General features: G+C 43.7%; 3 protein-coding genes across 5 annotated transcripts; 1 reads left to right on the plus strand and 2 right to left on the minus strand.

The window, feature by feature from the left end:
• The first annotated feature begins 522 nt into the window (after window positions 1-522).
• Window positions 523-16,710, plus strand: LOC110488739 (four and a half LIM domains protein 1). 2 transcript variants are annotated; one of them, XM_021561076.2, is made up of 6 exons: window positions 523-737; window positions 13,715-13,896; window positions 14,417-14,594; window positions 15,202-15,371; window positions 15,613-15,799; window positions 15,989-16,710. In XM_021561076.2, the coding sequence occupies exons 2-6, from the start codon at window positions 13,741-13,743 to the stop codon at window positions 16,141-16,143; spliced, it is 846 nt and encodes a 281-aa protein (XP_021416751.2). In that variant the 5' UTR covers window positions 523-737; window positions 13,715-13,740; the 3' UTR covers window positions 16,144-16,710. The 2 variants fall into 2 exon arrangements, with proteins under 2 accessions (XP_021416751.2, XP_021416750.2); XM_021561075.2 differs by lacking the exon at window positions 523-737 and adding an exon at window positions 7,790-7,906.
• A 652-nt stretch (window positions 16,711-17,362) lies between these two features.
• On the minus strand, window positions 17,363-55,947 carry LOC110488741 (ensconsin). Its single transcript, XM_036942886.1, is given in 19 exon segments — window positions 17,363-20,129; window positions 20,277-20,560; window positions 20,700-20,886; window positions 20,999-21,047; window positions 21,202-21,249; window positions 21,523-21,627; window positions 21,710-21,890; window positions 21,970-22,096; window positions 23,014-23,306; window positions 23,443-23,472; window positions 23,474-23,571; window positions 29,358-29,500; window positions 31,686-31,811; window positions 36,185-36,292; window positions 37,945-38,053; window positions 38,973-39,136; window positions 39,511-39,591; window positions 41,828-41,950; window positions 55,791-55,947. Coding segments are annotated over 19 exon segments (2,349 nt in total). The 5' UTR covers window positions 55,876-55,947; the 3' UTR covers window positions 17,363-20,121.
• A 2,236-nt stretch (window positions 55,948-58,183) lies between these two features.
• On the minus strand, window positions 58,184-60,122 carry LOC110489464. 2 transcript variants are annotated; one of them, XM_036943655.1, is made up of 5 exons: window positions 59,967-60,122; window positions 59,498-59,651; window positions 59,197-59,344; window positions 59,044-59,083; window positions 58,184-58,809 (listed from the first exon to the last, which is right to left on the minus strand). In XM_036943655.1, exons 1-5 carry the CDS (start codon window positions 60,106-60,108, stop codon window positions 58,514-58,516), a joined length of 780 nt encoding a protein of 259 aa, XP_036799550.1. In that variant the 5' UTR covers window positions 60,109-60,122; the 3' UTR covers window positions 58,184-58,513. The 2 variants fall into 2 exon arrangements, with proteins under 2 accessions (XP_036799550.1, XP_021417842.2); XM_021562167.2 differs by having other exon boundaries at window positions 59,783-60,119.
• Between the last annotated feature and the right edge of the window lie 3,732 nt (window positions 60,123-63,854).

Genomic DNA, 63,854 nt, shown 5'->3' on the forward strand with positions numbered 1-63,854 from the left:
TAAGATACAACGTCTGTGGTTCTAATGTATCAGCAACATTATTTACCTGTGTTATTCCTTTGTAGTAACAGTTGCAGGCTTAAGGAGGGTGAGTAAGGATACAAGTACTGTATTTACTTTTGGCTTAGTGTGACTCATCTTGTTGCAATCTCTCTCAGCAAACGATATTCATTACCAAAGAAGGAGGTGAGCATGCACTGGGGAATACTTAGCATACATATGGATAATATAGATGACATATAAATGTCACGTCAAACATCTCCATCCTAAATACATTTTCTGGACAGCACAAGACATCCTCTTCTGAATGCAATTAAATCGAGATATGTAATGAAAATAGCTTAGGCTACGCTAAGAGTTGCACACCACACTAAAACATTGCAAACTTATATTGCGATTGCTTGATTCATATGCCTGATCTCAAGGAGCAGCCTGTTGTTAAGCAGAAGCTCTTTCTTGATGCTTTTGAATTCTACAGTATTGCTTCCATTACCTCCAGTACTAACCAGTGAGAAGTTGAGATCCTAACAGCTACATCTTATAAATTCCTGGATGAGGTCATTGTTGATATTAACATAGAGGTTTGGATCATATCCTGCTGTGTTTTTTTTTTCTCGTTTGAGCTCCACTTGCTTTTAAAGGAGCGTCAACGGCGCGTCTGGTACCTCGGCTAAAAACGTACTGTTGGACGCATCACTGTGGAGAGAGGAGGGTGCATATTTTACGCTTGGAGATAGGTGAGTGAAATTACATTTTTGAGAATGAAAAAACAACTCCAAACCTAGTAATATTCGTTTTTAGTTTTGCGATAAAGTTTATCTTTGACTGGGAAAATTCCAGCGGACCAGACTGTTTATGCGAAAAAGTTCAACTTTTTTGTTATATATTTCTTTACTCCCCTTTATGTCTATGACTTGAGTAAATGTTTAAATCACATTTGTTGTGTTTTTGTTCAATTCTTACTTTGGGTCCGAGCAACAACAAAAAATGGACACAAGGTGCATGTGCATTTGGGCACATTGAATGCTGGTGTACATAATTCAATTCCACGTAGTTGGCACCAGTAGCTTTAAAGAGGTCTGATAAGGAAGGCTGGAATTTTAATAGTCAGTGATATGAAGTAAAGTCCCATCCCTGGAGGCTTGTGATGTTTTTATTCTTAGTGCATTTTAGCCTATTGGCAATTATTCATCTCAAGTATATTTTTTTAAGAAGCTGTTGCAGTACATTTTGTGGACTGAAAATGTATAGATTTTCAGATAAAACCAAAGATCTGTGAGTGAAGCCAGTTTTAATGGTTTAAAATGAGCAGTTTGGTACATGTACTAGTGCTTATAATTTCAAGTTTTATAGTTTACTGACATATGCAAAAATAACTAACTGAAAACCATTTTATTTACATTTTGTGTTCTGTACACTGATGATGTCATCTATTCAATCAAACCCTGAAACCGGCCTTCTGGCATAAGTCAAAAGCAGCATTTGTCTTCCTCAAGCAAAATATTGTGTACAATGGGACTCACAAAAAAACTGTACTGAATATAATGTTGTTTTGGACATATCCAATAGTCAAAATGTGGTATCCAGTATTAACTGAATAGGGCCCTGGCCCCATGTCTACATCAACAGTGCTCAACAATACCATAATAACAGTAGCCTACCTCCCGCCAGTGGGTTATTCAAGGTCAGCCCAAAAACCCTTTACAAAACACACAGTACAATAGGTTGCCCTTAGCCCTGCTACACTTTACTAGTTAAGCCAGCTGCCAAGCCAAATGTATGATGTCATTTTCTCCCAGCAGCAGCTTCTGAACACCTGGGGAGGCCCCTCCTCCTCTAGTGTGACTGGCTCTCATTGTGCCAATGACATCACCATTTTAGGCAATAAAAGCCCAAACTATTTTTTGTTTGGATTGGGTTCAGTGCCCATAGCTTTTCATAATATGGTACATGCATTATATGGTACTTTACAGCACACTCCTTGTCTCTAACCAGACTGATTGATTCAGTCCTGTTTCAGTCCATGTGAGCATTTGTGCATCGTGAAGAATGTGTTCATGCAAAGTTTAATCTGATCAACCAGTCATATAGTGAAATATCAGCCTGGCTCACCAGCAACAGCAGCAGGACCCAATGTTTGCAGACATAATGCCCATTGGAACACATTGTGACATTGATTATGTTAGATCAGAGGGCTCAGCTACTGGAGGGCCTTGTGTTTCCTGTATGGTCCACATCAGTCCCAGGGACACCTGGCCTTCTGCCCAAGAAGACAGCCTCTGGAGCATCAGTGTCCTCTGTTTACTCTCACTGCGTGTGTGTGTAGGCTTGCGCCTGTGTGTACTTGTTGGTTAAGGGGCTTTTAAGTAAGCATTTCACTGTTGTATTCAGCACACGTGACAAATAACATTTGATTTGAAGTGTGTGTAGATGAGTGGAGCATATGAAATAATGATACAGCACGCTCACTAGCTTTTCAGCTGACTGCTGGGTAGATCCTAATTAGGCAATGTAGTGTGTCTGACTGACCGGCTGGCTGTGAGGGAAGCAACATTGTCTCCAGTGGAGGCAGAACTGTACCTCCCTGCCTGACACATTTTACATTTTGGTCATTTATCCAGAGCGACTTACAAGAGCAATTGGGGGTAAGTGCTTTGCTCAAGGGCACATCGACAGATTTCGAACCAGATTTTGGGGATTCAAATCAGCGACCTTTCAGTTACTGGCCCAACGCTCTTAACTCCTAGGGTACCTACCACCCATCTCCACATCCACACCTCCTTGTGTTGTTGTTACAGAGAAAGAGAGAGAGAGCTCATAACCCTCTCCCAGACCATCTTTCCAATTGGCAGAAGTACTGTGTGACTCTCCAAATGACTATGAATGTAACCATATTTTGCAACTTGGGGCTCACCACTTTTTAAGGGCGGTTGGCGGGCTTATAGGGAGGGATGAAGTGAGTGTGTCTTTCTTTTAAGAGCTCTTTCCATCGTCCTACTTGACATATACTGGGGATAGACTCCTCAATCTATCTTTATAAACAGAGCAGACTGGGCTATTGGTGCAGTTTACTTTTGGAGAGATTCAGAGAGCTGTGAGTCATGCAGAAGAAATGGGAGCTCGAAGTGTTGGCCGGCCCACTGTGAAATCCTTATCAGTGTGTGTGTGTGTGTGTGTGTGTGTGTGTGTGTGTGTGTGTGTGTGTGTGTGTGTGTGTGTGTGTGTGTGTGTGTGTGTGTGTGTGTGTGTGTGTGTGTGTGTGTGTGTGTGTGTGTGTGTGTGTGTGTGTGTGTGTGTGTGTGTGTGTGTGTGTGTGTGTGTGTGTGTGTGTGTGTGTAGCTCAATGTCATGGAAGGGAGGGGGGTTGAGGGGTGGTGAATGGAAAAACACATATCCCCCCACACCCCCTCTTGTTTGGAAACACTGCTGCCCTCGATTGACACATAGGACCGAGAATACATGTGTGGTTGTCTAAGGGGTAGTAACCTTTGTGTGCAAGTGTGACGGGGATATCATGTCAGTGTCATGTCCGGTTGCGAGATGAGGATGTGGGCATATGATCACGTCAGACTTGTTGACAAAATGGCTCCTTGTGTCCACTCAGAAATCACACATATTTGACCCAGGTCTGTCTCCACCTTCACCTCTGTTGTTGCTAGGGAACATGTGTTGATATAGTTCTGTGTCTGTGTCACTGTGTCTGTGTGTGGTGGTGAGTCAGTAATACAATAGTTCGCCCCTGAGATTAGACGGCCTTATCACCGCCCTTACCACTGACCAGGACCAGGAACGGATGGTGACAGAGTCACAACAGAACTCAGAGAGACAGACAGAGGGAACATTCTGAGAAATTACCCGTTGGATAGGCTGTCCTTTTGTTTCTGTCGGTGCTATTTCAACCGTCCATTAACTAATTTATCACGATTAGAGGCTGACATTTTTTGCCAGAGAGGTGGTCATTGAGAATGTGTTATTTAAGCAATAAGGCCCGATGGGGTGTGTTATATGGCCAACATACCACGGCCCAGGGCTGTTCTTAGGCACCACACAACATGGAGTGCCTGGATACAGCCCTTAACCGTGGTATATTGGCCATATACCACAAACACAGAGGTGCCTTATTGCTATTATAAACTGGTTACCAAAGTAATTAGAGCAGTAAAAATACATGTTTTGTCATACCCGTGGTATACAGTCTGATATACCACGGCTGTCAGCCAATCAGCATTCAGGGCTCGAACCACCCAATTTATAATGACAACTTAAACACAGTCACACAAGATGAATAATGCATGTTGCCAGTGGATGTCAGTGTTTCTGTAACACATGGGGGACCATTTGTGCTGTAGGGTAGGTTATCGACAGATCTATGAACTGTGATAAAACCACAGACATTGTACCAGTGATATAGCTGTCTCACAGGGCTATGGTGATCTTAGGTTGTGTCTGTACACACTGTACACTAGGCTGTACAGTAGAAGGGGGGTCGGCATGTTCTAATGACCCAATCAGGACCTACTCCTGCATCTGGTCAGGAAGTCCACTCCAGACTTCCTATGTTTTCCTACCTCTCTAATCCCACTGGTAACATGTGCAATACGACTCTGTCTGGTTAGATATATGATGTTTATGCACAGAGGTTTTCAAATGATGTCATGATCTACTACCACCACCACTACTACTGAACGGCTGCCAGGTTATCCTCTGAACAGTTCTTTTAATCTCTGCCAGGGAGCATAAAGACTGAGAACAATAGCGTTTCATGCAGTGGAGTGCTAGGAAGCATTGAAGGACAGGAAATCTGCGGTGCAGAGAGTGTAGAGTCCCGATATCTGTGTCCCAGTTGGATAGGTAGATACACTGTGACATGGACACAGTAGATTAGAAAGACAGAGAACTGAATGTAGTCAACCTATTCTCCTACAGTATGTCACATGTATTGTCAACATTTGAACACTTCGGTGTGTATGGCTATTGGCTAACTAACTCCTATCAGTTTCCATCTTTAGATTGGAAAAGGTATGTGTGGTTCTTGTGTGGTTTGTTGTTGCTGATGGAGCCAGGGTGAGTGTGTGGTGCTATTTCCGTCCTGTTTAAAGGCAGTACCTAAGGGACTGGCAGGCGGGCATGCATTCCTCTGCCATTGTCTACTAGGAGAAGAGACACAGTCTCAATAGCAGTACCCGCAAATGAGCCTGTCACACCGCTGTCAGCATTCCAAACACGCATGTGTACAGGGACATGCACGGACACATGCACAAACACACAGATTTATATTGTCAACACAACAACTGCCTGTTACAGAGGGAGGGGGAGATGGAGGGAGAGAAGAGAGAGATATTGAGAAAGGATAAAGAAAAAGAACAACTGAGGGAGGCCGTACAAGGGAGAAAAGGACAGGGGTGACAATAATGGGGGGGATGAGTGTACTAAACAGAGAACAGGAGACAGGGCTCTTACTCAGGGGACTTAAAAGGGCCATCTGTGATTGCCACATCAATTTGTGGATTTTCAAATGTATTATATATGATTTATACATGCCTCATGAGCTTACCTCACCTGTCCTACCCCATCAAAACCCAAAATATAAGCTTTCTCTGTTTGTAAACAATGTCAATGTAAAAAAACACTGAATAGACTTCAAATATGGCTATTCAGTGAAATCAAAATATTTTGATTTCATGCATGGTCAGCTCTTGCGTCCATAGCTCGGTATATGAATTTGAGTGGTTACATTTTTCCAAACCCATCCAGTAGCTTTTTATTAAAACAGTTGCAGGGACTCACTGATCTACAGATGGCCCCATTAAGTGGTGTGTTGTGGTGTCCATGATACCTACCTGATCATACATGTTACTCTGTGGGTTTAGTTTAACTGAGGGACAGGTGATTTAATCCGACAGGCAACAAAAGAACAAATAATAAGTTCAAACCTCAGTAATGGGAGAACACACAAGCCTCCACTACTTTGTACTCTCTCCACAGGATCGGTTGTCCTCTGGCTTATTCTCCTGGTTGACATGGATTTCATCCCAAATGGCACCCTATATTCCCTATATAGTGCACTGCTTTTGACCATTGTCCATAGGGCTCTAGTCAAGTGTAGTGCACTGCGCAGGAGATAGGATGCCATTTGGGAGAAACACAGGGAGAAGGGCTGAGACATGGTAGACTCATTAGGGCAAGTAAACAATGGGGATCATGGGTCTTTACTCGGGTCATTGACTTGATGATGTCTTGATTATTTAATCCCGTTCCCGTCATTACCTCCCATACTTTCCTGTTCATTTTGTGTGTGTGTGTGTGTGTGTGTGTGTGTGTGTGTGTGTGTGTGTGTGTGTGTGTGTGTGTGTGTGTGTGTGTGTGTGTGTGTGTGTGTGTGTGTGTGTGTGTGTGTGTGTGTGTGTGTGTGTGTGTGTGTGTGTGTGTGTGTGTGTGTGTGTGTGTGTGTGTGTGTGTGTGTGTGTGTGTGTGTGTGTGTGTGTGTGTGTGTGTGTGTGTGTGTGTGTGTGTGTCTAGAACCACACTTATGTGAGGCATTATGAGGTCCCTGGCAATTCGCAGCCCTAATATTAACATGGCAAAAGTCGTGGCAAAATATGTAGAATTGCAGGAAATTCGCTTTTAAGCTGCAACAATCTCTCTCCACCCCATGACAAAGTGGATAGAATTGCAGGAAATTAGCTGTTAAACTGATTTTCTTTTCTCTCTTCCCAATGGCAAAATGAGTAGAATTTAATGAAATTTGTTACAAAATGTATTTTTAAACTTTGATTTTTTTTCTCCACCGTGAAGACGGGCCAGGAAAAGGTTTTGCCCGCGAGGTGCCCCAACCAAATCTCCCTTAAGGCCCCCAGAAGGCTAGGACAAGCCCTGGCTACTGGTATAATGCATTTAGTTAAGAGAGTTAAGTAGTTTAACTGCACAAATATATTGATTGCACAAATCCGTTGTCTGCATGTGTGGGTATGGATGTGGGTACGCAGACCCGCAAGCCACTGCGGTCCCTCATGATGAGTTCATATTTTTTGTGTCCCATCCCAGCTCTATGGTGTATAGTTCCTTTTGAGTTACAAAATAAATCCCTCTTACTGTGAACAGCTTCGCTCCTTTCAAGGAAATATTTTCACTGAGACACCAAGGTCACAGAGAGGTATTCAACATTGGAAAAAAAGTGTTTGAAAATGTCTCTCTCTTTTTTTCTCCTTTGGATCTTAAATGCATCTTGTGTTTGTGCCTTGAAGAACGTTGTCTGGGAGCACTTCAGAGCATAGTTTCTAGAACACATAATCGGGTTATGTAAATACAGACACACACAAATGCACGCAGAGACACACACGCAGACGCAACATGCACGCACGCACAGACAGACACACACACACACTCTAAGTGTTGATGGTAATATAAACAGCGTTACTAAACAAACTAACCATAAATTATGGCTTGATTAATACACTGCACAATGTCTTTCAGCACTTTCACTGAGTAATGATATCAGCTTGCTGGTCGGTTGCAGTGTTGCACTCTCTCAGCCACTGTCTCAATGTTAATATAATGTATATATTATATATAAAAAATAACATAGGGGGCAGTGGGGGTATCTGTTGCCTCTGATGTCCCATCAATGGTATTGGCTTTCTCTGTCCATCTCCCCCCCAACACTATATTCTTCTGATACAAATCCTAAAATGGAATGGATAGTTCATGGTTGGGTTTGGGTGTGGGGTTAGGGGGTGGCTCTGGACGTCAGGCTGTGGGTCAGAGGGGGTGTATATATAACCCATACCTTGGTGGGGTGTGTGGTCTTCTCCTTTCTCCCTGCGTGGATGCTACTCTCTCCTCCGGTTCTTTTATTTGTCTTTCTCCTCTCCTTACCTGGACCTAAACATGGCTTACAGACTTTCAGGTAGCTAAAGAAATAGGCTGATGTAGTGTGGGTTTGCATTGTGATGGATGCTTGTCTTGTTCATATGGGTTCAATCCATTACTGATACCTGGTGCTGAACTAGTGGTGGTGGTTTGGTTTGGGGAGATTTTCTTAAGTTTGGTCAAAGACACTGGCTCGTAGGTTGTGGAAAGTTCCTCTTGGGCCTTGGCTAAAAATATGGGTTTGTTTGGTGCGTCAGAAAGGACATTTTGTGAGGAACCACTACTCTGGAGTTCATTTTCTAATTATTGCATTTTTGGTGGAAAGGAAGCTTAGGCCTTATGACACCACAGAGGGAGCAGAGGTCCATCGAGTAAGTTGGAAAAAAAATCTGGAGAAAAGTGATGGTTTGAGCTTTTTCAAGGCAATGCTATTTACAGCTGGATTGATGCATCTGTATCGTGGAAATGAAGTCCTTGGGACAGCATCATTTAGGCTGTAAGTAGTGGATCAAATATGATTCACTCAATATTTTTTTATTGGGTACATTTCAGGTCAGACAGAGATATCACATGGTAGATACTATACATTCAGTGCCTTCAGAAAGTACTCAGACCTCTTGACTTTTCCCACATTTTGTTGTGCTACAAAGTAGTATTAAAATGTATTTAATTGTCATTTTTTTTGCAACAATCTGCATAAAATACTTTAGAACGTCAAAGTGGAAGAAGAAAATGTAACTAATATATCTTGATTAGATAAGAATTCACCCCCCTAAGTCAATACATGTTAGAATCACCTTTAGCAGCGATTACAGCTGTGAGTCTTTTGGGGGTACGTCTCTAAGCGCTTTACACACCTAGGATTGTGCAATATTTGCCCATTTATTATTTTTAAGCTCTGTCAAGTTGGTTGTTGATCATTGCTAGACAGCCATTTTCAAGTCTTGCCAGAGATTTTCAAGCTGATTTAAGTCAAAACAAGGCCACCCAGGAACATTCAAGGTTGTCTTGGTAAGAAACTGTAGTGTAGACTTGACCTTGTGTTTTAGGGTTATTGTCCTGCTTAAAAGTGAATTAATCTCAGAGTCTGTAGGAAATCAGACTGAACCAGGTTTTCCTCTAGGATTTGACTTGTTCTAAGCTAGATTCAGTTCAGCATTTCTTTCTGATGACAAGCATACTCATAACTCCCAAGTGGCGCATTGGTCAAGGCACTGCATCTCAGTGCTAGAGGTGTCTCTACAGACCCTGGTTTGATTCCAGGCTGTATCATAACCGGGCGTGATTGGGAGTCCCTTAGGGCGGCGCACAATTGACCCAGCGTCGTCCAGGTTAGGGTTTGGACGTCATTGTAAATAAGAACCTAGTTAAATAACATTTACAAAATAACAATGCAGCCACCTCCATGCTTGATTGTTTGTAGAGTGGTACCCAGTGATGTGTTGGGTTGCATTTGCCCCAAACACTGTATTCAGAACAAAAAGTGAATTCCTTTGCCTCATTTTTTTTTGTTGCATTATTACTTTAGTACCTTGTTGCAAACAGGATGCATGTTTTGGAATATTTTGTATTCTGTACAGGCTTCCTTATTTTCACTCTGTCATGCAGGTTAGTATTGTGGAGTAACTACAATGTTATCGATCCGTCCTCAGTTTTCTCCTATCACGGCCATAATTCTCTGCAATCGTTTTAAAATCATTGGCCTCATGGTGAAATCCCTGAGCATTTTTTCTTCCTCTACAGCAACTGCATTAGGAAGGACGCCTGTATCTTTGTATTGTCTGTGTGTATTGATACAACATCCAATGCCCATTTAATAACTTCACCGTCCATGCTCATTTTATTTTTAACGAATCAATCATTTGGTGCCCTTCTTTCTGAGGCATTGAATCCGTTTGAATCTGTGCATGAAATTTGCTACTCAACTGAGGGACCTTACAGATAATTGTATGTGTGGGGTACAGAGATGGGCTAGTCATTCAAAAATCATGCTAACCACTATTATTGCACACTTGTGAGATTTGTTAAGCAAATGTTTACTCCTGAACTTATTTAGGCTTGTCATAACAAAGGGGATGAATACTTATTGACTCAATATATTTCTGCTTTTCATTTGTTTATTTAATTTGTACAAATTTCAAAATTCCACTTTGACATTATGGGGTATTATGTTTAGATAAATTTAATACATTTTATATCCAGGCTGCCGCAACAAAATGTGGAAAAAAGGTCAAGGGGTGTGCATACTTTCTGAAGGCACTGTAGCAGTTGATCTTACCTCCATAACCCCCTCTCTGGGGTCCGTTTGGCTTTGATCTGCCATCAGTGATCAATGCTAATGAGAGCCAGGCTCTGTGAGGCTATCCCTGGCATCCTGGTTCACCACTCACCGTGCTCTTACTCTGACCTTTCCACTGTAAAGTGTTTCTCCCTCCCCAGGGACCAAAGTGGTGTACTCCAACCCCTCCTACAAAGAGTGCTGGTGCATATCATGGCTGTTTCTGTGGAAGCAGCTGTGTGATTGGCAGTAGCTGAAAGGCTTAGCGTTTAATCACAGTGCTCTTTTATTAGGCACATCTAGACCCACAATGGTCACGGTGACACAGTGGCATGCACAGTGTCCTCAAAAGTCAATCATCTGACTTTGTGGGCCTAGGTGTCCCTGACATACGGGCACAGTGCTTACACACTCAGAATGGAATGTATGGTTAGTGTTGGATTTGGGCTTCTGAGACTGTGATACCTTGATACCCTACTGCCTCTAATCTAGCCATTGATCCGGTCCTGCCAATTGGATTCTATTGACCTGATCCCGACTGGCTTGTACCACTGAGATAAGAATGGGGATGACTCACCGGTGGCTCTGTATATAGGGGCTCAAGCCAGGCTGCCTCCTTTATCCCTCTGGCACAGTGAAGACGGGCCTCTCTTTCCCCTCTTGTACAAATCTATCCGAATCTATCCACATATCACAGCGGCTCTAACTCATCCCGTTCAGTTCACCACACTCACTGTTGACCACATCCCCAGGCCACTCGAAGAGCACCAATTGGCACTCATCAATAATTGCAGTGTTCCCACGGCTACCAGGATATATTGTCATTCCATCATTAGTATTTCCCCCCATTGCTCTCATTGTATTAAAAAGGTTTAAGATACTTGAGTGCTCACAATAATATCACATCTGTTGTCTCATTAATCAGAGATATTTTCGTGAAGACGGGTTGGTTGTTTAGCAACAAAACCAACACATGCACAACTATGGGGCAAAACAGACAGAGTTGGCTTAGATTGTTGACAACATGTAAACTGTATTTTGCCTCCAATGTTTATTGAAAATATAAATACATTTGCACAATCATCACTTCTCTCAAATAAGGAGATGATCGGGAACTACAGGAAAAGGAGGACCGAGCACGCCCCCATTCTCATCTATGGGGCTGCATTGGAGCAGGTTGAGAGCTTCTAATTCCTTGGCGTCTTCATCACTAATAAACTAACATGGTCCAAGCACAGCAAGACAGCCGTGAAGAGGGCACGACAAAACCTATTCCCCTTCAGGAGACTGAAAATATTTGGCATGGGTCCTCAGATCCTCAAAAAAGGTTATACAGCTGCACCATCAAGAGCATCCTGCCGGGTTGCATCACTGCCTGGTATGGCAACTGCGCAGCCTCCGACCACAAGGCACTACAGAGGGTAGTGCGTACGGCCCAGTACTGGGGCCAAGCTTCCTGCCATCCATGACTTCTATACCAGGCAGTGTCAGAGGAAGGCCCTAAAAATGGTCAAAGACTCCAGCCATCCTAGTCATAGACTGTTCTCTCTGCTACCGCACGGCAAGCGGTACCGGAGCGCCAAGTTTGGGTCCAAGAGGCTTCTTTAATAACTCTACCTACATGTACATATTACCTCAATTACCTCGACTAACCAGTGCCCCCGCACATTGACTATGTACCGGTACCCCCGGTATATAGCCTCGCTAGTTGACTGCTATTTTGGATGCAGTAATTGCAGAATAACTGCAGTGTACTGCAGTTATACTGCCCTCTAATTGCATTTATACTACAAAATTACTGCAGTAAAAAAGTGTTATTTTGGATGCAGTATTTGCAGCATACTGCACTCTAATGAAGTAATAAGGCACGAGGGGGTGTGGTATATGGCCAAAAAAACACGGCTAAGGGATGTTCTTAGGCACGGCGCAACCCCCGAGGTGCCTTATTGCTATTATAAACTGGTTACCAAAGTAATTAGAGCAGTAAAAATACATGTTTTGTCATACCCGTGGTATACAGTCTGATATACCATGGCTGTCAGCCAATCAGTATTCAGGGATTGAAACACCAAGTTTATAACTACAGTTATATTGCAGTGTACTGCAGTTATACTGCACTCTGACTGCAATATTTTTCCTAAGGGCAGTGTTGTGGAGTAGTGAACTACATGTAGTTCAACTAATAATTTAACTCATTTCTGCAGTAGCTTGGTGGTAGTTGAACTAAATAAAATCTAGGTAGTGTTTTCACTAGTTAATTGCTTACTACTGGAACTACACACTACTTTTAATGCAAAAAGCAGAGAAAATATGGGTGAAGTGGGCCACAATTTACATTCTATAAACATATGACCCCAAAGGGCTCGGTCTTGCAATTTGTATTCTATGACATTTCAGATCTACATATGATATTTCACGAAGTAGTTTGGATGTAGTGAACTACTTTTTCAAGGTAACTTTAGTTAAGTAAACTATATGTTTCTTAAGGGTAGCTGTAGTTTAGCTTAACCTTCTTCTGTTGTGAAATAATTGGTAGCTTGGTTAACTATATTTTCAGAGTACCTTCTCTAGCACTGTTGGTCTTATCCTGACGGATGATCCGCCTGTGCTGCCCATTGTGAATGGAATGTTAATGAGAGGAGCAGAGGACAGTTTTGTTCACAGCCAATGAAATGATGCTGCCAAAAAGAAGACACAACGGCAGAGAGGTTGGATGGGATGTGATGGACTGAATGAGCCAGGCACTCTAAAAATATGACTTTCCAACAAAGCCTGATAAAGTCAGCCAACCCCCGCAGGGCCAAGTTAGACACAGCGTGATGACTACATGCTAAAGCTCTGTTCACAGCCAGACATCTGTGGGTCATTTTGAGGCAGCCATTTTCCACACACTTCCCTCAGACGTTTGGCATGCCGGTGCTAAGCCCCTTGCCTGGTTGGGTCTGATTCGAGGACAGAACTTGTACTGGGATGCCAGCTTGAACATGTATTTTTCTTAGCTTGGATGATGGATAGGTTTTGTGTGTCTGGGTGCCTGCTAGACAGGGCCATGCTTTGTCAACATGACAGTGTGTGTTAATGGCAGTGGTGGAAAAAGTACCCAATTGTCATACCTTAATAGAAAATGACTCAAGTAAAAGTGGAAGTCACCCAGTAAAATACTAGGAATGTTGTGAAATAAAAGTAGTCAAAAATATAAAGAGTAAAGTAAAGTAAAGTAGATACCACAAAAAAACGACTTTACACCACTGGTTAGTGGCAGTGTGAGGACGTTGCGGGCCCGGAGTCATTATTCAGGTCTGGCTGCATGCATTGTAGATGGCTGAGGAACAAGTTTCAAGTACAAGCTTTAATGACATGTGCACAAGTAACACTTTTCTTTTGGTTACTAAATGATTCCATGTGTGTTATTTCATAGTTTTGATGTCTTCACTATTATTCTACAATATAGAAAAAAGTAAAAATAAAGAAAAACCCTGGAATGAGTAGGTGTCCAAACTTTTGACTGGTACTGTATACATGACTTGTTCCCCAAGGTAAATGTGATTGTTGTTTGTTTTTGTACAGGGCCGAGGAGCTACTCTACTTCCACCATGACTGAACGCTTTGACTGTTACTATTGCCGTGACAACCTGCATGGGAAGAAGTATGTGATGAAGGATGAGAAGCACGTGTGTACAAAGTGCTTCGACAAGCTCTGTGCCAACACATGCGCCGAATGCCGTCGCCCCATTGGGGCTGATGCCAAGGTGGGTGTTGTGTATGTCCTTGTGAGTGTACCCTTAAATGTGTGTTCATAAAGCTGATTGGCTTCAGTTCATTGTCCAGATTAAGGCCAGTGTTACATATCTGTGCCCGTATCCACAAAGCCTTTCAGAGTAGGAGTGCTGATATGAGATCAATTTAGCCTTTTAGATAATAACGAATATGATTATATGGACAGGTGATCCTGATCCTTTGGCAGCCGCCTCCACAACATAACAGTCACAGATACTTACTTGTGTTATAGACACTATCATTGCTAATGAACCCTGAAATATTATACAATTCACATTGTTACACCATGACTAGTGTCTACCCCAAGGTGTCCGGGTTTGGCTGTCAGTCCCTTCATGGTATTCTGCACTCAAATTCACGTAATTTGCACTAATGCTTTCCAGACGGACATTCTCTTTTTTTCCTAACACCTCTGAATAGTTTGATGAGGTGTGTAGGAAGCCCATGTGAATGAATGCATCTCACGCCTTTCCCTCCCTCCTCTCTGTCCAGGAGCTGAACCATAAGAATCGTCACTGGCACGAGGACTGCTTCCGCTGTGCCAAGTGCTACAAGCCCCTGGCTAACGAGCCCTTCGGCGCCAGGGACGACGGCAAGATCATGTGTGGCACGTGTGGCTCCCGCGAGGATGGCAACCGGTGCCAGGCCTGCTACAAGGTGGTCATGCCAGGTGGGCTTAACCATACCCATAATACACTTCTTTCTTAAGTGACCTAGCAGTGTGCACATGGCTGCTGTTTACATTTGTTATTCTTGTGAAGACCAGGGCAAATTCCGATACTATGTGTGTGAGTAAATTCACTCTGAAGTGCTAGAGTGGGCTCTGGGCGTTCGTAAATTCAGAGCGTTTAGTTCTCTGTTTCGGAGTGTTCAGAACGCACATTTGACGCTCTGGCCGAGGAGTAGGGTTGATCGGAGTGTTCTGACCTCACACTCAAGCTATCTTGCTAGCTACTTTCAGACCCAAATGAGAGAACATCTCACTTACCACTTTACTCGCCCTAGCATAGCTGGTTAGACTGTTTATGTTATCTAGAGCGTTGGTGACTAACTGAGCTGCTGGCAACAAATGAATTACATGTTTTTTTCCGACGCTTACTGATACCGGTCATATTCAACAGGTGTTGCGCATTCGTAAATGAATCCGTTATTCTGCACTCTGGGACACTCAGACAAGAGTACTCTGAAATCTGAGTAGATAGACAGTGAGTTTACGAACTCACCCACTGTGTGAAACAAGCGTCTGTTTTCTAATCTATTACATCTTTGACTGCCAGGCACCCAGAATGTTGAGTATAAGAACAAGGTGTGGCATGAGGAGTGCTTCACCTGCTTCGAGTGCAAGCAACCAATCCGCTCGCAGAGTTTCCTGAACAAGGGTGACGACATATTCTGCGGCCCGTGCCACGAGAAGAAATTTGCCAAGAAATGCTTCCACTGCAAGCAGGTGCATAAGACCTGCCCCTTCACACACCCACAAACAGAACAAAATCGTTGTCATTCTGTTGTGAATGTTGTTTCATTATTTCCTGCCATGTTAGTGTAATTACAGTAGGCCTAATTATAGCATTCTTATACTCAAGTATACCAACAGAAGGTACAAGTTAAAAGGAAATGCTTTCAGTTATTCATACAGAATAAGTACATGGTCTTCCAATGCAACTAACATGGTGTTTTTCTCCCCTCAGCCCATCACTTCAGGTGGTATAAGCTACCAGGACCAGCCCTGGCACTCAGAGTGCTTTGTGTGTCGTACATGCCGTAAGGGCCTAGCCGGAACGCGCTTCACCTCCCATGAGGAGCATGTCTACTGTGTGGACTGCTACAAGACCTCCGTGGCCAAGCAGTGCAACGGCTGCAAGAATCCCATCACAGGTCAGACACCCACACTTTACATGAACATTTATTGTAGGGACACTTTTAATAATAAATGAAGGATTTCATTGTGTAGGATGGAATGTTTTTAGTGAGATTCAGTGGCATTAATAAGATGTTATGCCTGTAAACTGGTTAGAATATATCTGGCCCATTACTATGCTGCACATACTATCTCCCATAATACAGGGTTTGGCCATGGGACCAACGTGGTGAACTACGAGGGTCACTCCTGGCACGAGTACTGCTTCAATTGCAAGAAATGCTCCCTCTCCCTGGCCAACAAGCGCTTCGTCATCAACGGAGAGGACATCTATTGCCCTGACTGTGCTAAGAAGCTGTGAGCATAGCCAGTAACGGGGAAAAAACAAGTGCCCTGTCTCATTCATGTTGGGGGCAGAACATAAACAGGATAAGCCAACTAACTCCAATTAAGTGGCCAATCAAGGGTTTAAAAGAGAAAGTATGTATTAGGTTAATCACCTGAATGAAATCTAACAGCAGTTGAATATGAATCTTGTTCCACTGTTTTCTGTCATTGTTGAATACTAACACACCAAGTGGTTTGTTTTTCTTGGCCTACAATATGTAATACTAACAAGCTTGGGTCAAATTCAGAACACTGCATAATCATTAGGGAATGCCCTTTTCAGTTCCTTACTGGAACATTAATAATGGCTGTTACATGCTTCCTGAATCATATACTAGCTAAATAATCAGTCATGGTGTCTCTGAAGTGATGTGTTTGAAGAGCTGTTGACAGTTTTGCGTATAGTGCTTCAATAATCAGTATGGGCAAACTAGGTCTTTGTAGGTATCAAAGTGTTATGCTCAGTCTAAATCATGTACTCAGCTTTTTGAAGTTTAGGATGTGAATGCACATTATTGCTCAATAAAGGTAAGCGCCTAAATTGTGTTTATTTCCCTCTGCTCGACAGAAATTAAACCCCTCTTATTTTGCAAAACTTTATTTAACAGTTCATATCCTCAGTACATTTGAGATATATTTACAAATATAATTTGTGGACAGGGCTTGGGTTAGGGTCTGAAAAGCCTCCAGAAACCAATTCATATTCACTGTAGCCCTGGTCAGGTAGAATGATTGTCATGGCTAAGGTAAGGACATGTGACGTGCTTTATTAGTTATTATAGCAATCTAAGGCACCATTCTAGCCTACCGTCATGAGATCACTAAGAACAGTTAGCTCCGTATTCAAGCCCACCGATGCAGAAAGGGATTAAAATAAGTGTCCAAGTCCTGTTTATTAGTAATATATCAGGACTGCCATTACCTAAGCACATGTAGCGCTGACCACCAAACCACCATGGGTTTCATATTGAATATGTCTACGGCAATACCCTGCACTTTGAATAGATGAAGGTTTGTCAAGTCAAGGAGGGAAGTTCATAAAAAGCCTGGACGGGAAGAGACAGGGGAGGATAGAGAATACCAAACCCCCCTCAGGACTATACAGTGAAGTCACCCCAATCTACAAATGTAATTCATTTCAGAAAGCTTTTCAACCCTTTTAAAAAGTGGAAAACCTCCCACAGTGCAAAGCGTATCATATTGTGATGAATAATAAAAAGGTTTGCACATGAAAACTAAAAACATTTTCCCCTCTGACAGAGATGCATGTTAAACGATTAAGGGCTTGTTTGTTTAGTCAAAGTTACATTCTTTAAGCCTATAAGTCAAAGCTAAGCTCATTGCCCTCCAACTCTAGACATAATGTATAATATAAAGCCATTTCAGAGAAACCTTCTGGTTTATTAGCACAACAATCAGCCAACAGGCTTATTATGAGGCAAAAAATAAGGTCCCCAAACCTCTGTTTGGACAATTCAAGCATAGGGAATTAAAGCTTCTCGATACAGCTTTTAAAAAAATAAACGCACAAGACTGACCAAATCACATTGTTCCCGTCTCCATCCTTCAGTGATAGACTCAGTCACACTGCTGTTACAGAGGTGTGGGGCGCAGTGGTCAGAGTCCATGTTAACTTTTCTATTGCAAACTTCAAAAACACCATCCCTGCAACCTTTCACACCATGTTAAAAAGCCCTGAAACATTCTCCCACTCCTCAGTCCACCCCTCAGTTGGGAACAAATGCAATTGTCTGAGGTGGTTGGGGGATGAAAAGCAGAACCATTCAGAGCATCACAAAAAAATGCCCTCAATCAACACACACACCCATGTTCTCTCAACAGTATGGGGATCCCATGTGTTGTCCCCTAGGGTTTGTAGAGTACTAGAGAAGAGGGTTTCCTATTAGCGCCCAGGGTAACTCCCCCCCCAAACAAACCTAACTCGATTCCACACAAACCCTTAGCCCCTATCCCTTTGCACTTGAGGTGATCTGTAAGTACTTGATGGGTATATGCAATATAATAGTGTCACCTTGTAGAATTGGTTCCAGATTGCTTACACCGATCCAATCTAGTGTCTAGAGGGTAGGGACTAGGGCTTGACTTGGAACAGTGCGTAGGGCAACAGCACTGACTACCCTGCCAAAGGGCATGAGTCAAACAGAACCCAAACTAAAATACAGTAACAGATGAGACAATTAACATCCATTCCCACTACACCACCCCACCCACATCGGCCTAACACTGATTATATACACACACACACGGTACAATAACACTTAAATATGGAAATATATTTTCATATAAACAGACAGCCAAATTATACATTATAAAAATAATTGAAATGTTTGTTTTTTTGCCAGGAGAGAGAAATTATAAAAGCATTAGCTAGTGTGTTTTGGAGATCATAGGGCCTTAGTCGAGAAGCAATGGAATTAGCTACACAGACTGCGTACATCTACTGCCGGTTCAAAACTGCTCTGAGATGCCTGACAGAACTGTTGTTTCAGCCCTATACTTTGGGCGTTGTAAGTGAGAACTTCAAATCTTTCAAGTTCAGTTTCTGGACTAGTACTGTACACACACACACACACCCCCTTCAGAGAAAACTCTGAAGCAATTCTAAAATGAAGCTGATGGACCTTGTCTGACTGCAATTAACTAACATACACAAGTTAATCCGTTATGGGCTATAGTCATTCATATGGTAAGAGTATAGATTCATGCAGTCATTGCTGGGGGTCAAGTTATACCTCAGCGCTCAGGGTGCAATTAAATTAGAATTTGATACGAGTTAGCTAACAATTAAGTCTATATACATGTAAAACCGTAACGACATGTCAAAATATTTAAGGATAAACCTAAAGACCAGGAACTGAAAATTAACAGCAACAGTTAAACTTCACTGAACAAATATTCACAAAATCACCAGCTTTTTTGGGAATTCCTACAGCCTTCAGTTTGTAAAGACAAAGCAATATTCAAGAGTCATTTCATAAAACAATCAGTTTGATTTGTAGACATAAGTGCCCCCTAGTGGCCCTAAGAAGAGTAGAAGTGAGGGAGGTGGGAGAAGGCGAGGGAGGTGGAGGGGCTCTGACCAGCCCTTCGGGGCATAGGGTGAGGGGTAAACCATAGAAGAATAGGGTCTAGAGAGTTAAGGCTGGATCTATGGATGCTGGGAAAAGCAGCCTGCCAGACAAATCCAGAATTCTAGGTCAGAGTACAATTTGGGTAGGATGGGATTACAGTTACATAGTGCTGTTCACAGCTTGGGCACACAGTAGGTCCTAACCGGTTTGTGTAAGTGCTCCCTCAGTCTATTCACTGGAGACGCCCCCTTTAGGCAGACCCTGAGACTACAGTACCCAGCCCACTCCCCACCAATCAAAACGTGTTTGATCACATCTCAGCGGGGACTCAAGTTTCCTGACATGAGAAGTAGTGAAGTCTTAACCATCATATAGCTGAGTGCATGTGCATCCTGGAATATTCTCAAACCAGAGTAACCCCCCCAAAAATAGACATGAGATAAGTAATTACATATTACAAAGAAGCCCAAATGTATAAATTACGTCACACCACCTGCCCCACCACCTACAAAACATCAAGTGTGAACAAAAAAAATAAAAAAGAACCAAGTGAAATGGTAAGTATGGGAGGATGAAGATGAGACCTTAAATTGAGCACATTGAAGGAAAATTGAGATTTTCCCTGAAGCATCGTTTCTGTGTTGTATTTTTAATGGGTTATTTTTGTGTGTTGGGGGGTGCAAAGCTAGCGTTCTGGATGTGTCCCCCATGCTCTTCCTCTGGCTGAGGTGGTCCAGACAAGAAGGCTGGGCGGGGTGTGTGTATGTGGGTAAGTGTGTGTGGGGGAGGGGGGGGGGGTCAGCTGGACAGGAACTCCAGGAGTGCAATATTAACAGGCCTCTGAAGGGAGAGCTGCAGCCTCACATCTCTACAGAGAGAGAAAGAGGGAACAAAAATGTGTAACTGATTATAGAATATCCACAAAGCTATTTACTTTTCTACACAACACGTGCAGTACAGTTACAGTAAAATCAACTATACAACCAGATTAGTTGCCAAAGCACTTTTCTCTCACCTGACAGTGCTTCGATAGGCTGGCTGGAGGGGTGGAGGGTGGCCACGGGGATCCCCTTGTCCTCGAAGGCCACCCTGGGCCCCTCAGGACCCCCGTCACAGTCGATGAGGCCCTGGTTGTGGCCCTCTGCATCGATGAGGGGCCGGCCCTTGGAGTTGACACCCAGGTCAATAAGCTCCTCGAAGCTCCAGGGGCCAGGCTTACCGTTGAGCCCTGGGGCCAGCTTGTTAGAGTCCTCGTTCAGGAACTCTGAGCCTTCTACCAGGCGACCCTTAGGCACTGGACTGGAAGGGGAGGGAGAGAGCCAGTCAGTATAAGGAAGGCGTCGAGTGAGTAAGTGAAAGAGACACTTAAAGCCAAAATAGTCCTACATCAGTTTCATTGTGCTTCATGCATTTGGCAGTGTGTGTGTTTGTGTCATACTTAACAGCCAGGGGCTCCTCAGCGCTGGTTCCGTTGTTGTTCTCCTTGTCGTCCGCCTCTGGCTTCCAGTTCACGCTGCCCAGCGGCTCCCTACGCTCTCCCATTGGCTCACTGCGGGTCAGGCCACGCCCCTCGTCCATGCAGTCCGTCTCCATGGCGACATCTCCGGTCTGGGCTGACTCGTCGTCTGCGGAGACGAAACAAGCAGATGACTCAATTTGCACACGTACACAGAGGGAGTGGTGTCTGTGCAAACAGACAGGCCATTCAGTGTACACACACGGATGGTGGACAGTTACCCTTGGCTTCTTCTTCGTCACCCTCCTCGTCTCCCTCATCATAATCTCTCTAAACAGGACACATTAACAGAGTACTGGTCAAAATATCCATCAACAAGTAGGTGCAAGGACTACTGGGTGTTCTTATCCAAGGCGACTGACTTAAGTATTGGAGAAATTCCTGTTGCCATGGAGAGATCAGAGCTTGAGAAATGTGAACTCACTTTTTCTAGGTCCCCTTTTCTGGTTCTCTTCATGATCTCCTCAATTCGCTGTAAGTAAGAGTGACAGGACGGTTCATGTCAAGAACCGCTGGCAAATTACACCCTGCAGACACTCAATGTAATGTAATACAAGTTAATGACAGTCGATTTGATTGGACTGCTTTAAAACTCAAGTGTTGGTATATAGTGAGTGGATGTAGGGGGGATTTTCACTGAGTGTGCATACTTAATGTATATAATGAACATGTTACTGAGACCATAGTGAATGCATACAGTGTGTATGATAAAGTGTGCAAGCTGAAACGGTGATTCTCCACCCACCTTCTTCCTCTCCATGCGTTCCTGTTGGTTCTGGGCCATGACCCTCTCTCTCTCAATGCGGACCTTCTCTGCCTCAATTGCAGCCTGTGCCTCCGCCTCTTCACGCTGCGATTGGACAAACATGTTGCAAATCACACAAGCAGACAATCAATTAGATCAACACAAGACTAAAAGCATTTGTCCGTACCTCTTTCTGTAGCTCAGCCTGTCTCACGGCCTCCTCTACCTCCAGTCTTTCTCTGTCTGCCTCCGCCATAAGAGCGTCCTCCTCCTCTTTCTTCTTCCTCTCCTCCGCCAGCCTCTTCTCCTCCTCCAGGCGTTTCAACCGATCCTCCTCGGCCAAGCGTTTGTCCTCCTCCTTCCTCAGCCTATAGATAACGAGATATGGCCGGTCAATTTCCCCCCAGAGAGAGAAAGAGATTATAGTAGCCTCGTCTGGTTCCTCACTTCTCCTCCTCCTCTCTCAGAACTCGGAGTGCCTCCTCCCTCTCCTTCTTCTCCCTCGCCAGACGACGGTTCTCGGCCAGGATCATGGCAGCCTCTGCAGCCGAGTTGGTGCCCGCCATGGACTTGTCTAAGAGCCAGAGAGGAGACACACAAGAGTTTAGTTCGACCAATCTTAGCTAATATATTGGTTCACTAATAACCAAGTTTCAAAGCATAGCCAACAAGATACAGGAGCCATAGCATCAAACACTCCATATAGAACTCTACTACTATAGAGCACATTGAGAGGAGAATGAGAACTATAGGTTGAGAGGGAGATCGATGAAAAAGATGGAGAGAAAGACAGAGAAACAAAGGTTGGGATCGGATTTCAAATGACAGTCTCTGTGGCTGCTGTTCATAAAGAGCTGTCTGTGTCCTACTGCAGACAATCCTATTGATAGCAGCGAGTCCCTGCAGCACACACAGTATCCATTAACCCTCTCCGTTCTACAGTAGTAGTACAGGACTCTCACCAGAAGGGGGCACGAGACATCTCTAGGGCTAACAGGATGTAACTACGGCTGGGAGGGAGTTAATGGCTGTGCTGGTACACAGAGAATTTACAGCTAGCTACAGACCAACTTTCTGCTGCTGCCATGTCAGTTTCCCTTGCTAATGAACAGAGAGGAACACACTAAACACACTGGTGAAACTTAGGAATTAAGCTATAGATCATTTATATACATCAGGATGGAGGACAGAGCAGAGGCTACTATGAGCCAAACAGATGTTCTTTATTACTCAGTTCACATATAGTACAGGGTTTCCAACCCACTGCTTCAGGGACTCACAGTACAGGCCCTGGCTCTCATTATCAGACGAAAGTGAGTCTCAAGATTATGAGACTTGGTGTTTTTTCCTGCTTGATCAGAGCACGACAAGGTCCTTATGCAAGTGAGATTTTAGCCTTATGTCATGACTGTGGTACTGACAGAAGGAAATGGCTAACTCAGCCTAGAGAGAAATGTGATCTCAGTGAGGTTGGAGGTCCTCTTCACTCACCGTCCTTGTCTTTGGTCTTACTGGAGGTGGTATGAGTAGGGGTGGGTGTTGTGCTGGTCTGGGGAGCCTCTGGGGACTGGGGCACCACAGGCTGGATGGGACACAGGTCCTTTGGCTTGGAGTCCCTCTTCCGCAGGGTTGGGGGGCCGGTGGGGGTGAGGGCCGGTCTCTGGATGGGTGGAGGTTTGGCCGAGGTGGGCTGGGGGGACGGGGGCTTGGCCGAGCTAAACTGAGGGGATGAGGGGCGATGTTTGATACCCCCAGGTGACGAGGGACGGTTACGTGGGCTTGGCCTGTAGAGGGGAGACAAGATTAATAACGGTTTTATAAATTATCCAACAGCTGAGCAATATCAACAGTACACAATTAAACACAGGAAATACTGGATATAGTTCAAACGTTTTCTCAGGGAGAGATGTGGTGTCTTACTTTGCACTGGGGGAGGGGGTTCTCTTGCTCGCTGGGAGGGGGGGCGGGGGAGGGCGAGCGGTGGCGTCCCGCGATGTTGGAGGGCGAGGCGGGACGTTTCCCTCCGGGCGATGAGAACCTTTTCTCCTTCTGTCGTTCCACAAAGAGATAGTGAGAGAAGAGGAACGATTCAGTCCATTACGTCAGATCCTCCAAATGTTATATTTTATCATCCCTAAAATAACAAATTACATTTTTTTAATCTAATATAAAGTTACATGTAGGCTATAACATTTTATTAATTTCGTGTCATGCAGGGTTTTATCTGGATCAAAAGGGGCTTAGGTGGTGTGTGGGGCATGGGGGTACATAAATCCATCTGGTTTTAGTCATAACGGTTTACACAGAGTGTTTATTTAATCCCCCAAAAAATGTTCTACAATTAAAAACACTGGAATTAGTCAGAATGTTTAGGCAGCCCGCCCAAGCATTTCAATGGCCGAAAAATCTGTCATGTATTTTGTTTCCACGTTAAGTGCATAATGGCACCCCACCACTAAAATCCCTCATGAGAACACAGTGGAACACAAGTGGGTCAATAAACATGGAGAGTGACCAGATACCACCTGATCCATGAGACAGTCTCCCTCCAATGTGGTCTGTGTCATGGACAGTCTTCCTCCCATCCCCACTGCAGCACACATCAGCCTTTAAATAATGGACTGACAGTCACTGTGAAGGTTACCGTGTGGGCCTGTCTGTTTCAAATGCATTTATTTTTAAAAAGCCCACGTGCCACGGGACGGGGGTCTGAAAACATGCTGATGGCGCAGCAAGTTCATCCAAAATTTGTGTCCAAAATTTGACTGGTACTGCACACACAAACCAAAATTATAAAATGCAACATATAAAAGTGTTGGTCCCATTTTCTATGAGCTGAAATACTGTAAAAGAGCAGACATTTTCCATACACACAAAAAGCTTTTTGCTATCAAATTGTGAACACATTTGTTTACATCCCTGTTAGTGAGCATTTCTCCTTTGCCAAGATATCCATCTACCTGACAGGTGTAACATTATGAAGCATGATCATTACACAGTGCACATTGTGCTGGGGACAATAAAAAGGCCACTATAAAATGTGCAGTTGTCACAACACATTGCCACTGATTTGAGGGAGCATGCAATTGGCATGCTGACTGCAGGAATGTCCAACAGAGCGGTTGCCAGAGAATGTAATGTTTATTTATTTCGACCATGAGCCCCCTCCAATGTCATTTTAGAGAGTTTGTAAGTACGTCTAACCAGCCTCACAACCACGTGTAACCACGGCAGCCCAGGACCTTTACATCCGGCTTCTTCACATGCGGGATTGTCTGACGGGGGATGCTGAGGAGTATTTCTGTCTGTAATAAAGCTCTTCTGTGGGGAAAACTCATTCTGATTGGCTGGGCGTGGCTCCCGAGTGGGTGGACCTGGCTCCCAAGTGGCTGCGCCCCTGCCCAGTCATGTGAAATCCATAGATTAGGGCCTAATGAATTTATTTAAATTGACTGATTTCCTTCTATGAACTAACTGAGTAAAAAAAAAAAAAATTAAAAAGTGCATGTTGTGTTTATATTTTTGTTCAGAGAGAGTGTGTGTGTATATATATATATATATATATCACACAGCTCTGTAAAAAATAACTGTACGACCACTAAAATAATCAGCTTCTCTGGATTTACTATTTATAGGTACGTGTTTGGGTGAAATGAAAATGTTTTTGTTTTATTCTATAAACTACTGACAACATTTCTACCAAATACAAATAGTCTTTTATTGCATTTACTTGCAGAAAATGACAACTGGTCAAAATAACAAAAAAAGATGTCAGACCTCGAATGATGCAAAAATAAGTTAATTTCCATTTTTAAAACACAATACTAATGTTTTAACTTAAATCAATATTTGGTGGAATAACCTTGATTTTCAAATCACCACTTTCATGCGTCTTGGCATGCTCTCCACCAGTCTTTCACATTGATGTTGGGTGACTTTATGCCACTGCTGGCGCAAAAATTCAAGCAGCTCGGCTTTGTTGGATGGCTTGTGACCATCCATCTTCCTCTTGATCACATTCCAGAGGTTTTCAATGGGGTTCAGGTCTGGAGTTGGGCTGGCCATGACAGGGTCTTGATCTGGTGGTCCTCCATCCACACCTTGATTGACCTGGCTGTAAGGCATGGAGCATTGTCCTGCTGGAAAAAACAATCCTCCGAGTTTTGGAATATTGTCGGAGCAGAAGGAAGCACGTTTTCTTCCAGGACAACCTTGTAAGTGGCTTGATTCATGTGTCCTTCACAAATCTGCCCGATTCCAGCTTTGCTGAAGCACCCCCAGATCATCACCGATCCTCCACCAAATTTCACAGCGGGTGCGATACCTGACGAGGCCTACCAGCCACAGTGAAATTTGGTTGAGGATCCGTGATGACCTGGGGGTACTTCAGCAAGGCTGGAATCAATGTGAGACTGGTGGAGAGCACGCCAAGAAAGCTGTGATTGAAAATCAGGGTTATTCCACAAAATATTGATTTCTGAACTCTTCCTAAGTTAAAACATTATTGTGTTTGTTTAAAAATGAATATTAAACTTATTTTCGTTTTATTATTCAAGGTCTGACAACACTGCATCTTTTTTGTTATTTTGACCATTTTCTGCAAATAAATGCTCTGAATGACCAATATTTTTATTTGGAATTTGGGAGAAATGTCAGTAGTTTATAGAATAAAACAAAACAAAGTGTTTCTTACCCAAACACATATCTATAAATAGTAAAACCAGAGAAAGTGATCATTTTGCAGTGGTCTCTAAATTCTTTCCAGAGCAGTATATCAGGGTTTCTGTTGGGAAAATGTGGAGCTTGACATTTGACCAGCAGCAATTTAATTCACCGGATATTTGAGAAGTTTACCAGACCCATATGCAAATCACATTTAGGTTACAGTAATTCATATTAACAGAACATTCGAGGATGCAACGATGTTCTTCTTACTGAATTCTGATAGGCACTTTGAAGATGTGGACGGTTATTCTAACATTTACTTTTCCTCAGCCAGCAAGATGACAAATGGCAAAGTCACTAGCCCATGTCAACCTACTGTCGGACTTATTAGACAAGTTAGCCTCTTCTATTGGTCAGCTTGTTGAGAAAGAAACAGACTCTGGGACAGTTGTGGGACAATAGATGCCAAATTCATACAACCAGTTGGCCTAGGCTACATAAAAATAACAGTTAAAAAGCAATGTTAAAACAAATCAGAAAGTTTAGCTTTAAAATGTTGATAAAATATTAGTAGGCTACACACATTTTCATTCCATAACACAATTAGCAGGAAAACACCTCAAAAGTGCCTCAAAAGGGTACCGGACATGTGACAGAAGAAAATGGAGAAGCGAGATCTAATATGCAACACCTAGCATTGGTTGCTAATATGACTAGGATTATGCCTTTGGCTGCAGGACAAGGAAATACATTTTATATAAACTAAGTGCCTCCACGAGTCCACGGATATGGTGGAATTTGGCTAGGCTACTTTGACACAAGACATAGCTCAATTTATTTTAGTTTATTTAACTAGGCAAGTCAGTTAAGAACAAATTATTTTTTTTACATTGACGGCCTGCAGGGAACAGTGGGTTAACTGCCTTGTTCAGGGGCAGGAGAGATTTTTACCTTGTCAGCTCAGGGATTCTATCCAGCAACCCAAGGCTTTAACCACTAGGCTACCTGCCGCCCCAATAATATGTGGTAAAACGTTTTCGTTTCAAACAATTAAGTATATGTTTTCAAAATGCATACTGCCTAAGATGCATAACGAATATACTGTACACACACTGCAATTTTATTCATAGTAACCTATAGACCGATAAGCATGACCAGTCAAATGTATTTACATCCACTGGTATTTAAATCAATTAGGCTAAATAGCTTTATTTCACAATGTGGTTTTTTTCCTCCCAGTCAATTGTACATTTCATTTATTTTCTAATATATCTACATCATTATTTATTTTTTACTAAGCCAAAAAAGCCAGTTTAGCGGAAACCCTGGTGTGTGTGTGTCACATGCGTGCCTGTGTACTTATCCTTGGTTTGTCTGAAAACTGCTTAAGAAAGAAACCGTAAAAGCCAGAGTGTGCATTTAGTTCTAGACCATTTGTTTTATGTGGGATAGAAATAGCTTTCAAAGCTTTCCAAAAGCAGAGTAGGCAAAGTTCATGCACTGTATGATAATTATTCTGTGAGGATGCGTGTGGAGAAGAGACTGAAAGAGAGGGATGGCTTCATAAGAGGAAGCGCCGTCACCTATCCATTTCACCACACAGAGTACCCTCCGTCCACACACACACTCGAGATTTACACTAGCTAATCACTCAGAGGATGAGTGCATGGACAAGCACACACGCAAAGACACTGGCATGTCTGCCCGCATCATAGAAGCAGCATGACTCCCTTTAACGTGTATTCTGGATATCACCAATTTTCTCTTCACATTCCATCTCCCTAGCTTAGAGCTGTCCCCTGCAAAGCTTTGGTGAGATACCTACACGAGTGTCTTTGTCTCTCTCTGCAATCTCTTTTGTAGGCTGTACTGTGAACCATCTCTCCTTGAATAGGACACCCACAGCTTCATCTCCTTATCCTCTCATTTATCCTTGCTGATCTTAAAAACACAGACTGGGTCAAAACAATAGAGGCTACCTACCAGGAATTGGCTTTCACCTGTCCAGTTGTTCATAGTCAGTCGGAGGAAAAGAGCAAAGGAGATGAGGAGAGGAAGCCACCTCAGGCTATTGAGACGCAGCCCCAGGGAAGGCTCACGGTGTGGCCTGCTCGCTCTGTCGGTCTGTCCTGCTTTGCATTGCCTGACCCAGCCGCTCCAATTCACTACTGTACTCGGCCTATTGCGGCTCCTTTGTCTTTTTCTGAGACAATAGCGCTACTTCATATGCAGGAAGGACCATGGAGGAAGGGCAGGGAGGGAGAGAGAGCCAGGCAGTGGAGGACACAACCAATCAAAGAGCTTCCCACAGGCTCATGGAACACGTCTCGAGGCCAACATGATGCTGCTAATGCCCAATGACTTTACTTAGAGACTAAATCTTGAATGCAGTTTGCACTTATTTACTTGTTTGGTAGACATCTCTAATGTAGCAAGAGTGAGCAACGACCTCTAGTGAACAAAGCTTTTTACCCCAACGGACAATAAAAAAAAGGATTCAATTCAGACTCGGTCTGAGCCGTGGGATAGCAATGTGATCCTGAGAGAACACCGCTCTCAGATCAATATCATGGATGGATAACCCACAGGGCTGCTTTGACTGGCAAATCATACAGGATGTGTGCATATAAAACCAGTACTATTTGTCCACAGGATTTATTTTCCTGACACCGTATCATTGCAGGCTCGGAGAGATAGTGTTATCATGGCTTTAAGCACCTTGTTCCTGTAACTTTATCCTGGTGTCATACAGGCTTCTGGGAAAGATACCCCACACACATTTACATGGCATACACTGCCACTGTGGACTGTGTACTTACTGAGAATGCAGAGACATGTAGCTACTGTATTTCCACTGGCTACTATGGCGATACATTTACACAGTGAAGACACAACATTCTTAACTGATTTGCCTAGTTAAAATAAAAATGATCAGTTTGCCACCATGGACATGAACACACTAGCTAACCTAGCTAACACACACACACTAACCCCATCAGGTGTTAAAGTGCTCAGCTTTGCCATTCTTAGTGCTCGACACATGCACCAGATCCCATGTCCATTCTGATAATAAGTCTGTCTTCCATACGTACATTCTATACGTGCTAATTCTATGTCTTCCATACCTCCATTCATGCCAATTCTGTCTTCCACATTTATGGAGGTCTCACCAGTGAGGGGTCCACTTGGTCTGCCGAGGCGGAGGTAGGCAGGGTGGCGCTCTTCTGCCGGTCGATACTGCGGCTGCGCAGGGGTCCTCGCTGCACCGGGTGCAGGGGGCTGGCCGAGGCTGAGCGAGGACACAGGTGACACTCTGGTAAAGGACACAGTCATCGCAGGGCAGGGAAACCAGCCAATGGGAGCATGGGTAAAAGCAGCCGAGTTGGGTGAGCAAAGCAGAGGCATGGAGAGAGAGAGAGAGAGAGAGAGAGATGGAGAAAATAAAAGTAGAAAGAAGATGGTTCGGGGGATAAGAGCACAAAACAACATGGCATATTGTTAGATTATGCACTGGTAGCACAAGGTTGGTTGTTGAAGCATCAGGGCTGGGGTGGCCGTGGCAGGGTTGGAGGGGGGAGACAGACTGGGACAGACTGACATCCCCTGATTGGTTCTAAAGCTCTGGTGCTGCACAAAGCTGAACACATTGACACAACACGGCACTGAGCACACCACCACAGCAAACAACCCACCACCAAATCAAATTTTATCGCAGCACAAGCTGACCGCACTCACATACACTAGTCTAGAAGCACCGCAAATGCTGGAGGATGACGTTAATGGTTGGTACCCATTCGTTGAAAAAAATTAATAATAATTTGGATCATTTCAGGCGTATCAGCATTTCCTGTTTTAAAGAGTATTTTAGGGCTTAGCCTAGTACACCAGTGTCACTACTCCTTCCACCTTGAATTCAATCCAAATCAAAACAGTAGAATACATGACAGAAGTCCTTCAGGGAGAATTCTGTATGCACACTGTCAGCTACACCCTAGAGTACTCCAGTATATTTGGCTTACCTGGCTAGTCAATTTCTGACCCACATGGAGTAGCTAGCCTCTCTAAAAAGGGTGTTCATGAGAAAACCTGAGTGACAGTCTGTTTCATAGAGAGCCAGTGTAAGCTGGTCTGTGGTTTGGGACACGAGTTCTTACTACTGTAGCTGGGTGCTTGCTGTGTCAGATTGGGGGATTAGCAGTGGTAATCCGGAGGCCCAGGGATCTTGCTCACCCTGCCAGTCCCGACTCCCAGATATGCTCTGTAACTCATTCTGATAGGTTACTGAATGGGCAGCAGAGATAAAGGATGCGCTGTTGAAATGAACACTCCCTGTCCATAAACTGTCACTGGTGTGTCATGTTTCTGGGGGCTATAATTATTAGTGGGGAGGGAAGCCATACCAGCTAACGTGTCTCAATGGGTTGTCGAAACGCACCGCACAGCTGTCAAATCAGCACCTCGTTACGACACTATGCAGCACATGGCAGGCCAACCAGGCCACTCAACCATGTTCAACTAGCCATCTCAGAGCATAGGGTTAATGGGTTCAGCCCAGGGTGTGTGATCAGGGGGTTATGTCCATTAGGTAAGCGGAGGAAGATAGGGATCAAATGACCCCTAAGTAGTATGGAAGACATCTCATAGCTTCTGCACTTCCTCATGGTGACGTATTCCCATGACAGCACATTAGATATTAACAAATAGCGTTCTAATCACCGGTGTTGCAAGTCAACGGAAGTCAATGACCTGGGCTGAACTACCTTTAGGTCAAATTAGTAAGACCAGCTGAACTGTGCATTCTACAACAGGTATTCCACAGGCAGTGTACTAATAGAAGAGTTGTAACAGGGATTGGAGCAGAAGCTCCTCTAGGCAAGTCCCCAGCTCCCTGAGATCATTACTAGTTACCAGCACACAACCACCACAACACTCATTCTCTCTCACGCAACAAGCACTGGGCCCACAAGAAAGCAGCTTAGTGCAAAGCCTCCAGCAGGGCCCCATCCTCAGACAATTGTGTCTGAGCTAAATGCATGTGAGCAGTGCTTGTGTGTGGCGCCAATCTACATATGTATACACAACCTTGTGATCACGAGTGTACTTTTACTGTAAAGCAAGTTCTGTACCACTAAGCAAGCAGGGCCCCTCAACATTGAAATCACAGGACTATAGCCTTCAGCCACCACTGTACAGCAACCACCACCAAAAACAACAAGGGGGCACAGATTGCTTCAAAGGATTTGCCTAGCCAGCAGCAGGGGCCTGGGCTAGAGATATATTTCTATATATCTAGTGACATAATATGGTCCTGGGGTGGGTGGAGATCTGGGTGTTTTATAGCTATTAGGTAATGATGTAATGGGGGCAGGGGTGTGGATTTCAGGCTCTTATCGTATACTGTAGCTAGTGATATGATGAGGCCAGAAGCAAGGTTGGGGGGGCCCCTGTTAATTGCTGAGTCCTCAAGCTCTAAAGGGGGTCTCCTCTGTGGGGGTTACCTGGGGCGTCGCCTCCTTCGGCCGACAGGGCAGCGGCGCTCTTGCTCCTAGCTAGTGAGGCCTGGGTGGGGGTGAGCAGGCGACTGAGGAACCCTCCGTCCACGGGGCTCGTCAGGGGCTTGCGAGCTACACGGCCAGCATGAGCGGAACCCCCCCCCCCAAAAAATGAAGGAGCCAAAACAAGAAAAAGAAGGAGGCGATAGGAGGGGGGGGGGTCAACACAAAGAAAGGGGCAGAATGGGGTTTTGGGGGGGGTCACCATGTGATTTCCACTCATAAAAGGAGAGAATAAACATAAGAAACCAAGCCGTGTCGCAATAGTCTTGAATGGCTTCCCTGTGGAAACCTAGTCCTATCACCATTCCACCCAGTGGTCATGAGGACAAAGAGACCAGGAAAGGAAGCCATGAAAAAGTATTGAGACAGACCCAGAGTGATTGTCGAGCAACTGAAGAGGACTACAAGTGAGGTACAATGAGGTCAAATTAAGGTGTGTCCCTGGTGCAGAAAGGATAAAAAGGGTGTTAGTGAGCTTAGTCCACATACAGGAAAGGGTGTGTGCTATGGGGTAGATAGGGAGGGCAGGGAACATAGAGGTAAGGGCTCAACGTAAGAGTGCGCAAGTACTCTTAGGTTTCTACTGTACAGACTCAGTGCTTTGTTTTGGGAAGAACAAGAATTTAAAGTAAAATGGAAAATGCCTATCTAAGGCAGTAATTCTATGCCCTGCCCACCGCATTTGAAAAGACAGTGGTGTACCGATCACTTATGCACGTTATCGGGAGACAGTGAGTCTGACAGTAAAAACCAAGAGCTCTTGATCTCATGCAATGACAGAATACAGTTCCCCTTTGGTTCCATTGGAAACCCAGTAACAAAAGGATGAAAAACAAAAACAGAAAGGTAAAAGTAAAATGGGCTATAAGCGCCGTTTCCTTTTTGGCACTTTGGATGAAGGGACTTCCATCGAGGCCTCCTTCAGGCTCCCTGACAGAGTGGACGTCTTTTTCAGACAGACTAATGTGTTAGAGGTAGAGTGGGCCAGCCCCTTCAACTGTCAGTCACAGAGCTCCAGACTGATTATAGGACAGGGTCATCCAGGGAAAATGGTTAGGAACAGGAGAGTTTTCCCCTGTCTAGTTAATGAAGGGATTCAGCTTAAGGACAGACATGGATGTCTCGTTGTGGGATTCTTCTAACTCAGTATGAGACGTTCAAAGATGATCTTATTGACTCAAACTGAAAGGCTGAAGGATATTTGAACACTGCATTAAGTCTCACAAAACATCCCAGCACTGAGAAACAATTTTGCCCTGTAAATGAGATGCGTATTTTTTTCTCTCCCCAAAGCAGTTAAGCCAAAACCACGTCCCGTTATTCAGAGGAGCGTTCTACTACGCTCCCATTGGCTAGCTAGCGGTGTCTCACTCACAGGCGATCAGCGCAGAGACAGTGACCTCCCAAGTTAAGGATGGAAAGTGTAATTTAACAACCACCATAATGCAGGCCTATTATCATCATCATCATCATGATGTTTGGTAACATTTGCCCATGTATTTATTTTCAGAGTTTCAATGGGTTGTAAAAATGTCTCAGAACTCTTCTGAATTCCCTCAATTTAAGGTCAGCAAGGTTAACCTAGGCTAATTAACATTACTAGCTCGGTATTTGAAGTTAGACTACTTATGATAATATATCAGGTGAAAGCATATGCTTACTATTCATAATTCCTCCAATATTCATTTGCTAAATCATTCAGTCAAATACGCTATGCTACAGCTATTGAATCGGTCTGAGCGTTAAGGGATGCAAACGGCTAGCTCGGTCCACGACATCATGTTAGTATATTTTTCAATCTTGAAAATAAAAGGGCAAACGTTATTAATCAGTGACTGAAATTTCGCACTACGGCGATATTCACTTCCGGACTTGGAGCGCTCAAAGCGTTGTTGAATGCCCCTCTGAATAACGGGCCGTGGTTTTGGCTTAAACTGCTTTGGGGAAAAAGAATGAACGCAAATGAGATGGTCGCTTTTCAAAACGACTACAATCAATATACAGTATGGACAGATGGAGTGAGATATGGTTAACACAACCATAATACAACACAGTTAGTAGTAGTAGCACAGCATTTCAACAAGGAGAGTCAGTGGCCATGCTAGTGCTCTCTAGACACTAGCTACAGTGGGATGGCACTGACATACACCGCAGGGGCACGAGACCACACGTGTCAAATCCTCTGCTTACATACGTCATCTGCAGGGAAAACAACAAACCCATTGTGACCAACAAAAAAAACATTGTGTTAGTCAGGAGCACAAAGGAGGTATTTCTGGTTTATAGCAGCTCCAAGAGAGAGAGCGAGGTTAAGACAAGATTATCTGGGAGCAAAAAAACACAGCGGTGAGCAACAATATAGGAGGGATCTGTTCGAGAAAGATAAAGGAGTGAGGTGAGTTAGCGACACGAGGACCAGAGAGAGTCCCCGGTAGAGACCAGGGATAGATGGAGACACAGGAGTTGGGCGGTAGGTTAGAGGCTGTCGAGAGGCAGACAGACAAGTGTGCGCGGTGTTGGCTGGAAAAGAGCACACGTGTAGAGAGAGAGGGGCAAAGAGTGGAGGAAAAGGCTGGTTTGGAAGTTTAGAAGCACTAGGCTGCTGCACTTCAATCACCGAACCACAACAGTAGCTGCAACTGGCTACACCTCCCCAGCCGGCGCATACAAATCAACGCTGGGAGCTGAACATTATCGAGTTAAAAGAAAAATGTCAGAGGAGATGCGTGCTTGTTATTACAAAAAGAGGAGGTCCGAGCGATGCAGACAACGACGAGAATATAAAATAGGTACATGCTAGCCACCTTGGTCGTCTGTAGTCCCCTTGTCGAGCTTGGAGGGGGTTTGCGTTTTGCCCCCTCCCGCTCGTGTAAGGGAGGAGCTTCTCTTCTTCAGGGAGGGTCCTACAGACAGGAGAGGGGGGTTACAGCCTATCAGGGACAAAGGGGGCGGGTCAAGCTCCCCTAAAAGTCCTCAAGAACAACATGAATGTTATTTAGCATTATTTTGTTCTCATTACAGTACAAATCAATTGTTAGTCGACTGTGGCTAAATTGCACTGTATGTTCCATGTGAGCAGAAGGAACACAGCCATTGCACTGGTCATAATCTGGTTACTGGCTCTCTCTTGATAGAGAGCTACATGATGTCTAGCACCACAGTAGTGCATGGTGTTAGCCTGCATCGGTCAACTAATCAGTTCCAAGAAAACATTCATCTAGATCTAAGAAACATGCAAAAAACTAAAAGACTATATCAATTATCTTAAATATCTTCAGGCACTCGTTTACTGTGCTGAAAGAGGGCCTTCCCAGTGGGCACAGGTTGAATCAATGTGGAATAGACACCGAATTGCAGTCTTTGCCCAGTGGGTTGTAAGGAACCTCAGAGCCACACCAGGCAATGGTGGCTCAGACCCATTAGAGGTTGTGTAGAGCATGTAAAGGAGGGCCTTAATATGCACCTGTCTGTTCCACCTGAAGCTTTTTCCTGCCTTCCTTATTGGGCTGAGTGTATAGGTCAATTTTGTCGTTTCTAGGCAACCGGTTCAATGACGAACTCCTCACACGAGCACCTGAGAGACAACGAGTAGACACCCAGGGTGAAACAGTGACACAGCCTTTTCTCTTTCTGTCTCCTTCACAATAACAGTCATAGGAACATTGTTGTAGTTAGTCTTAGCAATTTGTCCCTTCTACTTAAGAGGGACATACACACTGGAATATTGCTGCAGTTGGTCTTACAATTCCCATCATCCTATCACAGGAAGGCTCAAGGTCACAGGGATCGTTATTACAAAAGAAAATGTGCCGACATTCTCAGAATGTGTTCCTAACCCTGGTGAAAAAGGAAACGGGCTAGTGGAATTTGACACAGAGACAGGTTAAGGAGGAGAGAAATCAACAATATCAGATAGCGAGAGAGGACAGACAACATTGTAAGTATCTTGGCGACGGTGGAGGAAAAGGAAGCTGTGGAGAGAGAACGATTGGACCTAGAATGATTCTTCTTCTCAGTGGTGGTCAGAAACAATGCAATTCCCTGTGAATCAAGCCAGGATGAATTGCATTAGCATTAGGAAGGTACAGTACAAAGACTACCGAAGAGGATAGAAGAGATCCCAAATGCGTCACTGATGCTTTGGGGCAACTCCTTATGATTCTTTGACACTTCCCTGTGTCACAAAATGCACTACAAAACTGAAAGTGAACAGTAAATGGATGCAATGGAATCAAGTTCATGCTGGGTTGATCATTGGTTGAGGTCAGAGACAGCGAGCCAAGGCATTGGTTTACCAGTCTCTTAATGTTCCGCTGATTGGCTTGTCTCTCAGCTCCTGGACACGGGAAGGAGAGGGTCAACGCAGTGACAATAACAGTGGGCTGACACGGTGGCTGGGTTGAGGGTAGGATGGAACGCAGGAGGGTGGAAAGGGGACTTACTTTTGTCGGGAGAGTTGATGAGGGTGGCGGAGGAGGAGGACAGGCGCTTGTTGATGCCAGCCTCAGACAGCTGTTTCAGGTTCATGGTGGAAGTGGAGCGCTTGTCAACTAAGGGGTGGAGGGAGAGACATACAGGGAGGGAGGGGGTTATACAGGAGACTGACCAATGGGAGACTGGGAGAAGGGGAAAGGACATAGAGGGGGGGGGGGGGGGGGGGGGGGTGGAGGACAGGGTTCTGCAGGGTCCTAATGACCTGCAACCAACATTCAACACTCATTTAGTCTCAATTCTAGGGCATACTACACCGGTGGGGTCCATGTACAAAACAAACATTGAACTAAGGCACTACTGAATATAATACATTTTGATAACAGAACAAGTAGCAGACCAAAGCCATTCCAGTTTATAGGCAGGCACAGCAGTTAGTGATAAGAGTTGAAAAGCCAGAAAAAAAATCCACAGAATAGATACCACAGGTGAACAGTCAAGAAATCAACATTAGTTGGCACGTGTTAAACAGTCAACAGCAGTGCTGCTCAGAGAGCGGAGCCTACATGTGACACCTCATCTGGAAGTGCTTCAAAGTGAGTGAGAGAGTAAAGAAAAAGAGGAAGTCCACAGGCTTGTGGGACAGAAGTGACAGTGAAGTTGCCCATACATGGTGATCTAGGGTCAGTCTTGCATTTTCCCCACTAATGGTTAATGTCAGGATAAGCTGATCCTAGACATGTGCATATAAGCAAAATCAACCCATCCCTGGGAGAACCAGGAAGATATTAGTGAGGGAGTGAGTAAGATAAGGGCTGGTGGTTAACATAACAGTGCCAGTCCATGCTGCTTTGCTGTGGGTACAGTACAGGTATCAACCAGTTTAACCTGCACTTTGTTGTGTCCTGGGGGGCTTTTCTGGAGACGCGGGTGAGATTACTATAGCTACTGGAGAGGCGGCACCTGCGTCAGGGTCTCCTGTGGGAGGGGGGGGGGGGGGGGGGGGGGGGGAGAGAGTCTCTCAGCGGGGAGACAGGAGCAGACACATACCGCCCCACAGGGGCAGTGAGGAGGAGGAAAAGGGCTGGCTGACAACAATCAGTAGATTTCCATCTCTGACAGTCAGCGCCCACAACACAGCTGCTAGGAAACACGCTCACATGATAAGACCACATATGGGTCAAATGACCTGATAACAGACATCTTTTTTTGACCTATAATATGAACATTGCTTTTATGAAGTATGGTCCGGATTCCCTTACACAGATTAAGCCAAATCCTCGACTAAGCGCTTTCAAATGGAGATTCTCTTGGATTACACTATATGTCCAGGACTAGGCTTAATCTGTGTCTGGGATACGGCCCCTATATGATTATGAACAATAAATTAAAGAAAAACAGATTGAGATATTATATAGCAGCTATGCTATCGCTCACTGCATATTAAGAGTATGCGTCATTAAACTAGAGGCATTCAGACTTCAAAAGAAAAACATAGAAAATGTTGAGAAATGTCGTTAAGCGAGCCTTGGACGTACGCAGAACATATACCGATGCCTAATCAACATAACTACAGCTGACAGCAAACCAATAACGAGCCAGTCACTGAGGATGAGTCAGCAAGTTTTAACCGACCTGTGCTTTTCAGCATCCGCTGTCAGACAAATAGGAAACCATAAATCCTTACACACATGCTTGAGTCCTATACACTTAGCAGTCCTATCCATATGGTATAGAGCAGAGTGGAATGGTATGGAGGAGGATTCCTTACCGGATCGGTTGTCTGATTCTGAGAGTCCTCCCCAAGACCACCTCTTCTGCCTCTGCTCCACTCTCTGGCTGCGCTCCAGGGTCCGCCGCATCACCGCCTCATAGTGCTCCTGCAGCACACAGAGGGAGAGAGAGAAGGGGAGAGAGAGAAGGGGAGAGAGAGAAGGGGAGAGAGAGAAGGGGAGAGAGAGAAGGGGAGAGAGAGGGGGAAAGGAGGAGAGGGGGGGGGGGGGGGGTGGAGGAATGCAAAGTCATTCACATGACAAAGTAATACTCTGGGTCTCCCAAACCCAAATAAACAGGGTCAAAGGGATAATGACGACAATATGAGCCTACGTCCCAGAATGAGGTGAGTCGGTAACTCAAAGAGAAATGCTGTTTTCAGTCTGACAATAACAGTTCACTACAATATGATCATAGTGAAACAAGAGGGGGTGATGACAACGTTAGATAAAGCCAAATTGTCTGCTCTACTTTGAAGCAAAGATTAATATCCCTGTAATATGTTTTAAACGATTTAGTCTTTCATATGTTATACCAACACTACATTGTTCTGGGGTGGTAGAGTTGCATTTGTCTGCTTAGCAGTGGTGCAAAGCAACAGGTCACTAGTGCCAATCAAGCTGGAATAAGAACACTGAGGGAATGAGTTTCCTGCAGCAGACGCCCATTAAAAGAAGCAAAAACAGGAGATGGTTTCATTCGTAACACTAACAAAGTATGCATCCTTTCCTGAAGTTGTTCACTCATGCTCTAACAGAGACATAGCATTAACTCTGCCAATTAGGCTACACCAGAAAATCCCATGAACCTGAGCAGTGAAAATAGTCAACTCGTGATAGCTGCACATATGATTAGTCACTGCAGTTCACCCGTCCCAATTCAAATACATTATTTTCGCTTACTATGGATATCGACATGCTCCAGTTTAGTGCACACATTTACGCCATTGACTACACAAATAGTCTACAAAACAAGAGTTGTATCTGTAGCGCCACCCTGGTGTTGGAGGACCCCCGGGACCCGCACCTTCTCTTCCTCCTGTTTCTGCTTCCTTTTCTCCTCCACAGCCGAGCGTCTCTGCTCCTCCTTCCTGCGCTGCTCGTCCAGCTTCTTCTGGCGCTCCTCCATCTGACGCTCCACCTGCAGCTTGGCCTTACGCTCTCTCTCCAGGATCTGAGAGTCCTTCGCAGCTGGATAGGCATGTGTGTGTTTAGGTGTGGCATATATGCACGCGCAGTGTGAAGAGAAAAAGGGAAAACACATTGGTTTGTTTACTTTGTGACCAGCCCAGTGGTCAAAAATCACCCAATTAAATCTCCCAGTAAAGTCCCACTATATAGAAGGTATTTCCTGTCTCAACAGGAACTTTAATGTATACACTTGTGTATGTTGCTAATCCAATGAGTAGATAAGTAATGAAATGGTCAGGGTCAGAGGCTGGGCCCATTAAAGAGAATGGTGTACAGGCTGGACTCCTGAGACCTTAGCTAATAGCTAGTAGAACATGTTGATGGATTATGACCAACCCATAGAAATGGACCCACCATTCAGACTGAGCTCTTACCTTGCTGCCTATCGGCCTCCTCTCGTCTCTCTTTTGCCACCCGAAGCCGGTCGTCTATCCTTAGTGCAGCACCATCAATGACTGCATGCACACAGAGATGCAGATAAGTGTGTACACACATGCAGTGGAAATAGTGTGGGCATGGGCAGAAAATCAGTGGTGGATTATGATGTGCTGCAGGGTCACCGTGAGTTAATCACCTGACAGGCAGATGTGCTCATCATGAATGACAATAATACCCTTTGAGTCATCACCTTATTACTGCAACAGTTGACAGCACTGTTTATGCGGCATTAAGCCACAACGACATGGCGGTGTAACGTGTGAGTGATAAGTGTCACTCATTATAACCCAGGTAACAGACAATGAGATTTGTAGTTGAAAAGCCTGTATGAGATAAGGAATATGTACAGTGCCTTGCGAAAGTATTCGGCCCCCTTGAACTTTGCGACCTTTTGCCACATTTCAGGCTTCAAACAAAGATATAAAACTGTATTTTTTTGTGAAGAATCAACAAGTGGGACACAATCATGAAGTGGAACGACATTTATTGGATATTTCAAACTTTTTTAACAAATCAAAAACTGAAAAATTGGGCGTGCAAAATTATTCAGCCCCCTTAAGTTAATACTTTGTAGTGCCACCTTTTGCTGCGATTACAGCTGTAAGTCGCTTGGGGTATGTCTGTATCAGTTTTGCACATCGAGAGACTGACATTTTTTCCCATTCCTCCTTGCAAAACAGCTCGAGCTCAGTGAGGTTGGATGGAGAGCATTTGTGAACAGCAGTTTTCAGTTCTTTCCACAGATTCTCGATTGGATTCAGGTCTGGACTTTGACTTGGCCATTCTAACACCTGGATATGTTTATTTTTGAACCATTCCATTGTAGATTTTGCTTTATGTTTTGGATCATTGTCTTGTTGGAAGACAAATCTCCGTCCCAGTCTCAGGTCTTTTGCAGACTCCATCAGGTTTTCTTCCAGAATGGTCCTGTATTTGGCTCCATCCATCTTCCCATCAATTTTAACCATCTTCCCGGTCCCTGCTGAAGAAAAGCAGGCCCAAACCATGATGCTGCCACCACCATGTTTGACAGTGGGGATGATGTGTTCAGCTGTGTTGCTTTTACGCCAAACATAACGTTTTGCATTGTTGCCAAAAAGTTCAATTTTGGTTTCATCTGACCAGAGCACCTTCTTCCACATGTTTGGTGTGTCTCCCAGGTGGCTTGTGGCAAACTTTAAACAACACTTTTTATGGATATCTTTAAGAAATGGCTTTCTTCTTGCCACTCTTCCATAAAGGCCAGATTTGTGCATTATACGACTGATTGTTGTCCTATGGACAGAGTCTCCCACCTCAGCTGTAGATCTCTGCAGTTCATCCAGAGTGATCATGGGCCTCTTGGCTGCATCTCTGATCAGTCTTCTCCTTGTATGAGCTGAAAGTTTAGAGGGACGGCCAGGTCTTGGTAGATGTGCAGTGGTCTGATACTCCTTCCATTTCAATATTACCGCTTGCACAGTGCTCATTGGGATGTTTAAAGCTTGGGAAATCTTGTTGTATCCAAATCCGGCTTTAAACTTCTTCACAACAGTATCTCGGACCTGCCTGGTGTGTTCCTTGTTCTTCATGATGCTCTCTGCGCTTTTAACGGACCTCTGAGACTATCACAGTGCAGGTGCATTTATACGGAGACTTGATTACACACAAGTGGATTGTATTTATCATCATTAGTCATTTAGGTCAACATTGGATCATTCAGAGATCCTCACTGAACTTCTGGAGAGAGTTTGCTGCACTGAAAGTAAAGGGGCTGAATAATTTTGCACGCCCAATTTTTCAGTTTTTGATTCGTTAAAGTTTGAAATATCCAATAAATGTCGTTCCACTTCATGATTGTGTCCCACTTGTTGATTCTTCACAAAATAATTCAGTTTTATATCTTTATGTTTGAAGCCTGAAATGTGGCAAAAGGTCGCAAAGTTCAAGGGGGCCGAATACTTTCGCAAGGCACTGTATAAATAAAAGCCTGTGGCTACTTGGCAACGAATTAAAGGTAGGCTTAATTTATGACTACTGAGCCATCGTCATGTTTACCACATGGTTAATGACAAACATTAGCTAAGCCTCCACACTGGAACTCTGGCAGAGGCTATGGGAGAGACATACGAGCTGGTGGTGGGTGTGTATACGTTTGTGTAGGCCTAGGCTATAGGTATGCATAATATATGCATATGAATGTACCCTGTTTGTTTGTTTGTTTGTTTGTGTGTGTGACAATGCAGATGCAGCAGGCTGGGGATATTTTGTTACCTGGCCGGGGAGACTTCGCTGCAGTGGTGTTGGGTGGTGTGTTTGCTGTTGCAGGGGATGCAGGTACTGGGCTGTTCCCTGCTAGGCTGCGCCGCTCCTCTGCCTGCGCCTGCGCAGATGCAGCTAAAGACACACACACACGACAGAGAGAGAGAAAGTCAGGTCACGCTGTCTAGAATAGCATGATGAAATGAAAATGCCTTTGAAATAACGAGCTGCTGAGCAGTCTAGAGCAGGTGGCTCTCTGTGCTTTGTTTGTCCTCCATAGGAATGCATGTTCTAGAGAGATCGAGGAATTAAAGCTACAGAACAATCCAGCTATTCAGCCTCCCCCTGCCCCCTCTCATCAACGGTCAGCCAGGCTGCTGTCCACTGGGCTCTCAGTCTCTCGAAACACCCAGTTCCCAGCATTCAAGTGACCACCCTATGCAGACATCCCTGGATTTTAAAGGATCAGATGAGGAACACTTTAGTGTAGGGGTAAGGGTTAAAAATGTTTGGTTTCAGACTTGGGCAAATGACTAAAAAACATTGAGGCCTAGACCTCCATAGGGCACATCAGAGAGCCCCACTCAGCATGGCCAAAATGGCTCCATTCAAAGTTGTAACCTATTGCTATAGGGGCCTCTATAATAAGCACTAGGCCGGCAGGGGGGAGTGGAAAGAACGTGATCAACAGCTCTGAGCCCTGGTAGCAGCCCTTTCCTCGTCCCCAGTACGTGAAAAGGTGTGTGCGCGCGCGTCAGTGGAAGAAAAATTACCCAATTGTCATAAAAGTAAAAAGATAACTTAATAGAAAATGACTCAAGCAAACCAGATAGCATTTTCTTGCTTTTTTAAATTTACGGATAGCCAGCGACACACTTCAAAACTCAGATATAATTTACAAACAAAGCGTTTGAGTTTAGTGAGTCCGCCAGATCAGCGGTAGTAGGGATGACCAGGGATGTTCTCTTGATAAGTGTGAGAACTGGACCATTTTCTGTCCCGCTAAGGATTTAGGTCAATTCTTTACATTCTTTTCTTTAGGAATGTAGTGAAGTAAAGTACAGATACCCCAAAAAACTCCTTATTAAGTAGCACTTTGAAATACTTGTATTTAAGTACATTACACCGCTGTGTCAGGAGCATTGTGAGACTGCTGACAGAGGGGTCGTCATGTGATAGCACTCTGGCTGCTGATCATGCTCAAGCCAATAGTCTGAAATAGCCTCCTGACTCCTGTCCTTCATGACCACCACTGATAAGTGGAAGGACAGGTTGGAATTTTCAACTGCTGCTTCGGTGATGCTCTATCTGGTTAGATTAGAGATTGTGAAGGGAAGAATACAGGAAAGGACACCGCAAAAGAGTCCCTTTCAGGCTGTTGGAGAACAAAGTCAACACAAAACCGGTCCCCTCTCACTGCTCTTTATGATGTCACATGCAAACAATAATGTCAGTGCAACAGAAAGGAACCGTGATCCTTACATCCCACAGCACCTCTGGCTCTCCCTACCTGTCTGCATTGAGACACTAGGTGACAATAGGGGAGCTCTCAATGGCTCTCCTTACAAGAAGTGACACTGACAGTACACTGTGTTCACTGCAATGCTTTGTTTCATACTGTTGTTTTCTGCTGAGTGGGATGACCGGGAGTGCATATTACAGAAAATCTCATATGGAGGAAGAGAATCTGCAGGAGAAAAAAAAACAATTCAGCCGGATATGAACACAAAACAAAGGCAGGTTATAAGCGAGTGGAAACTCAATCAGGAACATAAAGGGGACTATAGAAGAGGACTATGTTACATCCCTTTAGCATTTCATTAGCCCATATCACTGTGGTTCTGGAGAGAACACCTCAAATAGTGACAGACAATGAAGCTCAAAGTTCAATGCTCCTCCACTCCCAATATTACTGGAATAGATGTGTATCTTTAGCCATTGCTCTTCACAGAGCAATAGGATGTAGTCAATAGGACAAAAAAAGAAAAAATATTCAACAGAATGACGCCGGAGGGGGATGGCTGCCGTTTTATGGGCTCCTAACCAATTGTGCCATTTTGTGTGCTTTTTCGCATTTCTTGTAACTTATTTTGTACATAATGTTGTTGCGAATGTCTCTTATGACCGAAAAGAGCTTCTGGATATCAAAACAGCGATTACTCACCTCAAATATTTGTTTCTTTAATGAGTCGGAAGCAAAGGCTATAATTTTGCTCCCAGATGGGCCCAAATCCTAGGGATGCACGATATAAAAATCAGTAAGCACATCGGAATTTAGCTTTAAAAAAAAGCAGACATCGGCCCGATGTGTAGTTTAACGCCAATGTGCAAAACTGATGTCCAAGCTGACGCGCAAACCTATATAACGTAGGTAGATGAAGTAGTGGCGCCATGGAAAATACAGCACTACACAGAACAAAAGCAGAAAAATACTAAGCGTACACTTCCAACAACTAAACATGTTCAAGTCGAGCAGTCATTTGAAAGAGTAAGAACATTTAAGCGAGACAACTCAAAGGCGAAATCCATTAACTCCAAGATAATGGAATTCATTGCCCTTGAAAATCAACCGCTCCCTGTCGTGGATGATGTTGGCTTGCACCGACTTGTCGAGCACCGGTACACACTACCAAGTATGCGCTATTGTACAGATGTTGCACTACCGGAGTTACATAGTATTGTTGTAACGCACATCTATGAGCTACTTGTTATGGGTATCACTGCTATTAGCTTCACAACTGACATTTGGACCAGCGATGTCAGCCCCATGAGCATGCTGAGTCTGACCGCACAGTGAGTCGACGAGGATTTCGTACTAAGGAAAGCCGTATTGCATGTTCAAAGATGTGCTGGTTCTCATACCGCTGCTGCCATTTTAATGGCATTGGAGAATTTTTTTTTAAACATGAACACTCCTAGCTCCAGTCAAACAACCGACTCGAGAAATAAGCTCAACTGCGTCTGCAGCAGACGTGATACCCTCTGTCAAAACTGTCGACACATACCGTGGGGTTAAAACTTTCAAAAGTACTCTACAAGAGGCTGTAAACAAGCGATTCGGTGGAATTCTGAGCCTCTGTACTGTGTCGCCACCATGTTCGATGCTAGGTACAGGGACGACAGATCCAAAAGGTATACAACCACTGCACATCAAAACATTTTCAAAAGCAATGAGGCTGATGCAACAGATCAGACAGTTTAGATTAAAATGTTGATGAAGTTGTATTTCTTCATATTATAAGCTCAGAAATGTGTACATGGCTGTAGGCTACACGTGAAGGTTCCAAAATGCAATTAGCCAAAAACACTTATCAAAAGTGCACCGCACTAACGAGCAGTTTCATGTGACAGAGCTGAAAATATAAGTTAGAAATTAAGAAAAAAGGGGAGCTCTAAAGATGCAGCAACTAGCATGGGTTACTAATATGAGTAGGATTGTGCCTTTGGCTGCTGGACAATAAAATAATGTTGATTTGAAAAATAGAACATAAGAGAAATGCTAGTTTCAAAGGCATGAGGTGTTTCTAAAAGCATTCCCTTAACATTTCCATGGTCGTTTTCTGGCTAGTCTACTTTGAAACAAGGTAAGACATGGTTCATAAAAAGGCAAAAACAGCCAGGTTTTAAACAATTAAGTTTATGGTTAAATAGTTTCAAAATGTGGACCACCTCCGCTCAGATTCAAGGTTTGGCGATGTGCAACAGGCACTGTCCTTCACTCTCTGATCTTGTGACAACTTGATCTGAATGAACTGTGCCGAGTATGGCGACAGAATCAAACCCATAGACGTTAATGTTAGTTATCATTCATTATACTTGTCAAACATGACTGACATTTAGCCAATATTTCTGTAATTTAAAGTCTCAGTTTGGCAACATTTTCTGGCCCATCCCTCGAGTCAGCATCAGTTTGGACACGAGGCTGTAGTCAACATGCATATCACATACACTGACATGTAGGCTTTTTTTTATTCATTTGAATATTATTTTCAATGTTGGCCTCTCTGATCCAATTCTGAGCAGATTAATTATTTGATATTGCGGTGTTATTTATTGAAACTTGTCCATTTGGACAACTTAAAGGGATACTTCGGGATTTTGGCAATGAGGCCCTTTATCTACTTCCCCAGAGTCAGATGAACTTGTGGATACCATTTGCTAGCAGATACCAATACATTGCACTAACTCTAGTTAGTATTGGCTCGTGAAACTACCTCTAACTTCCTTCATACTGGACACAGAGGCATAAAAATGGTATCCACGAGTTCATCTGACTCAGAAGTAGATAAAGTATCCCTTTGTATCTATACTCTTCTTGTCCAACTTTATATTTTTTACTTGACACTGACAAGAGAACAAGCATTACTGTTGAGCCCTGAAACAGTATCAATATTTTTCATGCAGGTCATCATGGATGAATGAATGTCTGCTGCTAATCCCACAGGAAGTGGAGGTCAGTTTACTTTTCCTCTCCTCAACTCAATTCCCCCCGCCACATGTTGTTTACGAAACAAGTCTGGACTAACACTGAAATGCTTACTTATGGGCCCATCCTAACAATGCAGAGAGAAAAGACAAATATGAAGTAAAAACACAGTCATAATAGATACACAATGAGTAACGATAAATTAAGTATATAGCAGGGGTACCAATACCAAGTCGATGTGCTTATAGATTAACCTTAACAAATACACAGCTCTTGGGTGTACCAAATAGGGGAGAAAATATATAATCCAAGTCTGTGCAGATATTTATGAATCATCCACAAAATGAAGTTAGGCTTAAAGTGACTCTTACGACACTATTCATCTGGTGTCCTTCTCGCCCTGCCAAGGCTTAGGCAGCTCTGTCGCATGGCAACTGTTGCTGAGCGAGGCAGAGTAGAGCTTGAGAGACCAGACAAGGGTTTATATCTCGCTCACTGTGGACCAAATCCTCAATTCACACTAATTCCAAGCGCAGTGCCAAAGAGAACTGAAAAAATATTAAGGGATAATTCACCCCGAACCACTAATTCCTATGATTAACAGTGTTAGTGTTATATTGAAAACAATTTTTGTTAACAAAATGTTTCATTTTGGCATTATAGCATGATTGGTAGAAACATGTGAAAATCGTTTTTGGAAATCTATTGCAGCTCAAGTCTACTACAAAACCCACAATGCAATGCTCTCTGGGCTGGCTAGCTAGAAAACATAGCTACACACAATAATACCCAAGTCAAAACATGTGAAGTAGCTACCTACTGTAAAAATCAGCTAAACTGCACTATCAATTTAAAAGTCTCTCACCGAGTTCAACTTGCATTTCATCTCTGCCTAGAGCACATTTCTTTCCCACAGAGTTACTTTTGAGGAGATGGGAAACTCCATTAGAATTGTATTAACACCCATTGTGTACGTTGCCCATGCATCGTCAATGGGATGCGCGGTGCATTCTGGGACAAGGAGAGCCCTCCTCCAAGGAGTGAATGGGAATCAATTGGGTGCTAGCTCAAAAACCAAACTTTGGCATGCATTTCATGAACAAGTACAACATTGCAAAATAGACTCATATCCTGACTTTCAGAAGGGATTGCGTGACAATTAGCTTAGCAACAGCATTAGGTGAATGTGATGAGTTGACAGTCAGTTTGTTGGGGCGATTTTCCATATATTGCCCAATGGGTTACCCATCTCCTTTCTGTTACATCTTTGTTTCCCACAGACAGAGCTTTGCGACATGGTTCTTAGAGAAACGTAGTTCAATTATTTGGTACACTGTTTAGATTAAGCACATCTAAGCTAAATATATACTTTGTCATGACAATATAAAATGGATGGATGTGTTCTAGACAACTATGCCCATACCAGCTATTGGCTGATTTGGCGATCTGGAATTCAGGTAATTGTTTAAAAGTGTTATAAAATGTGATGTGTGTGTGGTACCCCATCACCAGAGACGAGAATTATGTAGCTATGACACGTTCCTACATGATTTCCTAACTTTCACAGACGGACCACTTAGAAGTTAAATCATGGGGACTTTTTCTATTTCCCCAAAATAATGCTCCTCCACTCCCAATATTACTGGAATAGATGTACATCTTTAGCCATTGGTCTTTACAGAGTAGCTCAATAGGAGCTAGTCAAGAGGACAAACCTAACACGGTAAACAAAGCTGCAGCAATATCTCAGTAATGTATTAGTGAAACAGCCTTAATGATCACCTGCTTGTGTGATAGCGTGATTAGGACTTGGTGTAGCCTGCCCTAGCAGACACAGTAAAGAGCAGGCTGAGGATATCATTACAGAATGTGAAAAAGGAGACCGAGTCAGTCACCATCCTTCTATCCACTCAAAAAAAGGATTGCAGTGGGCAAATATTGGGCACGCTCCATTACAATGGACGCAAATAACAGTTCACCATGCCAACATTAATGACTGAGTCCCTGGTTACACCCACCTATGCTCCAGTCCATACCCATTAACCCTACTACTACCCCTTGAGAATGTTGATACCATACATTATTCAAAGCCAATAGTCTTAAACTATGCATTGATCCAGGTCTCTCTCCATATATGTCAACGTAATGTAGAACTGAAAGAGCCAGGTGTCCCAGGGCTCTACAGTGCGACCATTTTAAAATGTAGGAGCACCAGTGCGGCTAGAGAAAGGAAGGATTCTACATTTCTGCGTGCACCTAACTGTTTCAACTTAGGTGCACACGTCATCCTTGTAAAAAGGTCAACATAGAACCCTGTGTCCTTGTGCACACAGAGAAGAGCTGACGAGGGGAGGAAGAGGGCACCTGCATCCATCTCTCCATCACTATGGAGATTTGCATCGATAAGCATACATTAGACCTGAATGGGCTGGCTGCAGAAAATCAGACAGACTGACGCAGCACAAAGCCGGGCAAGAACGTGGGTAGTGTTTTTTAAACCAGAAGTCAATCGTGACTGTGTGAATGTATTATGGAAAACCATTAGGATAGACAACAGATTTGCCTGCCTAGCCTATGTCCACAACTAAAACACTATCCTTTGAAAACATAACCTACTTTGTCCTGCATCAGACCATAGAGGACATTCCATTTTATATAGCATATCTGCGGAGGCGCCACATTGCTGCGATAGGGGGAAACTCCTTAACCGATTAGTCTGTAGTACATAACTTATCCTATTAGGCAGTTAGGATATAGTACAGGAACAGCTTTGAACAGAGCTCTCTATAAATCACACGCAACATAGTAAATAGACTGGCTATAAACGGGTTGGTTGTTTAGCAACAAAACCGACACATGCACAACTATTGGGCAAAATCATACAAGGTTGGCTTAGATTGTTGACATGTAAACCATTATATTTTCAATAAACATTGGAGACAAACACATTTGCACAATGATCACTTGTCTTTAAAATACATTGTAGGTGACCGTTGTTGGTTAGCTAGCAAGCTTTTTTTTTGACATAATAGCATTGACATGAAATCTGTCAAAATACCTCAAAAAAGCCATGGTATCAAGAACAAGATTAAACAAGTCACTTACAATTCCCCACATGGCAGTTTTGTCATTGTTGCTATCTGTCCATCCAAAATCACAACAATATAGACTTCTTCCCCATTGTAGCATGCACATAATTTGACATTGTCAGCTAACCCATCTGTTGGTTTAGGCTAGCTAGGCTAGGAAACATCCCCCAGGCAGAGCTGTTAGGGGCAGCAGTAAGAGACCACTCTCCACGGGGCTCCTGTCTTGGAAGAGGCCAGTCAATGGTCATAAACAGGAAGCAGGCCAGCCTGCACTAACATGCAGCTGCAGTTATGTTCAGATGGCCAAAACCACCAGTATCCAACCAGCAAATGCCTAACTTCAAAGCACTATGGGTAATGCACACTTGTATAACAGTATGGGGCATAAGGGTACTCATATATCCACCCGACTTTATAACTAGAGGTAAACCGATTAAATCGGAATGGCCGATTAATTAGGGCCGATTTCAAGTTTTCATAATCGGAAATTGGTATTTTTGGGCACCGATTTGCCGTTTTTTAAAAAAAAACACCTTTATTTAACTAGGCAAGTCAGTTAAGAGCACATTCTTATTTTCAATGACGGCCTAGGAACGGTGTATTAACTGCCTCGTTCAGGGGCAGAACGACAGATTTTCACCTTGTCAGCTCGGGGGATCCAATCTTGTAACCTTACAGTTAAGTAGTCCAACACAATAACAACCTGCCTCTCTCTCGTTGCACTCCACAAGGAGACTGCCTGTTACGCAAATGCAGTAAGCCAAGGTAAGTTGTTAGTTAGCATTAAACTTCTTATAAAAAACAATCAATCATAATCACTAGTTAACTACACATGGTTGATGATATTACTATATATTATCTAGCGTGTCCTGTGTTGCATATAATCTGACTGAGCATACAAGTATCTAAGTATCTGACTGAGCGGTGGTAGGCAACATTCTTTCAAACAGCACTTTCGTGCGTTTTGCCAGCAGCTCTTCGTTGTGCGTCAAGCATTGCGCTGTTTATGACTTCAAACCTATCAACTCCCGAGATGAGACTGGTGTAACCGAAGTGAAATGGCTGGCTAGTTAGTGCGCGCTAATAGCGTTTCAAACTTCACTCGTTCTGAGCCTTCTAGTAGTGGTTCCCCTTGCTCTGCATGGGTAACGCTGCTTCGATGTGGTGGCTGTTGTCGTTGTGTTGCTGGTTCGATCCCAGGGAGGAGCGAGGAGAGGGACGGAAGCTATACTGTTACACTGGCAATACTAAAGTGCCTATAAGAACATCCAATAGTCAAAGGTTAAAGAAATACAAATGGTATAGAGGGAAATAGTCCTATAATAACTACAACCTAAAACTTCTTACCTGGGAATATTGAAGACTCATGATAAAAGGAACCACCAGCTTTCATATGTTCTCATGTTCTGAGCAAGGAACTGAAACGTTAACACATATTGCACTTTTACGTTCTTCTCCCAACACTATTTAAACCAAATTGAACAGGTTTCATTATTTACTTGAGGCAAAATTTATTTTATTGATGTATTATATTAAGTTAAAATAAGTGTTAATTCAGTATTGTTGCAATTGTCATTATTACAAATACACTATTTTTATTTATTTAAATCGGCCGATTAAATTGGTATCGGCTGTTTTGGTCCTCCCAATAATCGCTATCGGCGTTGAAAAATCATAATCGGTCGACCTCTATTCATAACCCCTGTATTCATCACAATAAACTGAGAACATTGGTTCACTGCTAAAGAAGACCCATGCTGACTGACCGTTGCACTGGTGCCTCCTGTTCAAAGCACCACCCACCACACACATACCAGTCAGACGACAAGAGTAAGTTCAGTGGGTCAGTGAAGTTGTTCCAACACTCGCGCTCCCTCTCGCTCTCGCTCTCCAGGACCCGGCTGAAGCAGTAACAGGCTGGGTGTTACTTGGTTGGCAGAAAGTGCAGTACTGCAGATGCCTGGAGTGTAATGTGTCCACACGGTCTAACAATGACAGCATTCACCGGGCACAACTGTGATGAGGGTGCGCACACACAGACAGCAGATCTTGTCCAGGACAACTGGGGACACATTCACTCAAGAGCTAAGCCTGGGCTATTTCCAGAGCCACCGGGATGATGATACGTCAGCAGGTCGTACACCATTCTCACTGGCTAATGAGAGAATGCCCTGACCAGAGCTTGGATCCTTAGGGTGCACACAAGGACTGTCCCAGGTGTGGACATGCATCACATTTCATCAACATCACTCATGGTGGGCCAACAAGTGCAATTGAGTGGATAGGCTAGTAGGCTCAATGCTTATACAGTCCACTGATTCAAAGCCAAATCTATGAACTAGGCCCATCTTTCCTTTTTAGTGTGTCATTTACTACTCTATACCGTCAAAATGATTGGGCGATGGACTGGCCTCTTATTCAAATAATGTAGTCTACATTTGCTTCTCAAATCTTTCCACTGTGCCGAAAGGAGAGGGCCTTTTGCATGAGTATGCACATCCATGATCGTTAACTGCAACACAATCAGTTCTTATTCACCCTATAAAAAGAGTTGACCTGCCTGGGGGCACGTTTCTCTCTGTGCTGTAATGCCTGGTGAGGAACCAAACTGTGTTCTTGACTGGGGCTCTGCCATCTCACTGGCTAGCGGGTCATGACCTCAACTCAGGGTTAACCTCCTGCAGAAGGCAGAGATGACAGGATCTACTCCTAGCCGTTTCACTGCTACAAGCGACTGCACCAAATAAGGCTTGTCAATTTCCTCCTTTGATTCAATCACAGCGATTCAGAAATATTGATCACGCTTTTGATTCTGCAGCCCAGGATTCAGATATCCTTGCTGGGATTTGAGTCCCAGGCATCTGATCTGCACTCAAGGTCTGAATGCCCAGTTTGATACACAAGCTCACATTCTTGTGGAGATTTTAAGGCTGGACTAGATTCCAGCCATTATTTTGTTAGCCTTCCTATGTCCAAATGTTGAGGGAACCTCTACAAAGTCAGTGCAGTTGGGATTTTCAAACATCCCCTCATCACCCTCTAGTCTAGATTGCATTTTACTGGAACATACTTCCACGAAAATCAGTGTGGATATAACTTTCAGAGTGAAAATAGTGAATGGGAAACTGGATGAGGAAAAGTTATGGTCTACTTTCAGAAACCCCTTCTCCACAAGGAAAAATGCACACCCAATCCATGTTATGTTGGGGGGGGGAGAGAACACTAGCATTTCAGCCAAATCTTACAGCTTGAGTCAAAACAAACTGGGCATTCAGACCTTGACGTAGACCCAGTGAGCACTTGGCTGCCACTCAGGAAGTGGCCCCGCAAAAGAGAAAAGTAATGGACGAGGGACATTGAAAGGAACTGTGTGTATATAAAATTACTACCGTTATAGAGTAAAAGACAGAAAAGGTGTTGGTTTATACAGCAATTTTCAACCACTCAAGAAACAACCCTTTATCACTGACTACATCCATGAAAACTAGCTGTAACTGGACAGTCTTATCCTCCATCAGCAGCTATGTGGGCTTGTTGTTCATTGCCTGTGTGGAACTCGGTGCAAAACCACTTTAGAAGTTATGTAGCTAGCTAGCTACCTTGTCAAAACAATTTTTGACCATGGACATGATTACACTAGTCTAGTCACTTTAATCATGCTAAACTTTCAGAGTCACTCATCTACAGTGCCTTGCGAAAGTATTCGGCCCCCTTGAACTTTGCGACCTTTTGCCACATTTCAGGCTTCAAACAAAGATATAAAACTGTATTTTTTTGTGAAGAATCAACAACAAGTGGGACACAATCATGAAGTGGAACGACATTTATTGGATATTTCAAACTTTAACAAATCAAAAACTGAAAAATTGGGTGTGCAAAATTATTCAGCCCCCTTAAGTTAATACTTTGTAGTGCCACCTTTTGCTGCAATTACAGCTGTAAGTCGCTTGGGGTATGTCTGTATCAGTTTTGCACATCGAGAGACTGACATTTTCTCCCATTCCTCCTTGCAAAACAGCTCGAGCTCAGTGAGGTTGGATGGAGAGCATTTGTGAACAGCAGTTTTCAGTTCTTTCCACAGATTCGATTGGATTCAGGTCTGGACTTTGACTTGGCCATTCTAACACCTGGATATGTTTATTTTTGAACCATTCCATTGTAGATTTTGCTTTATGTTTTGGATCATTGTCTTGTTGGAAGTCAAATCTCCGTCCCAGTCTCAGGTCTTTTGCAGACTCCATCAGGTTTTCTTCCAGAATGGTCCTGTATTTGGCTCCATCCATCTTCCCATCAATTTTAACCATCTTCCCTGTCCCTGCTGAAGAAAAGCAGGCCCAAACCATGATGCTGCCACCATGTTTGACAGTGGGGATGGTGTGTTCAGCTGTGTCGCTTTTACGCCAAACATAACGTTTTGCATTGTTGCCAAAAAGTTCAATTTTGGTTTCATCTGACCAGAGCACCTTCTACCACATGTTTGGTGTGTCTCCCAGGTGGCTTGTGGCAAACTTTAAACACTTTTTATGGATATCTTTAAGAAATGGCTTTCTTGCCACTCTTCCATAAAGGCCAGATTTGTGCAATATACGACTGATTGTTGTCCTATGGACAGAGTCTCCCACCTCAGCTGTAGATCTCTGCAGTTCATCCAGAGTGATCATGGGCCTCTTGGCTGCATCTCTGATCAGTCTTCTCCTTGTATGAGCTGAAAGTTTAGAGGGACGGCCAGGTCTTGGTAGATTTGCAGTGGTCTGATACTCCTTCCATTTCAATATTATCGCTTGCACGGTGCTCCTTGGGATGTTTAAAGCTTGGGAAATCTTTTTGTATCCAAATCCGGCTTTAAACTTCTTCACAACAGTATCTCGGACCTGCCTGGTGTGTTCCTTGTTCTTCATGATGCTCTCTGCGCTTTTAACGGACCTCTGAGACTATCACAGTGCAGGTGCATTTATACGGAGACTTGATTACACACAGGTGGATTGTATTTATCATCATTAGTCATTTAGGTCAACATTGGATCATTCAGAGATCCTCACTGAACTTCTGGAGAGAGTTTGCTGCACTGAAAGTAAAGGGGCTGAATAATTTTGCACGCCCAATTTTTCAGTTTTTGATTTGTTAAAAAAAGTTTGAAATATCCAATAAATGTCGTTCCACTTCATGATTGTGTCCCACTTGTTGTTGATTCTTCACAAAAAAATACAGTTTTATATATTTATGTTTGAAGCCTGAAATGTGGCAAAAGGTCGCAAAGTTCAAGGTGGCCGAATACTTTCGCAAGGCACTAACTTTTGAACCATATGGTAGTCATAGGGTTTGGATTATTGCAATTCTCTATTGAATGGACATATAAAACTTGAATGAAATACTAATTTTATGGATGAACACCTTAGAATCTGTCACATGTAAACAAGGTTAGTACAGTAGACTGAGATATTTTTTACTTAGAGATAATGTTCACTGCTTAAATGCTAGCTAGCTAACAGGCCAAGACAATTGATGTTGTAACGTTAGCTAGCTAAAGTTAGCTGACAGTTACATACAGCCAAGTAGGAAAACTGCTGCCTAGACAAATAAATATGGTTAGCTAACTCTTTGCTCAGCTACCCTGCTAATGTAATTTGAAAAAGTATCACTTGCTGGCCTTCCCAGAATCAATCTTATTAGCCGAGATATCTACCTAACGTTAGCTAGTAAACTAGTTAGTTAGCCAGCCAGAAACCACCGTTTGCTACTTTTCATACAAAATGGCTAGGTATCTAAAGTTAGCATACTAGTAAACGGTAGGACTTGGGAGTCAAAGATGGGCATGACGTTAGTCAGAAAGTAAACACTTGAGGCTGGCTAGCTAAGTGTATACACAAATCTGCCAACTATGTTAAATGGCCAAATAAGTTAGTTAGGTAAAATATTTATTAACAAATCTAATTAAAATCAAATTAAAAAAAGTTAATGTATGGCGCCAGACATCAGCGCGCAGATGTGTCAAACCGTCACGAAATCAATTTCGGATCCAACGATTGGTTGTCGTTCTACTATTACGTTAACTCTTGTTAGTTTAGGTGTTTAAATTGCAGTTCACAATAAATAAACTTTAATTGAAAAATGCCGAACACTGTACCAAATATAATGGCGTGGTTATGATTGCTAGCCAAGTCACATTACAGTGCAAAATAAATGACCCGGTAAACTATCATTTTGATGTAGCCATTCCGCTAGCTAGTAGTAGCTTTGACAGATAACGTTAGCTATCAAACTAGCACCGAAGGGGATCAGACAACCAACCCAGCACATTGTCAACGGATAGCTACGGCTTACTAGCCACAGAACATGTTCAAAATGAGTATTAGCTAGGTTACCGGTAGCAGGGTCACTTGGCAAACAACCAAGAGCAATTTCGACTTAATAAAATACATTTGGTACATCAATATTTAGTTATGCTATGTGCATTTCTTACCCATTTGAGCTCGCAACTCTTTCAGAGACGTTGCACCCTCCGCCATTTCTATGAAGTTTTCCTTCTCTATTTTTTTATGGCACATTACCCAGAGACGCGCATAATCCGCGGGTACGTGGACATCCAAGTAAAACAAGGGAACGAGCCGATAATAGGCAATAGCGTCACCTAGCGTGAGAATTTATGGTTGACAGTAGACAACTGTTGCTTATCGTGTATTTTGACATGTTGATGGTGAAATCGTTTCAGAACACAGATAATGGAATGATAATGTATGCATGTTTTATTCCAATGGAAGTTTAATTAGAACACAGGTGGTAAGTAATATTAGGCCTCCCGAGTGGCGCCACGGTCTAAGGCACTGTGCATCGCAGTGCAGGCTGCGTCACCACAGTCCCTGGTTTGAATCCAGGATGTATCACATCCGGCCGTGATTGGGAGTTCCATAGGGCAGTGCACAATTCGCCCGGAGTCGTCCAGGTTTGGCTGGAGTAGACCGTCATTGTAAATAAGAATTGGTTCATAACTGACTTGCCTAGTCAAATAAAGCTTACATGTAATATATATCGTTTTGTATAAATATTATATCTATTGCTGTCATAGCATAAATACAAAGTTTCCTTGGGGACTTACCTTATGGAGAAAGCTGGAGTGTCTGAGGAGATTTGCTGCAGTGGTGAACCAACCCGTCCCATAAAGAAAACAACATGTTCTCCCTATTTCCATCCAACACTAATGCTTCTGTCCTACCCCATCTCACATGCCTTAGCCAGCGGGCCCTCATTCATTTTACATGGAAAACAGGGAGAAACATGACACTGTGGGTTCAGTTACACTGCCCTGAATGATACAGAATAGCCCCATGTTATTTAACACTCCATCACAAATAATGGAAGTGGTAGTGAGATTTTGGACCAGTATACCTATGAGATACTATAAACCCCACAATGGTATAATTGTCATGGGTTCACAGCCTGCCGTTTACATACTATTTGATGGTTAATGATGACGTCTCTGTGCTCTGCATCCTGTGATTCGGATGACAAAGTCATCTATCTAGGTCACATTACAATGCTGACTATTCACACCTTATGCAAACAAATGATACCACACTGTCTTATGCAACAGAAAGGAGTTCAGCGGTATTACATATGTAATGGCTATACATTCAATGGGTTAATTTAACCAAATGTGTACAAGCAATAGCAGTTTATAGCCCAAAATAAATCAAATTTCAAACTGTCAAGTTCTGCTCCGTTTCGCTTGATTAAACCAACATTGACATAATTGGTACCATTTAACAAGCCGTCAGTCCCTCTTTTTAACAATGAATTGCAGAACTAGTGCATTATCCAAGAGTATAATTTCAAACCATGGTGTGACATACCATGCTGAGACTTCATGTCATGGTGTTAGAGTACATTCAGAAATTATTCAGACCCCTTTACTTTTTCCACATTTTGTTACGCTGCAGCCTTATTCATCAATCTACACACAATACCCAATAATGACAAAGCAAAAACAGGTTTTTAGAAATAAATAAATAAGTATTCAGACCCTTTGCTATGAGACTCGAAATTGAGCTCAGGTGCATCTTGTTTCCATTGATCATCCTTGAGATGTTTCTACAACTTGATTGGAGTCCACCTGTGGTAAATTAAATTGAATGGGACGTGATTTAGAAAAGGCACACACCTGTCTATATAAGGTCCCACAGTTGACAGTGCATGTCAAAGCAAAAACCAAGCCATGAGGTCGAAGGAATTGTCCGTAGAGCGAGACAAGATTGTGTCGAGGCACAGATCTGGGGAAGGGTACCAAAACATTTCTGCAGCATTGAAGGTCCCCAAGAAAACCGTCAACATCATTTATAATGTAAGAAGTTTGGAATCACCAAGACTCTTTCTAGAGCTGGTTGCCTGGCAAAACTGATCAATCGGGGGAGAAGGGCCTTGGTCAGGGAGGTGATGGTCACAATGACAGAGCACCACAGCATCACGCTGTGGGGATGTTTCTCAGTGGCAGGGACTGGGAGACTAATCAGGATCGAGGGAAAGACGAACAGAGCAAAGTACAGAGAGATCCTTGATGAAAACCTGCTCCAAAACGTTTAAGACGTAAGCGCTCATGACCTTTGCCCCACGACCTCAGGACCTGGGGCAAAGGTTCACCTTCCAACATGACAACAACCCTAAGCACACAGCCAAGACAATCCAGGAGTGGCTTGGGGACAAGTCTCTGAATATCCTTGAATTGCCCAGCCAGAGCCCGGACTTGAACCCGATTGAACAAGTCTGGAGAGACCTGAAAATAGCTGTGCAGCGACGCTCCCAATCCAACTTGACAGACCTTGAGAGGATCTGTAGAGAGGAATGGAAGAAACTCCCCAAATACAGGTGTACCAAGCTTGTAGCGTCAAACCCAAGAAGACTTGAGGCTGTAATTGCTGCCAAAGGTGCTTCAACAAAGTACTGAGTAAAGGGCCTGAATATTTATGTATTTCAGTTATTATAATTTAGTGTTTTTTGGGGAAAAAATCGAAATGCCTGTTTTTGCTTTGTCATTATGGGGTATTGTGTTTAGATTGATGAGGGGGAAAAAACAATTGAGTCCATTATAGAATAAGGTTGTAACGTAACAAAATGTGGAAAAAGTCAAGGGTCTGAATACTTTCCGAATGCACTGTATGTCACACAGGCCAAGGTGGGATTGGCAACATGTCCCTAGGGCCTGGATATCTCTGTGTGATTGGCCACCAGACCACTGTGTATCCTAGCAACAACGTCAGGGCGGGGCAGGAGGGCGGCGGCCTGGGCCAGTTGGGGCAGTAGGATGTAGGTGGAGGTGCGCAGGTACTGGAAGAGATCCTGGAAGCCATGGAGGTTAGAAAGGACCTCCGGGGTGACACCCAGGGAATAGCCCAGCCTTCTCACCCCGCTGCCCCGGCCACAGCCCCCTGAGTCCAGCAGCAGTGACAGGTCCTGGACTGTGTCATAGTTTAGCTCCTCCAGACTCTGACCTGGACCAGCACAAGGAGTTCAGTGTCAGTCAATTACATAAATATTGGTGTAAGCACTGTAATAGAGACTTGTCAGTCAACACCCAAACCGTGGAAACACAAAAACTCAATCTGATATCAGTTTCTGAAAACATTTGGTTGTATATTCATATGAAAATACAAGAGCATGAATTGATTGAATTGATCAATCTCACCCTCAACATCACTTGTTCGACATGGGAGAGCCTACTGTACCTTGAGAAACTGTGCAGATTTCCAACAGTTTTTGTTCCATCTACAAATGAAAAGTGGAGTGAGTTAGACTAGTTATAAGAATTTCCTAGTGTCTCATCATTTATAATAGATCATTATTCATTAGAAAATGAAAACACAAAGCACATGCAATACCTCCTCTGGTGTGTGACAGTGTCCTCTCTGACCCTCCCAGGGGCCGTCTTCACCTCCATGTTGAAGGGATGGCTTGATGTTGGTGGTGACATTGATGACAATAGAGGTGGGATGCACTTCACCCTCACGGCTCAGTGAGCTTAGGCATCTTATTGGTGGAAAGAAAGAGGCTCTATTGTTTGACATCTATTCATCAACCAGCCAACATGACCGGTAGATGGAGCAATGCAGAGAAGATTGTTCAATTGACCCGATTACAGTTATTCCCCAAAGCAGAACCTCTGGCCAGGAGGATAGGTACCTGTGGTGGGCGTCCTGGGTTGGTCCAGGACTCTCTGGTGGGGTAATTGACGGTATCGCTCCAGTCTCTGTGGTGTTAGAGAGGAGTGTATTCCGTGGGAAGGCTGTGCCTACTTCAAGATGTAGACCTTCAGGACAATACTTTGGAACCTGTTCTAAACACCCCACAAAAAAAACAAAAAAACACATAATCCACATTCCATTCCCACCTTGTGTGAATACAGAAAACGAATGGGAGATTGAGTACAATTTTTAGCCAAGGTTTGAACGGGAAGGCAAAACTTACTGAATCTCTCAATGATCAGTAGTAAGGCCCAAAGCAACAGAAGCAGTAGGAAGATTGAGGCGGAAGTCACTGAACCAATAAGAGCCATGGAGACTTGGACCGTATCCAGCGTCACTAGATGAACAATACACACATAACCATCATCTACACAACTAGTTTTAAGAGTCAATGTACTATTACTCACTGTTCTCTGTAACTCCTTTGAAACTTCTCCTGGAAAAAGTGATTGCCAATGAAATTCTCACTCTGAGGAAGATCATTTGAAAATCAATGGGCGCTACCAGTGGAAGGCTTACAGAGACGTTATAATTGTTTGCTAACAGCATTCATTTATTTGCTGGCTGTTAAATTCATGTTTACCTTACCTGCTGTGGAGGTGTGTTTCCACTGCAAAGGTAAACACTCTTTCCGGATCTTGCCTGTTGGGCTGTAACAGGGCATGCACGACAGGTCCACCTCCCCACTCCTACTTCTGAGCTTATAATACCTGAGTACAGACATAAACACCAGACATAATGACATACGCAGCATGGCCCATGGGGATGGTGACTGATCCTAAGTTTCCTTCATGCTCTCTAAGACTACAGCGGTTTTTGGCCTCTCTTGAACGCTATTGGAATAAAATACAATGGAATTGTAATCAGTAATATGTCACAAATGTAAACCAGCCAAGTCCAACCTTAACCCCCTGAAGTGAAATGTTACGTGTTTCCTTTTGTCTGCACTGCACTTTACTCACCCCATAGATATAGGACTTACCCTGGGAGGCAGTTGCCACACTGGGCATTGTTGATGGGTGAGCACACTGCTCTCTCCTGGCGGTTTAGCAGAATACAACGAGTGCACTGCCAGCAGGGGGCCAACCCAGTCTCAGTACTGAACTGCCCCTCTGCACACGCCACACAGCGGCCGCCCTCTCCCCCATCCCCATAACCACAGTCCTGGGACAGGAATCAGACAGGTGTAGAGCCAGAGGCAGTTAAACAAACAAACAAACAAACAAACAAACAGACAGACAGACAGACAGACAGACAGACAGACAGACAGACAGACAGACAGACAGACAGACAGACAGACAGACAGACAGACAGACAGACAGACAGGCAGACAGACAGACAGACAGACAGATGTGTTACGTCTGTTAGCTGCTCCCCAGGTCCACAGACAGGACAGTCAACACAACTGCCATTAGAGTGCAGAAACTGGGTCTGATTACAGCTGGGCTCAGACAGTGCCAGCAGACAGGATGCCTGTGGAGAAGCACAAGCCACAAAAAACACTTATTGGCATAACTCCCCCACAACACAACATACATACTACTTTAGAAGGACCTACCATCAGCAGAGCTGCAGAAACACTGGCCTCCATAGAAAGACCCTCCATGGTCCTGCAGTCTGGGCTGCTCAATGTGGGAGACATGAAAGTGTTATGAGAGAGTATTATTATAGTAATCAACTGAAGAAGTCAAGAAATCATTAATTTCTCCATCATTTCGCAAAAAGAGTAGACTGCCCTCTAGGGGTTCCAAGTCATATTTTTGCAAAACGCCACAAAAATTCTGTCAATATTGATTACGTTTCAGAATTTTGAATATGCCCATATGCCCAGTAGGTGACAGTAATGCACCTTAACATTGCACACTGCCATAAAACACCAAAGAGTCAAAATTGAGAAAAACAGCAACAATCATGCTAAATTACATAGACATAGTCCTTAATTACCATACCTGTAATGCTTCTTCCCAGTATGTTCTCACTCAAACTTTATGGGTGTCCAGGGACTGTGGAACTCATCCAACATGTATTCGGAACTGCCTGCTACTCTACATGGCAGACCCTCACTCAGCACAGCAGAAGAGGACGAGAGGGGTGCTTGCCTCATTTAACCTTCAGGCCCCTCCCTCTCTCTCCACCAGGTGGCTCACAGTGGTGGGAAAGCTTCATGGGAATCCCCCTCTCACCACCCAGCATTCCTGCTCTGTGACATAGGAGAGATTCCCTCCCAGGCCAATAGAAGGCAGGGAAAAAAAATAGAAGGCAAGGAAACACTGGGGATGCTGATGCCCACCTGGAGCCTACGTAATGACTGGCATTCTCAGGTTCCCCTGGTCTGGTCCTGGCTGGGAAGCCCTCTCCAGGGGCTGGGCTCTGTTCTATAAGGTCAAGGCAGGGAGGGGGGAGCAGGTGAGCCTTGAAAGGGGATGAATACAGTCTTCTGTTTCATACAAAGTAATAGCCTTGTGGATGTAGGCTGTGTGTGTGCCTCCATGGGTCTTACTCCTCATGTAGTGTATTGCAGATTAGAAACTGTATAGAGAAATGTGTGAAAAGTCAGTCATATAAAGAAAAAGACTCAACTACTGAATAGTGATGCACCTTGAAGGTTACAGCACACTAAATGCCCAATAGGTGGCAGGCTCAAGAGAATAAAGTAATGACCTTTAAATCAAAACAGCAGACTCTCAGGAAAACGATTACATTTGTTATCTGAACTGAAAACCTAAAGGTGAACGTTGCCGCCACTATTTGCACAACATTACAGTTCGGTAAGGGTATTTTATTATAGATCGTCATTAGCTGTTGCGAAAGCAGCAGCTACTCTTTCTGGGGTCCACACAAAACACGACATAATACAGAACATTAGTAGACCAGAACAGCTCAAGGACAGAACTACATCAATTACATTACACTACACATAAGAGTAATTGGACGAAAGTGTCTTCTGTTTTGTCAAGAACCCCGATTCTTGGCCTGAACATTAACACGCATCGCTTGCGGTACGGTTTTGGAAGTATAAGGACCTTATCTTTCATATCAGCAATAAATATGATTCAAAAAATTAAAAGGTTACATTGATACACACCTTTATAGGCTTAGGGTTCCCACACTGCCGTATCTCCATGTTACAGCGGGTGTTTACAGAAGACAGACGGAAGACAGAGAGACCACCAGTGCTGATTAGCTAATCTAGCAAGTGCTGAACACCAGTGTGTCAGTGTGTAATGGAAGAAGGCCGCCAGAAACTTGTTGTTACTGAAAATTACTGCCAGCTACCACTGTGATACAGCCGGTTAAAACTGTATGCAGTAAGTGTATATTTTGCATTTGTGAAATAATTCTGATGTGACATGAAGGCAAAGGGCTTTATGTTTCTAGAACCGTATCGCAATTTAGAATCGATTCACGTTTAGAGGGAGTATTTGGCTGTTTGGGTTGCCAGAGCAGTATACATTGCATTCGGAAAGTATTCAGACCACTTTACTTTTTCCACATTTTGTTACATTACAGCCTTTTTCTAAAGCGTATTCAATTGTTTTTTTTCGCTCATCAATCTACACACAATACCCAGTAATGACAAAGCAAAAACAGGCTTTTAGAAATGTTTGCAACTTCATTAAAAAAAAATCTAAAACTGAAATATCATATTTACATAAGTATTCAGACCCGTTACTCAGTACTTCGTTGAATCAACTTTGGCAGCAATTACAGTCTCAAGTGGTCTTGGGTATGACGCTACAAGCTTGACACACCTGTATTTGGGGAGTTTCTCCCATTCTTCTCTGCAGATCCTCTCAAGCGCTGTCAGGTTGGATGGGGAGTGTCACTGCACAGCTATTTTCAGGTCTCTCCAGATATGTTTGATCGGATTCAAGTCCGCGCTCTGGCTAGGCCACTCAAGGACATTCAGAGACTTGTCCCAAAGCCACTCTTGCATTGTCTTGGCTGTATGCTTAGGGTCATTGTCCTGTTGGAAGGTATACCTTCGCCCAAGTCTGAGGTCCTACTTTCTATAGGCTTGAGGTCAGGGCTTTGTGATGGCCACTCCAATACCTTGACTTTGTTGTCCTTAAGCCATTTTGCCACAACTTCGGAAGTATGCTTGGGGTCATTGTCCATTTGGAAGACCCATTTGCGACCAAGCTTTAACTTCCTGACTGATGTCTGAGATGTTGCTTCAATATATTCACATACATTTCCATCCTCATGATGCCATCTATTTTGTGAAGTGCACCAGTCCCTCCTGCAGCAAAGCACCCCCACAACATGATGCTGCCACCCCCGTGCTTCACAGT

The sequence above is a fragment of the Oncorhynchus mykiss genome, chromosome 14, assembly GCF_013265735.2.
Source record: "Oncorhynchus mykiss isolate Arlee chromosome 14, USDA_OmykA_1.1, whole genome shotgun sequence".
NCBI lineage: Eukaryota > Metazoa > Chordata > Actinopteri > Salmoniformes > Salmonidae > Oncorhynchus > Oncorhynchus mykiss.

Excerpts from the sequence above, each read along its gene's own strand:
- LOC110489464 (XM_036943655.1), bottom strand. The coding sequence starts at position 60,108 with ATGCTGTTAGCAAACAATTATAACGTCTCTGTAAGCCTTCCACTGGTA. Across the intron at positions 59,345-59,497 it reads ACCCAGGACGCCCACCACAG|ATGCCTAAGCTCACTGAGCC; the intron begins GTACCTATCCTC and ends TCCACCAATAAG. Across the intron at positions 58,810-59,043 it reads AATCTGCACAGTTTCTCAAG|GTCAGAGTCTGGAGGAGCTA; the intron begins GTACAGTAGGCT and ends GTGCTGGTCCAG.
- LOC110488739 (XM_021561075.2), top strand. Across the intron at positions 15,372-15,612 it reads AATGCTTCCACTGCAAGCAG|CCCATCACTTCAGGTGGTAT; the intron begins GTGCATAAGACC and ends TTCTCCCCTCAG. Across the intron at positions 15,800-15,988 it reads CTGCAAGAATCCCATCACAG|GGTTTGGCCATGGGACCAAC; the intron begins GTCAGACACCCA and ends CCCATAATACAG.